This window comes from Rhinolophus ferrumequinum, chromosome 13, assembly GCF_004115265.2.
Source record: "Rhinolophus ferrumequinum isolate MPI-CBG mRhiFer1 chromosome 13, mRhiFer1_v1.p, whole genome shotgun sequence".
Classification (NCBI taxonomy): Eukaryota; Metazoa; Chordata; class Mammalia; order Chiroptera; family Rhinolophidae; genus Rhinolophus; species Rhinolophus ferrumequinum.
The window spans coordinates 21,410,332-21,482,420 of record NC_046296.1 but is presented as its reverse complement, the minus strand read 5'-3'; the positions used below and the strand labels follow the sequence as shown (position 1 = coordinate 21,482,420).

Genomic DNA, 72,089 nt, shown 5'->3' with positions numbered 1-72,089 from the left:
ATGTCAGACACGTAAGCTTCTGGCTTAGGAATGTAATTGTGTCAGCTGCCTGAATTCTCAAAACCAGCTCCATGGGGATTTAAAATGATGGGTATGAGATGGGCTTTAGCCACCAACGAGTAAGAAAGAGGGCATAAGCCTTTGCAGAACTCTAGGAGGGCTTTTTGTGTGTAAGTCCAGCAACTAATTCAACACCTAGGGTGGTCATCCATCAGCCAGGAACCCCACTTCTAGGCTGCTGTTCCTTACACAGGAAGCCAGGACTGCGGGCTCAGCTCTCCCAGGCAACAGCCATTTCCTGGATCCAGTTAAGGAGGCAGAAAGAAGCCACAGAAACCTAAAGGACAGAGAGAAACTCAGTTTTCGGTCTAGAGAGGGATGCCCAACAGACACCAGCTCATTTATTCCTGCCCTGACCCTGGATGGGAGACAGATAGCCACTTCTTGCAAGGGAATATTTATTTCCCTGTTCAGAGCACTCTTGGGAATTTTCTGAGCAAGTGGGAGGAGGGAGCTGGTCCAAAGAACTGCCATGCTTGCCCAATCTCTGTGAGGTACCGTGGCCCCAGAGAAATACAGTTTGGTCTCTGGCAGCACCGCTCCTTTAGCGTCTACCTACCACTGCCCCCCTGTGGTCCCTACGCGCCCCTGCAGCTCCTGTTGCTTGGCACCATTCTCCGTTATCCTAGCCACACCCGGGGCTGCAGGAGACGAAAAGATAATGAGAAGGCTGAGGCCCTTTGTCACACGTCCTTTCAAAGGCAGGTCTATGTTGACAGCAGGATCTTTTGCCTGGCCAGGCGCGTCTGGGGCTCCAGGCACAGGTGGAGGTGGGAGGAGCTGCGGGAGACCTCTGCCCCTCCCCTCCAGAACCTGAGTTCCAGAACGGCAGGTTCACGCAGGGCCTAGAAAAGTGCCTCCAGCACAGTGGCTGCTCACCACGTATTTGTGAAAGAGGAGGGAAGGGAGGCAAAGGTGCGGGAGAGCAGCGGTGAGATGAAGGACTTCGCAGGCGGCTCGCCCAGTGCCTCCAGGTCTGCAGCTCGAGATGCTCCCTAGGGTGGATCTTTGGTTTTGCTCTAGACGCAGCTCTAAACGCACCACCACCCCCAGCCGCCCAGAGCAATCACTCCCCACAGAGCGGGGGTGGGGAGAGGAAAAGAAAGAAGGATAAAGGTCGTGCCTAGTGGCTATATTTCTTTTCTTCCACCGACTCCCGCGGGATTTTGCCGTTTTGGACCGACAGAGTAGGGCGGCACTGCCCTCTGGTGGCCTCCGCTCATCACAGCAACTGTTTTAATCCTGGGCACCACTCCGTTTTCGTAAGAGATTTTACTCTGACAATTTGGCTGCTCTGTCCATTGAGTGACCCTCTTCCCGGTCACCCCCACCTCGGGATGGGTACAAGAGGGTCACAATAACAGTACAAAATGGCACTTTTCTGGTTCAGCCCCACCTGCAGAATTGTGGATACTGTGGACCCCACAAGTTGCAACCAGCTAGATCAACAAATCTCAGAGGATCTGGACCATTCTGTGACATTGACCATATTCTCTTGCTAAGGTGATCCTTTCTCCGGCCATTGCTCTCCCTCTTTTCCCAATACTCTCAGTTCTGAGCTCCATTATGGCCTGCCTGAGGCTCCGCCCCTCCGACCCCTTAAACTCTGCCTCACTCAAAGTTGCCCTTGCCCTCTGACCGTAAGCCACTGTCTTCAGAGTAAGTCGGCGCTGTCTTCAGACGCGCTCCTTCCTTCCAGCCCTGGTGCAATAGACCGTCAGTATTATTCCACTGCCCTTCCCCAAGGTTCTCCAATTAGACTCTCAAAACTAAAACCCCTGCTATTTGCAAGGTGCCACTTTTTGTTAAAAAAAAAAAAAAAAAAAAAAAAGAACATTTTAAATCAACAGTTCTCTCAGATTGCCTCCGAGGGAGGTAATTCTCTCAGATATCTCAGAGAAATTTTTAATTGGTCATAAAGGGGAAAGCAGAGAATGAGGTCACCTACCAGCTCTGTGACCCTGGAGGTAGTTGTGCCTATTAAAATAGCAAGGGATGAGTAGGAGGAGCCTGGAAGGGTAGGGCCTGTGGTATTCACCGTGGGAGAGGGGAGCAGAGGGCCTTGAAAGAGAAGAAACTTGAAACGGAGACAGTGGAGCAAAGGATGAGAGAGAGGACATCGTGGGGTGTTTTCACAGCCTCACCCACTCCAGGAACTGAGCCCTGTATCTCAAGGACCTGAGATTTGGGGTGACCAGAGAAAGCTTGTGGAAGCCACAGACCTGGCCAAAGACATGAATGGATTTGTTCCCAAAACACAGAGCAAAACTGCTGAGGACTTTCAGAAATGTCTGTCACTCAGGGTGGTGGCAGACAACAAGTTGCAAGGGGCCTTGGTTGTTGGAGTAATGGAGCCAGCGGGTGGACCCCAGATTGGCTGCTCCTGGAGATACCAGGGGACATAATCGGGGTTCATCTGGATCACTGGAGTCCTGGTGCCCTGGCATACGCATGCGTACGTCACGCACTTTGGGTGTCCTTGGAACAGAACCAGTTTATTCCTTAGGGAAATGCTGGAAGGGGCATCAGTGGAGAATTCTGGGGCTCACAGCTGGATGCAGACCCCCAGTGCTCCCTGTGGTTTTGGAGACCTCAGGCAGAGATGAGACAACTAAGAGACCCCCTTAGGCTGCTCTGAGCCTCTGGGCAAGTCTAGAGATTTGTCCAGATGTTCGGGAGAAAGAAAAATGCAAATGGCTTTACCCAAGCTTATGGAGAGTCCTGATCACTCCATGTTCCTGGGAAAAGGAGGACTGACAGCACTCTTTAAGTTCCTTAATGTGCCAGAATCTGGGACCCTGTGGAGATATTGGCATGTAAGATTCCTGAGGACAGATCTACCCTGCTTTTCCAGTTATTAATGCATGATCCAATAAATCCCCTTTTGTGCTTCAGTTCAAGAGAGCAGGGTTTTTCATTACTCAACAACCAAATGAGTCCTCCTGCAATACAGGAGCCTGACAGATAGTGGGCTAACGTCTCAAATGATCAGATAAAGAGGTTCCCAAGGGGGCAGCGTCTCAGGCAAGGGCAGATGAAGTATGTTTGGTTGGGAGGGCTCTAAAGGGAGAGAAGTTAGTTGGAGTACGAATTTTGTCGGGCGTGTGAACGGAATTAAAATGGCAGTCAATACTTCTGAATGCTCAGTGTTGGCTGCTCCAATAGACTTTCGCTTCATGAATAAAGCCTGCTTTACATTTTCATATTGCAGTTTAACCTCTCTTCCCATCACTAAACACCTCTGCCCTTGCACTTCAAGATATCAGTACTTAACACTTAATTTTGAAGTGTACTAGGTGCCTGAAAACAACCACACACAATGATAAAATTCTATCCAAGTCCATATGGCATGAACTAGCTACACACAAAGAGAAGAGGCCCCTGTGGATTGAGTATTATTAAATATGAAGTATGTTTGTCAGGAAAAACCTTTGTTTATATAAACAGTAGAAGCGCCACCATGGTAACCCCCACTTGGTTTGCTCTGCAGACCATAAAGACCTCCCAGCCAAATTCCCTCCTCCTTTTTCACTGCTAGCCTACATTTTTTAAAAACATCTCCAGCCAAAATTCCATGATCTGCCTGCTTGGTTTCCAGGCTCAGAAAATATCATTTTAAAAGTGCTGGGGAACCAGTTGAAACCACTGCCAAAGGTTCTAAATGAAAGCTCATTTCTCACACACAAAGACACATTTTGTTTGCCAACTACAGTATGCTTTTCCTTTTTTTTATGTAACCCAAGTTTCCTTGGGCTCCACCAGCCTGCAGGGCCAATGAAATCACATCCACATATGACCAGCAGTAACCCATATTTGCTCTGGGTTCTCCCACCTGTTTCCAAAGGCCTTTAGCCTCCTAGCAAGTGTTCCCAAGTATTGCAGAGGGTGGACTTAGATGTGCTCCTGAATAAATCCACTGCTAGGGCAGTGCAGCCTGTCCCTTCAGCGGTTTCCACAGGGTCCACCCCCCACCCGACCCCCCAAACCTCTGCACTCTCCCTGGAAGTCAGCGCACTTGGTGGTGTGGTGAAGCTATGGAGAACCCCTCACTTCCCTTTATGTTACATGCAATAAACACATCTCAAACCAGGCTGCTGTGCCCATACTATCTTATTGACATTTTTAGTGGAAGATGCCTCTGCCATCCAAAGAACCCAGCTGCCTATCCAAAAACTGGTCCAACTGGTAGCACCTGGCTCTTCTCAGGAGTACTCTCCCATCCAGGAGCTAAGGTCAGTCATCCTTTCTAATCAGCAGGAGGCTGCTCAAGCCCTCATCCAAGGAGACTTCTGGGGGACGCAGCCCACCTGTTCAGACACATCCAAACATGTCTGGCCCCACTTATTCCCAAGCAGGGATCCCTGATCCAGCCACAAGAATGCAGCAGTGCCAGCCACCCCCTCCTTCTGCCTGCCTGAGGCAGATGATCTGGGCCCAACCACTGGGGAAAGGATTGCTCTACTCCAAGAGAAAAGTAAATTGACAGCAGATTATTTTCCTACAGCTTTTCCCACTTCTTAACATTTGCCACATTGCATCCTGCATTCCAATTTTCAAAAGGACAGGAGCATTAATAATATAAAAGAAAGAAGTAAAATTAGCTGGAGTCAAGAACTTTATTACTTCCAAGTATATAAAGCCAGAGATTTATGGCTGAGCATCATGTATGGCTTTTACCTGAAATGTTCTCCTTGAGACACCAGGGAAACCAGACCTGCAGATACGGTGCTGTTGCAATAATTCGAGTTCAAGTTATTTATTCAGTTTGGTCAAATTTTGGATTTTCCTCTCTTTTTAAAACTTGGCTTGCTATAGTTTTGCTTACTTTTTAAAAGCTTTTAAAATTCTTAATAGAGAATTAGTAATACCTCCTCTCTCCTTTACGTACTTCCCATTCACCATTTCTGATTCGCCCATTCTTAGGTGACCCGGGGCTTTCCAAAAGTTGCCTCATTCACATAACAAAAACAACTTTATGACACTCACCACTTAGGCAATTCGAAGGGTTTTAGGAGTTCTGCGTCAGAAACCAGATAAAGACCAAATATATATTTCTTATTATTATAAATCACATTACCACAATACGCAAAGTACTTTTGCTCTTATGACTTCACTCAGATTTGGATCTACGGGGGCACCGGGTGCTCCCTCCCATTCCAGGGTCCAAACAATAGACTTAAATAGGTTGGCCCATACACATAAAAAGATAAGTGATTACTGACCATTGTAATAAACATTTTCTCCACTAAGGAGGCAGAGCGCATGGCTCACACACACTCTTGCCTGAGGTAGTACAATGGACCCAATGAAGCTGTAACATCTAAAGATGATGTTTCTTAACGTGGGGACCTCTGCAATCTATATCCAGATCATCTTTGGTGATTAAAAAGGCACATTACTGGGCTGCAACTCTACCCAGTGAATCATAGTCTCTGCCGTTGTCCTGAGAATCTGTGCTTTTTAACAGGCTCCTCAGGCACATTACCATTTGAGAGCTACCTCCCAAGGCCTAAAAGGAGAGATGTCTCTAAGGAAGTCCTGGTCGTCTCTTATAGTAAAATTGCACTCTGCTTGGCAACGAAGATGACCTGCATACCAGGCAGACCCTTTACGAGCTAGAGTCGTGCAGATTTAACTCCTAACTTTACAGCACCTGATGGCGCAAAGTCTCAACCATGAATGTAGACAGCGATTCTGGACTAGCAGAGCCATAGGTACCTAACAGAAATAAATGTGAATCCTCTCTGAAGGAAGGCACTTTCAACCTAGGCCTCAAAGAATTTCCAAAAATAACTCTCTGAGGAACTCACGGTGGAAATGAACAAAGCATGCAAAGAAACAAGGCACCAGGTGAGAACATTGGCAGAAACAAGACAAAACAGATATTGGAAATACTAGGTATAGACTTAAAATGACTCTGTATGTCAAGTTCAAAAAAGTGAAAGACAAGGTTGAAAATAGCTTCAAGGCAAAGAAAATAAATAGGGGCCAAAGTTGAAAAATAACCAGAAGAAACTTCTAAGCCTCTCTGCCTCTCTCTGTCTCTCTCTCTCTCTCTCTCTCTCTCTCTCTCTCTCTCTCTTCTCTCTCATTGAAATTTGAAAGTCAGTGGATTGACTATAATTAGGCACAAAAGAACTTTCTGGAGAAATGGAAATGTTCTACAACTGGATTGTGGTGATTGTTGCACAACTCTATAAATTCACTAAAATGTATTGAAATGTACAGTGAAAATGGATAAAGCTTACGGTACTTAAAGTATTCCTCAGTACTTTAACAACTATTGTCAAAAAACACACAAAAAACCTCAAAGAATTGCTTTATCAACAAATTTGACACAGCTAAGGGTAAACTAGTGAACTAGAAGTTGCCATGAATGATGCACAGAGAGAAAAAAAGATGAAAAATATGCATGAGAGGTTGAGAGGCATGGAGGAAAAGGTGAGATGGTCTACCACATGTCTAATCAGGCTACCAGGAGAGAGACTAAATGGGAATGTGACAATATGCAAAGAGTTACTAGATGAGAATTTTCCAATGGAATATCCATAAAGTCAAGGTCAGTGAATCCCAAGTAGGGTAAATAAAAGAAACCCACATGGAGAAACAGAGCAAAGCAGCAGAATACCAAAAGCCAGGAGGAGATCCTAAAAAGCACCATAGAGAAAAGACAGATTGCTTCGAAGAGCAATAGTCTGACATCTCAACAGCCACAATGGAAGCTAGATGATATGCTGAAAGAAAATAACTGCCAACCTAGAAGTCTGTGCTGGGCAAAATACATATTCAGACAAGTAAGATCAGAGAGTCTGCCTTCAAAAGCCCATCACCAAAGGAAGTGACCCAGACACAAGGCAAGAATCAGGAAAAATGAGAATAAATTTAAATGAACATTATGTAAAACAATAATAATGTCTTATTAAAATATTATTAATAACACAAGACTATATAAGACTTTTTATATCAAGGGAAATTGTGATTAAGGAAGAGGAATGAATATCACACTGAAATAAATTTGTGAAACTTATCTCCTCTTTTTGGGAAGAGAGCTTGTCTGTATTTCAATAGGGATAGTTGCTATATGTTGGCCAGAATCATGATACTCTTTTTGTTCTTCTTTGGAAATTTAAATATGGATTCAAAGATGAGTATAGATGCCAGGTATTCCAAAGGCTGAACCATGCTAAACAATGTTTGTTGACTATTCTGTACTATCCACACCCTTCTAAGTACTTATCCACAGAGATCCAATTAGATATCCACCAATGAGAGCCATTTGTACACAATTTGGAAAAGAGAAGTAGAAATAAGTATTCACCAGTGGTAACTGCAAATAGGCTAATGGGTGTTTTACAGCTAATGTGTTTCTCAATAGCTTCCAAGGATCTTTGACAATCACCCACCCTGGTGCTATAGATAACTGACATCACCAGCAGTAGTTTCCTGCAATTCCTACAACTGGCAGATTTCACAGTGGTCTCCCTGACCTGCATTTCCCCAGACTTCTAATGCCTCTATAAGCCCAAGCCCCCATATTAAATCCTTTTCCACTGCAATTGCCAGTAGTGATTTATGATATCTTGACCAAACTCCAACTCAGCAAGTAAAGGCACTGAAAGAAAAAATAAGAAGCGCTGTCTGGAGTATAACTTAAGTCAGCAGGCATTTTACTCAGCAACTGCTAAGCCCTTGTGCTCAGGCACTGAGAACCACGCATGTTGTTTAATCAGTCTTTGTCTACAGTCCTCCTCATATGATCTGTGTACCTGAACAGCACAAGAAAAAAGAGGAAGAACAAGAGTTGCCTATTAAATTCTGTAAAGGGATTATCCATTTCAATAATGACCCAAGTTTTGAGGCATCCTATTTGGGCACAAGCCAAGCCATGACAGATTATTTAATTTTAAAAGTAACACTAAAAATCATCCCTATCTTCTGATTGTCAACATTCTCAGAGCCACCCTTACTTAGTTTCAGCATATTGAACCCAAGCAGGTGAGAACCATTACCTTAGGAACACTACCCTTTGGGAAGGTCAAGTCAAGGAGACCAATGCATCTGCAAGTCAGCGAGCTTTTCTCTGTTCCGGGCAACTCGAGTTACTGTCCTTCATTTGTGTGTACTGTCACAGGAAGAACAGATTTGCAAACAAACAAACAAATCCGTCTCTACTGAGAAAACAACTGAAAGCACTTAGTTACTAACGCATCAGTAAAGGCAGTTCTGCATTCAGAGGTCAGAATGTTTTCCTACTTCACTTAAAGCATAAAAAAAAAAAGACTACATATATGATGAAGTTTCAAAATTAGTTGTTTCTTTCAAAGAAATGTTTTGAATTTTAGTATCAACACATGGGTCCAAGTTTATAACCAAGAACATAAGAAAGAAATCCTACTAATATTTCTGACAGTTCCTAGGTTTCTACATAACAGCAGTAAAAGTAAATTCAATATTGGGTTTACATTTTATTCAGAGGATAAATATGAAATTAAGAAAGCAAGAGATAAAATTCAAAGAAAACATGCTCGGTATTTCAAAACATGTCTACCTACAAAGTAAACAGGAAGAAAGAAAAGCCCCCATAAATCAAACTGGCTAGATACATTGATGTCTAAAAGAAACAAATTTAATGCAATTTTGCTTGCCTGGAAACTAAAAAGCCTTTATTGTCTCAGATAATTTCCATCCCGTTAGGGGCATTAACTGAAGACAAAATTTCCTAATGAGCCCATCTCACATTGAACTTGCCATAGTAAAACATCCATGACTGGTGCCACACCGGCTTTTTTTAATGAGGACAACTGTCACCTGAAAGGAGCTGAAAGCAGAAACGAACTGTAGTGATCCCAATACATCTAGACCGTTGCAGCCTGGATATTGTATGACAATCTAAAATGAATGGACATCAGCCTTTAGATCTCACAGATTAAGGATGTATTAGTTAAAATATAAGGGATTGTTGGCCCTATAGGTATAGTGGATCTAGAATTCTCAATATTACATGCTTTGGAAAATTTTGGCAATTTTCCTTCTATTACTACTGTGTTTCCCTGAAAATAAGAGTGGGTCTTATATTAATTTTTGCTCCAAAAGATAATTTAGGGCATATTTTCAGGGCATGTCTTATTTTTTTCATGTACAACAATCTACATTTATTCAAATACAGTCATGTCATCATCTTTTGGAACATCGTAATAACGTACTAAATGTGTCTGTCTGGCTGACAATCTTAACTGGGGCTTATTTTGGGGGTAGGTCTTAGTTTGGGGGAAACACAGTAGACCTCACCATATTTATCTCCCTTTCAAAATGTACAAAGCTGAGTGACAGAGACAAATATTAACCCCTAAAGATTCCCCAGCATGTGCAATGCCTGAGTTCCATGATATACCTTATTTGGTGGCTCTGATTTTTGGATTATTGGATGCTTCTAAATCACTTGTTATACTGAAGAAATCAAAAGCATATAAAAACATGTCAATTGCTTTCATTCTAAGAGGCATAATGTCTTTTTAATTTTATATAAACATACAAATAGGCAGACTGATAAATGAGTGGAAATAACTATAATTTTATCCATAGAGCATTTCTCCCATTGTTTACAAGCTCTATTTTTTTATTAAATTTATTGGGGTGACAGTAGTTAATAAAATTATGTTTCAAGTGTACAATTCTATAATACATCATCTATATATTGTATTGTGTGTTCATCACCCAAAGTCAAATCTTTTTCAAATCACCGTATATTTGACATCCTTTACCCTTTTCTACCGCCCCCTCCCCTTCCCCGCTGGTAACCACTAAACTGTTGTCTATAAATTTTTGTCTTGTTTTTTTGCTTTCAGTTCTATATCCCACACATGAGTGAAATCATATGGTTCTCTATTTTTTTTGTCGGCCACTTATTTCGCTTAGCATGGTAATCTCAAGATCCATCCATGTTGTCACACATGGCAGTATTCCATCTTTTTATGGCTGAGTAATATTCCATTGTATAAATGTACCACATCTTCTTTATCCAATCATCAAAAGACACTTCAGTTATTTCCATGTCTTAGCCACTGTGCATAATGCTGCAATGAACATAAGGGTACATACATCTTTACAAATGCTTTCAAATCTTAGGGGTAGATACCAAGAAGAGGGATTGCTGGGTCAGATAGTAATTCAATTCTTAATTTTTTGAGGAACCTCCATAATGTTTTCATAGTGGCTGCACCAATTTCCATTCCCGCCAGCAGTGTATGAGGGTTCCTTTTTCTGCACAGCCTCTCCAACACTTTTTATTACTTGTCTTGTTGATAATAGCCATTCTAATAGGTCTGAGGTGGTCTCATTGTAGTTTTGATTTGCATTTCCCTAATAGCTAGTGAAGCTGAGCATCTTTTCATATATCTGTTGCCCATTTGTATGTCTTCTTGGGAGAAGTGCCTGTTCAGGTTCTCTGCACATTTTTTAATTGGATTGTTTTTGTTGTTGTTGTTGAGTTATATGAGTTCTTTATATTTTGGATATTAGCCCTTTATGAGGGTATTGTTTGCAAACATCTCCCATTCGGTTGGTTGCCTCTTTGTTTTGTTGATGGTTTCTTTTGCTGTGCAGAAGCTTTTTAGTTTGATATAGTCCCATTTATTTATTTTTGTTTTTACCTCCCTTGCCTTTGGGGTCAGTTCATAAAACCCTTTCTGAACCAAACGTCCTTAAATTTAGTACCTATGTTTTCTTCTATGCATTTTATTTCAGGTCTTACATTTAGGTCTTTGATCCATTTTAATTTTTGTGTATGGTAACAAATAGCAGTTCTAGTTTTATTCTTTTGCACGTGGCTTTCCAATTTTCCCAAGACTATTTATTGAAACTTTTTCTTTCTCCATTGTACATTTTGGTTCCTTTGTCAAAAATTGTTTACCTATATATATTTAGGTTTATTTCTGAATTTTCAATTCTGTTCCATTGGTCTGTGTGTCTGCTTTTCTGCCAATACCATGTTGTATTGATTATTGTTGCTTTGTAGTATTATTTGCAGTTAGGAGTTTCATACTTCTAGCCTTGTTTCTTAGGATTGCTTTGGCCTTTGGGGTCTTTCTTGATTCCATACAAATCTGATGATTTTTTGTTCTGTTTCTTTAAAAAATGCCATTGGGATTTTGATGGGGATTGCATTAAGTCTGTATATTGCTTTGGGTAATATGGCCATTTTAACTATGTTGCTTCTTCCAATCCATGAACCAAGTCTTTCCATTTTTTGTGCCTTCTTCAATTTATTTTAATGTCTTACAGTTTTCAGGGTATAGGTTCTTCACAATCTTTGTTAAGTTTATTCCTATTTTTTCTTTTTGCTGCAATTGCAAAACGAATTTTTTCCTGAAATGTTAGTATAGAGAATGCAAGCTTCATTTTTGATTCCACATTTCCAATCACATAGCCACACTTTGTTAAAAAAAAAATTTTTAAATATAAAAAGAAAAATATGGCTACATAACAGCATTCTCTATGAGAAAATATATAAGTGCAACAAAGTCTGAGTCAATGAATCATGTTAACATGAAGTTCATAAATGTGACTTTTCAACTTTGGACAATCTCTTGTATACATGCTAACCAAAAAAAATAAAATGAATTTATCTCATTACGTATACCCTCTGTATCTCATTACAAAGGGTGCCACGAAAAATGTATACACATTTCTAAAAAGAAAAAAAACTATTAAAGTTACGTTGATGATAACCACTTTGAGCACCTCTTGTAATTGCAGAAGTCAAATGTGACTTGTATTCATCTTTTGTTATCGGTATATATTATTACAATTTCAATAGTTTTTTCCTTTCTTAAAATGTGTATACAATTTTTTGGCACTCTGTTATTTCCTGGGAAGGGGTCTGGTTAAATAACCTATAACCTGGCAACTTCTCTGTATATTACCACAAGATCAGTTTATAGCTCCAGGATGCTTGTTAAGCTAATAAAGCCCTACCTACATCATTTTTAAAAGTGAGGGAGAACTACTTACCTTCAGATTAATGAGAGAAACTTAATAAGGACTTCTTCCCTCATCCAAAAAAAAAAAAAAGAAAAAAAAGAAAGAATTTGTTTTTCCTTAAATGTCACTCCAATGAAAAGTGGCCTCTTAACTCTTAGGGAAATTATTTCTTGGCACACAGTTTACTAATAGCCAACTGAGAATTTAAAGAAAATTGTTCACTAGGAGTAAAGCTGAATTTTACATAAAAAATGTGGCCTGTGGAAAAAATGATCCCTGCTGGTGTGGCAGCCCCCGGCTTTGCTGCAGAGCAATACAGAGTGAAAGAGAGTGGAGAGACTGAGCTCAATTCTCCGGGTAGGCAAAACAGCACATCTATTCATTCAAACCACCCTAGTATTAATTCTGTCTCCTGCAAAACATAGCAAGTGCTGTAAGCCCTAAAGACAGAGATTCTAGCTTGCTGTTTATAACAGGATCCTGTAAAAGGAATCTTTGTTCTATAATTAACAAATTGCCAGATACTACAGAAACTTTAAATTTGGAGTATAGTTGACCCTTAAACAACGTGGGGGTTAGGGATGCCAACACACCACACACGGTCAAAACTCTGCATAACTTTTAATTCCCCAAAAAACTTAACTACTAATAGCCTACTGTTGACCAGAAGCCTTACTGGTAATAGAAAGTCAATTAACACATATTTTATATGTTTTATGGATTATATACTGTATTCTTACAATAAAGGAAACTAGAGAAAAGTTATGAAGAAAATAATAAAGGAGAGAAAATGCATTTACAGTATTTATTGAAAAAAATCTACATAAAAGTGGACCCATGTAGTTCACACCTGTCTTGTTCAAGGTCAATTGTACATGCTGTCTTGCTACTCACCCACCTCCTTTGCAACTATCAATTCACTTAAAGTTACTAATCACACGGTGTACCCTGGAAATTTGCTATAAGCAACACATCACTGCAAAAAATTTTAAAAGACTCGAGAAAGTCTATGTATGGAGTATGACATCATAAGAGTAGAGCCTTTATCTAATCCTTTGTAAAACAACTTGGAAGTTGGAGTGCAGACATGTGGCTTTTGATTATATTTATGCAAGTATTTCATCTTTTCAAAAGTAACAATAATGAATAAACTTTTAACATCAGAAATTTTTACTAACAACTAAAGTAAACACTGGCTACATTCTTAGTACTATACAATCTTTGACACAACTACAATCATGTATACATTTCAAATATTGGCAAATTGCTTCAAAATGCAATTCTCACCAAGATCTTAGTAATTTATTCACAGTTCAGGATTAGAATTGCTGGACTTACAAAGCATGAGAAAGAAATTATGAAATGGCTCAGTTAACTAAACATTCATTTTAAGGAACAGAAAACTGAAGCAAAGCAAGGATTGTAAAATTTCCAGCTCATGAGAAATACACACAAATACCAAAAGTTTTATTTAAACAAACAAACAAAAAATTTCAATCACAGAACATCTAAAAAGCTAACAGATCATTTCTGTATTCATTCTGAAAACTAGTGTAGTAAGAAAGGTAATTCAAGATTTTCCTAAAATGTTCTCATTAGCCATTATTTATGGTATATTCCGTAACACTGACATCAGGCTATTACAGATGTACAAGCATATATGGCATAACTTTACAGTCTTACTAGTTAACTATGTGGTTTTTTTTTAACCCTGGGTATTACTGGTTTGAAGCTAGCATTATCAGTCCTATTGGTTATTAAGTCACAGATATGAAGAATGTGGTCAAATTAATCAAGCTAGGGAAATATTGATATATTAACAATCCTTAAATATTATGGGAGAAAACTAATTTAAGGGTTAAAACTTTCAAACCTGAGCCTTGAACACTAAAAACAAGGCAATCTGAAATATGCTTTCATGGGTAAAACACTCTGGTATTCTGGTATACAAAATACGTGGATGTAAGACTAAAATACTTTTCTTTACCATTGCCTTCAATTTCTTTGGCCTTTACAGATTCAATGGAAGCATGAGTTCTTTTTTCAATAAACACTTTGCAATGGTATTGTGCTTTTTAGAAAATTAACTTAAGTTGTAGGATACCCCAGATAACATTAATATGTCCCTTTTATTGCTATAGTATATTCTAATTTTAAAAAATGAGAGGCATTCAATATCAGAAGGATAGATTGGGGAGGGGATTATCACTGTGTGAGGGGTGTAAATGTCTATTACATTGTTTTATACGCCTGAAACTTAAAAGAAAAAAGTTAAAAAATAAGAGGGTAGATCCAAGATGGCAAAGTAGATAAATACCTGCTTCCTTCCATGAACAATTTAAAATTACAACTAAATTATAGAACAGTCAACCTGGAGAATCATCTGAAGTATGGCTAAACAGAAGTTTTATAACTAAGGATATAAAGAAGCCAAATCAAGACTGGTAGGAGGGGTGGAGACACATAACTGGCTAACACCAAACCTCCGTTTGGCAGTTGAGAACCGGAAGGGATATCTCAGCTGCAGAGGTTCCCCCCAGAGGAGCAAGGAACCCCAGCCCCACACCGTCCTCCCCAGCCCTGAGTACTGGTGCTGGGAAGAGGAGCCCCACATCTGGCTGTGAAAAACAGTGGGGATTCTGATCACCCAGGTGGGACGGAAGGCAGCAGGGAAACCCAGACATCCTCTTAAACGACCCGCACAGATTCACTCGCAGGCACTCACCTTGGGCTCCAGCGGAGAGACAGTAACTCAGGGGGTGTCAGAGACATATGGGGGGCAAACTGAGTTGTGTGGTTTCAGAAAGAGGGCTGGAGGACAGTTGACATATTTCCTGGGAGGGGCTGGCGCCATCTTTCTTGTGTTAAGCCAGTCCCCTATGCTTACAGCCAAATTGAATCTGACTGGTCTGGTGAGCGCCGAAGCTCCACCCTGCTGACTCAGCTGGGACCTACCTCATCCCCACCCAACTCCTCCAACACCTGAAGCACTTTCTCCATGAGCAGCCAGCCCTGCCTGCATCGCATGCTTTGGAAAACTATCAAGAGTCCAACAGACCCCAGAAAGACTGCGAGTGGGCTCTGTGTGCTCTGAGACTTCTGAAGAGTAGCTTCAGAAGCACCGGCACAAGCCAGAATCTACATTAACCTGGTGACCACAACTCTTCCCACTCTAGTGACTCCGAGACCCTGCCTCACCCAATTTACATACTGCAGAAGGCTTTATCAATGGCTGAACCTTAAGGGAGCTAGCAGATGGCAGCCAGCCTCGGGGTATCCTGGCATTTTGTGGAGCTACCCCAGACCCGATACTGGTGCCAGACATCCTAGATTTGCAGTCTGGCCTCTCCCACATGCCTCCAAGGTTAGTACAAGCAGTGAAACCATAGATCCCTTTGTAGGAATTAAGAAATACAAATTGGTTGTTACACAGTAGTCATGGGGATATAGAGTATATCGTAAGGAATATAGATAATGATATTGTAATAACTATGTGTGGTTCCATATGGTACTAGATTTGTTGGGGGTGATGGATGGGAGGGGGTTGGGGGCAGGGTGTAAAAGGCGAAGGTATTAAAAAGTACAAATTGGTACTTACAAAAGTCACGGGGATGTAAAGTAAAGCATAGGGAATCTAGTCAGTAATATGGTAATAACTGTGTATAGTGCCAGGGGGGTACTAGACTAGTCCGGGGATCATTTCTTAAATTATATAAATGTCTAACTACAATGCTGTACACCTGAAATTAATATAATACTGAATGTCAACTGTAATTGAAAATTTTAAAAAGGGGGTAAAGGTGAAGGGAAATAAGAGGTTCAAATCTCCAGGTGTAAAATAAGTGAGTCATGAGGATGTAATGTACAGCGTGGGGAAAATAGTCAATAATATTGAGATTACTGGTATGGTGTCAGATGGTTGCTGGACTTATCATGGTGACCACTTCTTTACTTATACAAATGTTGAATAACATGGTGTGCCCCTGAAACTAATATAATATTGTATGTTAGCTATATTTTAATAAAATTTTTTTAAAAAATGAAATTAGAAAAAAGAGAGAAAAAATGACCCCAAAGGGCTTTTTAAAGTGTTTGTTAAGACAAACTTTTCAGCTGGTTTTCCTTCTTTGAAGAATTAATAGAAGTGTCAAGAGAATATTACCAAGGAGCAAAAACACGGCTCCTTTCCTGCCATCCTCATAATTAACTCAGGCCAAGGGACGGATCTTCAAAAGGATAAGACAATGCCACCTCCGAAACAACTTTATAAGAAACTGAAGAGAAAATCTGGATTGGCTCCCTTACCCAACAGCCCCACCTGCGTATCACCTTGTGTCAGCTCCCTTAGTAGTACTGATGCACAACTGTTTTTCAGCTTTGCATTTAATGACTGCCATTCCTTAGAATACCACAGATATATGGATCTACAGCCTGCGATAACAGCTTACTCTACAAAACGTGTCTCACCTTTTATGAACATGGCACATCCCCAAACTTGGACCAATATTTAAGTGAACAACTCCAGTCACAACATTTAACCACCCAGCTCAATTCCATTTTTCCACTCTCTCATCCTGTCCCTTTCAATGACCCCAGTCTTCACTAGTGATGACGAGTCCACCTGGGGAGAAGTGGACTTTGCTTTAGACAACATGTGTTTTTCAGTTCCTAGCACAGCAACTTGTCCATAATAGGTTGACATAGTTATAACAAACTAAAAACAGTTAACATTAATTTTTTTCTTATCATTTATTCCTGTGGCATAGGTGATTTAAAAAAGATCGAAAAGTGACTCCAAAGTAATAATCATTTACTGGGCCATGTATTATATGCTCCACATGACTCCCAGACTAAAATGGGTTAATGGCCTGAGGTAAGAAACTCTAAGTTATACATACAAGTGAATTTAAACTTGAAATGTACAAGGAAGAACTTTTTATATAAAGAAATGCTTTTATAGAATATCTTTCTTGAAAATCAGCTTTTCTTATCCTACATTACCTTGATTTTAACTGGCATGCACACGTATTAGCAGTTCGCCTCACTATGGTATCCTTTTTGTGCTCATAATTCATAAAACCATTGAAAAATCACTATATTAAATAGGGTAGGAAGGAAAAGGGACAGGGAGGAGAAACCACGTTTGGACAATATCACCTTTTTTTTTACAATTGGCTTTTGATATTTGGTTTTGAACTTAACCTAGCTTGAAGTGTGTTAGAGAAAGAGAAAGAAGAGAGAGAGAGAGAGAGAAGAGAGAAATTGATTGAAAACTGATTTCACGTACTAGTTTTCATTTAGAATGCTAACAAACTTCCGAGTTTGTTAAGAATGCTACAAACACACACAAATCATTGCATAAAATGCTAATATAACAAACAAGAAGTGACTTTATGCATACACTAAAACTAGCAGGCCTAAACAAAATAATCTTAGGAACAATTAAAATAGATAAATATAGCTATAGTAGCTATATATGCTGCAAACAGTAACCCTATATTATTTTTAAACACAATAAGGTTTCTGGTCGCCATCAATGAGAACCCTTCCAAATTACTGCGAAACGTGCCAATTCTTTCTCTAATACACAAGCAGAATTCTATAATTTTCTTGCAGCAATAGCTATTAGAAAATCTTAACCTCATCAAGAAGTTCACAGAACATGGAAAAGACTGAGCTTACTTAATTATGGTAAATATCTTACCTTCACAATTTAAAAGTAAAAACTTTTCAAAAGACTTGACTAAAATACAAACATGCTGTTCTATATCCCTCATGATTCGGCCAAAAAAGCTCAGTGAAGAAATTACAACTTTTTGAGTATCACACTCAGTCTATTCTAAATATTTTAATCTAAATTGTTAATTTCTATTTCTGACACTAACCATCTGAAGGCACCTCAATATCACTTTATATGTTCTTCATTCCTAAATAAGTTTCAGGGGTAGAACACAGAAAATACAGAGAGAAAAAGATCTAGGAAGTAATACAGGCATACCTCGTTTTATTGCACTTCATTTTATTATGCTTCACAGATGTTGTGTTTTTTACAAATTGAAGGCAAGACCTTCCACTAGCAAAAAGATTACGACTCACTTTATTGTGATACTCGCTTTATTATGGAGGTCTGGAACCAAACCCGCAATATCCCCAAGGTATGCCTGTACTAAATTTGATGCAATCCTTCATTAATTTCAGTGTAAAGCATATATAGCTTTTTCTGAGCCTAGCCCACCATATACATTTAGAGTCAAGTGATTAGTCAAAAGACTTACAATGTCTTCCAAACAGTTGCAAAGAACTTCCAAACTGGCACAAAGGTACTAGTTTTATACAAACAAGGCAGTGAAGGGAAGATAAATTTAACTACAGGAAATTCTTCTTTGGGACAAAGTTGAAGAGAATTCTGAATATATCAGTATTGATTTGAGATATGTGATAGCAACTATGTGTGGGGATTTCCAAGAACAAGATAAAATATGCCATTCAGCAGACACACACACACACACACACACACACACACACACAACTGCAGACACACGAAAATAAAAACCACTTTCAGGAGATGAAAAAACAAAGAATAGGATTATCCAACATGTAGATAACCCATCTTCAAATTTAAATCATATTGTCAGTTGTCCAAAGCAACTCAAATTTAAAGTCTGTGCTATGAAATTATACAAATATTTTGTTGAAGGCTGGAGAAAACCAATGTACTAGTATACTATTTAGCTTCCTAAGCTACCTTGCCCTACAAATAACAAGCAACAAGTTTGAGAGACTAAGGTTAACCTAACTTAGGTAGAAATCCCACCAAGAAATGCTTTCAGGTTTTAGTACACAAATTTCAAAATAAAGCATAGCATCTTTATATATAACTTAACAAAACCTTAATTAAACGCCCAAGTACATTGCCACTGGCTTTAGAGCTTCCAATTAAATGCACTACTCTTTTATTGGTCTGAATGAATAGAATCATGGTAAAACAAATACCAATTACTTTTAAAACACACAGTCCTCTCAGACTGAAGTGGAGGGTCCAGAAATCCAACGCCCAGCATCCCTTAAAGTAAATCAGAGCTAAATCTATTTCTGATACTGACTTGAATATAGATTCTATTTTCAAACTCCCCCACAAATTACTGTAAAAATATGAGGCAATTTCACAAAAATCACAAATTGAGTGGAATAATTATAACTGATATATAAATAAGGATTTACTTTTAAAAAAGGCTTAAAGGAGTGAGATTCTAAATCAAAGTTTTAAATACAAAAGGTGTCTTGTGTTGCTTTATCGCCCAGAGTTTCAGATGCTCCTTATTCTACAGTTACAGATTTGGCAAGATTCCGGGGGAAATCAACCTGCAAAAAAAGAACAAGATTAAAGAGAATGTACAGACTGGGTGCGGGGGGGAAAAGGGTTCCTATAAGCAAATTATTTTTGTTTATAAAAACAGTAAACATGTTTATTAACCACCTTTGTTATAGACTACAAAGAATTAAATTAGAAAATATAGTCACATAACGTGTCTTGAAAAGACTTGAACTCAGTTAGGAAAAAGAATTCTAAAGGAACCAGTTCAGCACACAAAGAGCTCCCATGGTCCTCTATAGAGGCGGCAGTCTTCTGCGGGGACAGTAGAAATGTGTAAGAACAGGATGTCGTGTTACTCATTCTTGGACGTAGAATTCTGAAAGTCCTACACTGTCAAGTCCTAATGTGTGTGACAGTCCCAGTAGCTACTCCCATTAGGAAACACAGAAAGAAAACAGGTGGAAATTTCCCAAGGAGGTAATCTTTAAAAGTGGAGGTAATCTCCAAGACTTCTTTAAATTCTATGGGTAAGAAAATGTTACAATGTAACCTACAAATTGGGCCATGCAAATATAACAGGTGACAGATATCAGATGGATTTCTCAAATGCTACTGTTCAATAGTGAGAAGGACAACTATCAGAGTGTACCCAGGTAAAAAGCCAGCCCAAGATCACCGCAATGGTTCATCACTTACGTCATAGCCTCTCAGCACAGCAAGGTGGAAAGCCAGCAACTGTAAGGGGATCACGCTGAGAATGCCCTGCAAGCAGTCCACTGAGTGGGGCACCTTGATTGTTCTTTTTGTGTTCTTAATAGTCTCCGTATCTTCCTTATCACAAATCACCACAGGGCGTCCCTGGAAAAAGCACACACACAGTTACTGGTAAGCAAAAGGCAAGACTGTAGCAAATGGAATGTGCACATTTTGTACTCCGCAATTTACATGTGGCCTCAGTGACATAGGCTTTATTTAAACTCATGATCCTATGTGATCAGTCAGACTGATCTCACTTACAGTCAAGGAAACGGAGGCTTTGCGGGAGTCAGTAATTTGTTTCAACTCACATCTAAGAAATACCAGGCTCAGTACAGCTGCTCTCGAGTTGCTGCTCTCGAGGTTCCGTCCCAATAAACCCATCGTAAGTTGAAAATATCATTAAGCCAGAAGTGCATTTAATCCACCTAACCTACTGAGCGTCATAGTTTAGCCTATCCTACCCTAAACATGCTCAGAACACTCACATTAGCCTACAACTGGGCAGAATCATCTGACACAAAGCCTATTTTATAGTACAGTGTTGAATATCTCATGTAATTTATTATGCATATTGCTTTTACACCATTGTAAAGTTGAAAAATCTTAAGTCAAACCATCATAAGTCAGGGACCGTCTGTACTTGAATCCAGGTCTGCCTGCCTTCAAAGTCCAAGTTCATAAAAATATATATTGTGACTAGAGATTAATATCTTTAGGGATTTATAAATAAGGCCAAATGATATGGAAAAAACTCAATTAAGCACAGCACCCGTAGCATGTATGCAAAATCCAGCTCCTCCCGAAATGCACACTTAAGAACATGAAATTAAAAGGGAGCCAGCATACCCTCATTGAGGAGGACAGGATTTGGAGACGAAGACCTCATTTTGGGTCTTGGTTCTACCTATTATGAGATCTATGAGCTGGGTCCTGTCAAAACCCTTGAGAATTTCAAATTCCTCACATATAAATTTAAACATGTCTTATAAGTTACGTACTGGGCATTGGTCTATCCCTTTAAATGTAATTAAATGCAAATAAGCTTTAGTGACCCAAGGCTTCGACCCTCAAGGTGTCCTCACAGCAGTGTCTGACTCACCTGCCTCGCAACCACCTGCTGAAGGGCGTTCTGACACTTGGCGTAAGTGTGGTCTCTCATGATGATCATGATGACAGGCATCAACTTGTCCACCAAAGCCAGAGGGCCGTGTTTCAATTCGCCCGCGAGGATGCCTTCAGAGTGCATGTAAGTGATTTCTTTGATTTTCTAATAGGAAAGAACTAGATTAGTATTCAGTCTGTTTTTCAAAAATCCCTTCTTAAGTAAATATGACACAAAACATCTGATGCCTAAAGTCACTGTCTATTCACCTGAAAGTATTAAAGGACCACTGATCTGTAAATATAACCAACAGGCTAATAGATCATTATTCCTATAATATCAACAAGTGATTAGAAGTTTTAAAACGCCAGAAGAACTTTTCAAGATTTTAGAGTATCGTGAACGTACTCATATTTCTTTGTAACTGTTCTCCTACTTGCTTCATGTGTGACCTGAATGAAATCCCACACCTAGAAAACTTAATCTTTATTTTATTCATCTGGACAACAAATTAACCCAAATTACTTGCTAAACCCAAGTTATCATGCTAAAATGTACTCTTCTTGATTTTCCCTTTTGAATTAAGTATCAATTAAATGTTACACTTTCTCAAGGTAAACAAATCAGAATGCATAAAAACAAAGGCACTTTTAAAAGTTCCACCTATTTCATTCAATCTAAAAGTACGACTCTGTGCCAGGTGCACAAGTCAACAGACTGAAATTGTACATGAGAAGACTTACTAGCGCCCCTTCAAGACAAGTGGCATAATGATAGCCACGTCCCATTATCAGGACCGACTTCTGATGATACAGTTCTGTTGCCAGATTCTGAATTTCATCATCCATGCTCAGTACTTCCTTAATCAAATCTGTTAAAAAGTAACATTAACAAAATCGATGAAAAAAATAAACTGAACCAATATAACAACATATTGGTAACAACTGACAAAAGACCACTGTTTCTATTCTTCTCTGTGATATCAGTGAGGGATGTTTAAAAACACAGGTGCAAAACTAGAAAGATTTGTTGACTAAAGTAAACAGCTACAAGCCACGGCTGAGGATAAGAAGAGAATTTCACCCATTACCAACTCCCTTGGACAACAAAAGTATAGTATGAGAGTATTTGTACCAGGCAGCCGCTTCAATCCAAGCATGATCTCTTTGCGTCTCTCTTGCATAGAGATCCTGTCATCACACATCATCAGGGCGAACATCACGAGGGAAACAAACTGGCTGGTATAAGCCTGAAACACCACAAACAAGCACAAGAATTAGCTGCAGTTGCATTTTGAGAACTTGGAATTTTTCATTTAAAAAAAAGATGAAAATACACAGAAAATTCCTACTGGTTTTATAAGTATATATTGTCCATTATTTAAAAAAAACAGCATTAGAAACAGTGGACTGAACCAGAGCCTAGGAAATCTATCACTATTCTCCTTTTCTGAATTTGAACAAATTCATATTTCCAGATACAAAACAAAAGTTCCTTACAATGCACTGGATGCTCATGAAATGCCGAATACCCTGGAGAAAGGAAGGAAGAGACACATGCCAAAGAAAGTGAGTAGAGAGTGAATCTGCTTGTGCATAACCAAAGTAAGTTTTTGATGTAAGTCAAAAGCAAGGGTTTGAAGGACTCTCTTTGACATACTTGCATTCATTTTGTTGGATTTTTTAAAATTGCTCTTCGATTTTTCACCTTTGCCTATTGCCTTTTCCTCACTCCCACCTTTTTTTTTTTTTTTAAGTCTGGCTAAAATTTTTTGGGTAAAAAGTTCAACTGTATAAGAGTAAATAAAAACAGAAATAATCCTCATTCTTATTACAGGAATACTTACATTAATAACATGCTATTAGTAACATTTGTGAATACTGCCTTCTCTTGACTGGTTTTCTTTTTTTATATTGTTAAGAAAATTAGATTTTATAACTTTTATTCTTAATTAACATAAAAAACACTTTCCCAGGATAGAATGCTTTCTTTCTTGCTTATTAGTGTATAAAAATCTCAAGCAGTTTTTTTCATCTCTTTAGACCTCAGATGGCTCATCTGTTAAAGGTACACAATACTTACAAGATAATCATAAGATTTAAATGAAGTAAGCATAAAGCATTCAGCATAATGCCTGACATATAGGCTAAAAACAAACTTTTTACTGATGAACTAAAAAACTTATGTAGTTCAAAAAAGATTTTCCTAGGGCCAGCCCGGTGGCTCGGGCGGTTGGAGTGCCATGCTCCTAACTCCGAAGGCTGCCGGTTCGATTCCCACATGGGCCAGTGGGCTCTCAACCACAAGGTTGCCAGGTTCGATTTCCCCGCAAGGGATGGTGGGCAGCACCCTTTGCCACTAATTATTGAACACGGCACGTTGGGCTGAGCTGCCTCTGAGCTCCCGGATGGCTCAGTTGGTTGGAGCGCGTCCTCTCAACCACAAGGTTGCCAGTTCGACTCCCGCAAGGGATGGTGGGCTGCGCCCCCTGCAACTAGCAACGGCAACTGGGCCTGGAGCTGAGCTGCCCTCCACAACTAAGATTGAAAGGACAACAACTTGACTTGGAAAAAAAGACCTGGAAGTACACACTGTTTCCCAATAAAGTCCTGTTCCCCTTCCCCAATAAACAACAAAAAAAAGATTTTCCTAAGCTATAGAATTGTGGCTATTTTAAAACTTGCAATCAAGCTGCCAAGACTTTTTTCATTCCCATTAGCTGTATGTAAATTTAAGATATGACTGTTTTGTCACATTCTCTGCATATTGAGAATTTTCCTTTTAACAAATTTTTACCAATTTGACTGCTGGACAATGAACTCCTACTACTAGTTTACCATATCCTGAATCTGAAAAACTGAAATTTTTATTCATGCTTGTTAGCCATTTAAGTTTTCTCTTGACAATTAACTTCATTGTTCTTCACTTGTTTTTTGACTTGGGTTTTGTTTTGTTTTTAAGTTGGTCTGAAAGAAGGTCTTTACTGTTACATTTCAAATGTTTTTTCCCAATTTGAGTTAACTTTTTATGATATTTATTGACACAGAAGTTTCATTTTCTTAACTTTTATTTAGTACTTTTAAGTTTAGACAGTCCTTCCATCCTAACATCAGTTAAGTATTATTAAATTTTCTTAGTTATGTTGTTTTCATTATCCCTTGTTTGACTTTTTCTTTACATTTTCCTTTTTAGTTCATCTGAAATTTTAGTGCAAGGTGTTAACTTCTGTTTTTTATTTTTATAAATACCCAATTTTCCCTCCATTTCACCCCATTTCTACTGGTTTGTGACATTTTCTGTAGTTTAAGTGCTTTGACGTACCAGAGTTATGTTGTAGGACTATTGATTCTGTCTCACAAATCTGTCATTTCTTTACAAAACAATCTTCCTATCCAGAAATATGGTATTCCATTAATTTGTGTTAGGAGTTTAAAAGTCTATGAAGTTATATAATTATCATCTATTCAACAAATACTTATGGAGCACCTTATACATTTCTTGGTAAAGTTATTCTAAGTATTTTTTCACAGCTATTGAAAATGGAATCCCCCTCCAAACACACAAATGCATATCTTTTCTAAGTAGTCCCTGTCAGTTTATAGAGAAAATATTTTTGTATATATTTCATATAAAGCACCTTATATGAATTCTTATTCATTCTAAAAAGTCTTTTACTTGATGTTTTCAAGCTCTACAGGTAGTCAATCATATCATTTGCAACCAAGGAGAATTTTGTTTCCTCCTTTCCCATTGTTTTACTTATTTTTTCCTATAAAACTCGATAGAAGTTCTAGAGCTGGGACAGCAAACATGTTTCATAGAGTGCCAGTCCTAACTCATTTGTAGTCACAGTGAAACATCATGTTGAGAAAGATTCTAAGGCCAGCTTTTTAATTCACAGTAACACAGATAAAAATCTTAGGAAGGTTCCAGAAGAACAGCTAAGACCCTCCAAGAGGAAGGTCCTAAAGCCTTCTGTTTTGCAGTTCATTCATTCATTTTTCTCTGTTATTTGCCTCTTCCTGCTTTACTGAGTTTCCTTTTTCTAACTTTTTGAGTTAAATAATTAATTTTCTTTTTGAAGATAAAGCATTTAATGCTATGAATTTACCTCTAATTATCACTTTGGCCACACACTCTAAATCTCTAAATTTTTACCCATATTGTTGATGGTCATTATTTTTTCAAAGTCTTTTTTAATAGTAGCTCTGATATCTTTTTAACTCAATAGTTATTTAGAGGAACATTTTTACGTTTCAGGCATTTGAGGTTTTTATTCACACTTTTATTATTAAATCACTAAAATTATTGTGATGTGGTCAGCTACAGTGTAATGTATAATTTTAACTTTAGGAAACTTATTCTGGGTTTTGTGTGTGTGTGTGTGTGTATGTGTGTGTGTGTGTGTTATATGCTGACTCTATTACTCTTCTCTGGATAAGGGATCACTTCATTAGTGAGTATTTTCCTGTCAGAATGTAGATTAATGAGCCTCCTGTATGATAAAACCACAGGCAGCTAATGCTCCTTACTTTTCCAATAGTTAAATGAGATTCCCTATTTCCTCTTACTGGACCTCCCAGCTATCAGATGTCCAGACATTCCTCTACAGATGGTACCAGCCCATGTGTTCCACCTGCAGACTGGGATTTTTTTTTTCCCCACAGCACTGAAGTGGATTTGGAGTCCTTTGCTTCCAGTCTGATAAGCATAACTCTATTCTAAGTCTACCTATTCCTACTGAAATTTACTTTTCAATAAACCAATTCATCACAAAATATACTATCAGGACATAGGGAGAGACCCAGTATCTTGGATCCCTGAGATACCTAAACTGTTTCCAATCCAAACTTATCAGATAATGAGTATTCCAGTTTCTCCAGCCCATAACTAAATAAGTTATTCTACAGAGTAATGTTTCTTTGTTTGGACTTAAAAAAATCTCAACACTGGTTTTCAAGTATAGATATTAATCAGAGTAACCTTAATGCACACATTTTTCCATTGCATTCCTATTACAGCTTAATTTCATGTTTTTTATTTCATCAATGCATACCAGGAAACCAATTATGAGAAAAATAAGTTATACCTCCCATTTCGAATTTACTGAGGTTTGAAAGAATTTACCAGGAAAATGTTGACTCTGAACTTCTACACTTGGTTTTACTTTTTATTCAGCCAAAAATAAAGTTATATTGGTTTATTTTTAAAAATCAACAAAAGTCAGTACTGTGGTGAAATTCTAAACACCTGCAATAACATACAAAAATTACTGAACCTGCACATTTATACCCATCAATTCCTACAGCAATATCAAATTGTCTATGGTCTGGTATTATGAGAAACTTATCTCTCTAACCCTGACACAGTTTTTCAGGCAAAGTTGGGAATTTGTAATCAAGATGTAGAATTCTTGTGCTAGCTCCATCATGGGGCCCAGAGATCAGGATCAATGATGAATTTCTTTGATCACCTATTAACATATAAACTTTATTTGCCAGAAATGGTCTATGACTAAACATCCCAAAACTTTTCCAGATTGTCTAAGGCTGTTCAAGAAAACAAAATTACTTTAGAATCCAAGAAAAAGTAAAGACTAAATTACCATACTTACTAAAATTTTTAAGGGAGGCATTTTTTTAAAGAAATTCAAGTATGTACTGTAAGAAGATACTTCTTTTCTTATGCAAGATGTAACCGTTAGGGAAAACGGGTGAAGAGTACATGGACTTCTCTGCACTATTTTTGCAACTTCCAATAAATTTATAGTTATTTCAAAATAAAAAGATTGTTTTTTTAAAAAAGGACTTAAAAAAAAAAGAACTACTGATACAAATAACAACATGAATAAATCTCAAAAACTTCATGTTAAATGGAAGAAGCCAGACACAAAAGACAGGCATTATACACTTCCATTTATAAGAAATGTCTAGAAAATGATATAACAAGAGGAGGTAATAGTAGCTGGCAGAGAAGTAGGAGTGAGGGTTGACTACAAAGGAGCACAAAGAAACTTTAAGTCTTTTAAAACTGGATTCTAATGATAGTTACACAACTAAATTTACTAAGAGTATACACTTAAAAATTGGTGAAAGTTATGGTATAAAAATTATACCTCGATAATGCTATAGAAGAAAGGTTAACAGTACAATCTAGATGATGGGTATATGGGTATTCATGTAAAATTCTTTTAACTCTCCTGTATGTTTGAAAATTATAATAAAATGTTTTCATAAACTATAGAACTAGAAATCAAAAAAGTTGTATTTCCCCAGCAACTCACAGTTCAAGCAAGGTTTAATAAAAAGGGAAGTCAACAGCATCCACTCAGTTAGTGGTTGTACATATACCACGTTGAAGCCCTTGTTTCACAATGTGTAGTGAATAAAGGGGCCCTGGATTCCAACTTCCAATCAAAGCTGTCTTTCTGGACACTGTTCCAAACATCCACAAGCTGCTGCTTAGGGCAGCTGGTTATTTATTCAGGCACAGAATAGAAACCCAAGCACAAACATCTTACATGTTTTAATTACCACATGGAGAAAATTCAGGTTTTAGCTTTCTGTAAATTACAGTGTTAGCAATATCAAAGTAACCAAGGAACAAAAACCTCACTCAGTTTTTACATAAGAATCACAAACTTTCCACAAAAAAGAAATTCTCCATGAGGTTCTTAAAAAGGAAAAAATATTCAAATCCGGTCACGTTAACATCATCTTCCACATGCCTTTAATTAGAATCAAATCCACCAATATCTAAGCATCTTATCACACAATCAGCAAGAAATATTAGACTTAAGCAGAAAAACAGACAACTGAAATTTTGTAATCGTAAAGCGTACACATTTGTGGAGAGAGAACATCTTTTCATTTACACAGCTTTCTAAGATTCCTATTTTTATTGCTGTATTTATGCATATCCCAAGTTCAAAGCATAAAGTAGTCTCACCAGGCCTAAAATAAAAATGAAGGTGCTTTTAAATCTCCACAGATGTATTATAGTATCTAAAGAGAAACAGATATTGTCCTATAATACTCTTTTTTTCCAATTGCCAAATTCTATCCCAAAGATGTAATCCTCTTTACAAACTTTCAAAGGTAATATGCATATTTGGGCATATTTATTAGAAAGTATGAATATGTAAATTAAAATGTCAAAAATTATTAGAATTAAACTGCATGTTTCCAATTTGTTATTTTTCTAATTCCCTACTATATATAATAAAAGAAGGGAATGTTATGTATCCCACTGTGGCTGGCAAGAGGAATATAAGTGATGAAGGGAACAGGCAGCAGACCTTTTGAAAATGGACTTAGGTATATATGTTTGCCTTTTTTTCAAATTTTTCAAATGGGGGGTGAGGGAGGGGACAACAAGTGTTTTATCTATTACTGACCCTTAAGTCTTCCAACAATTACAATGATTAGTAAACTATATGAGTTCTGTAAGTGCTAACAAATGAAACATAAGATACGGATTAGTCTGTTTCACCAACACTATGATGAAATAATCACGTGAGAACCAAGTCAAGAATTCACCTTGGTGCTGGCCACGCCGATCTCGGGCCCCGCATTAATGTGAACTCCACAGTCTGTCTCCCGGGATATGGAACTGCCGACTGTGTTTGTGATCCCCACAGTTAAAGCTCCTCTCTCCTTGCAGTACCGGAGCGCCATCAGGGTATCTGCTGTCTCACCTGTGTAGAAAGGAAGACCTGGAGCAGTTACCATATGCTGTTTCTTAGATGCAAAAACAAAACCTTGACTGTACTTTGAACAATACCATTTATGTTAAATATGATTTAAAGCATGCACTTAAAACAATTAGTAAAACTTTAATAGGATCTTACTTTTTAGGGTTTCCTATCCTTTCTCTGAAAATTCAGTTCTTTGAGTGTAAAACGTTTTAATTTTACTAATTCATAAAGAATTACATAAGATCAAAATACATGCCTATTTGTGAAGTCATCGGCAATACCATTTTATCTTTAAATAGCAGTTTTGCCAAGATAATTATTAGAAAGAATGGCTTTCTTTTCCTTCTCGTCTTTAAAGTTAGCATACCTGACTGACTAATGAAAAAGCAAACATCATCTCGAAAAACTGGCGTGTTTCTATCCAGGAAATCACTGGCTAGCTCCACCATAACAGGCAACTCAGTCAGCTCTTCGAGAACTTGACGTGTCTGCAGAGAATAGATAACTTGGTCAAAGAACTTTACTTCATATATTATTTTTCACTGACTTCTTTGGACTCAATGTATAGTTTTTACTTGTCCTAATTATAAAAAAAAAGGATATATGCACATTGTTAGAAAATATAAATAAAGATTAAAGCATAAAAATAATCAAAATCCCCAGGAGATAAGCACTGTTAATGTTTTAGTACAAGTCTCTTTAGACAATTATCAATGCATGTATTCTTATAAGCAAATACACCGATGCATATAAAATGCTTTGAGAAGTGGAAAAAGCACTGTTCTAGGTTAGCTCCTGTGTTGTCTCCAACTTCCCAATTCTTAATCTTGAAATGACAATTCATATAACTCCAAGTCACTGAGAGATTTCAAATAAGATAACAAGATATAGAAAGACCCAGGGAAAAAACTGAACACTTCAAAAGTACTATGTATTCACAAATACCACTATTCCAAAAATTAGTTAATACACTTTAGAAATCTTATTTAAGAAAACTCACTACTTTCAAAGTTTGTAGCATGGAGGGTAAAGTAGGGGGCAGTATCAGCTCAAAGGGCACCTTAACGTTCATTTTACCAAATTTCCATTCTAATGAAATTCCTTCCACTCTAACATCAGAAAATTAAAAACAGTCCAAAATAAACTTTTAGGCAGCAAAAATTTTAAGCCCTATAGTTGCATACATTTAGCTGTTTCAATAACTGTGGAGACCACCTGTTTCTTGAGGCAAGAGGCTCTGCCCATCTCCTGCCCCCATCTCTGCGTTCCTCCTTCACAGAAGTAAAGGACTGCAAAGGTTTCCTTACTTCATATCCCTTTAACCTTTCTGCCACAAATGTAACCCAAATCCTTTTGTTGTGTAACTTTGGCTTGGCACTTTTTAACAATGTTATAACATCATGTACAGAAAATTTTCAAAAATAAAATGTTCCTATTTTTAACTAAACTTTTGAATTGATGTATTTTATTTACTAATTACACCAAATAAGTTACTGACACTAAAACGCTAAATGTTTTTCCTCAAACCAATGTAAATCATGCCCCTCCCCCCCAAGTTTCCAATATAAAAGTTACTGGAATTACATTCTTCAAAATAAAGAGTAATATACAAATCTAGCAACTTACCAGATATTTAAAAATAATATACCCCAAAAACATAATCTCAAGGTATATCTGTGCTAAGGAATAGTTTGTTCTTTCAGTGGAAGCAACTCTTTATAAATAGACAGAATATTTTCATCGTAAGAGGCTAATTTAATGTTAAATTCCATTGCATGCCACTGTAAAACCCAAAGACAATTAAGAGTTTGAAAAGCAAGCTATGCTTAGAATGATTTCAGTTGATTGTTATTGTTCAGGATATAGTATAATAAAAAAAGTAAGTTATGCAAATATGTCATTCACATTTGATCCCACCAAATAAAACCAAAAACTAGATAGAATAGAATTAATGACACTATTTAATAAGATAAACCACGAGGGGATTTTTAATGTTTGTTAACTAGAGTAGCCTTGGCATCCACCGAAAACAAATAAACAAACCACCTTATATCTTCTCAAATTTCAAAATTAGAAAATTCTAACAGAACATAGAACTTCTGTCCCAAAATTCAGACTTAGTATTAGATAAGACATTTAATCCTTTTTTTTTTTCTGAATAAAGGGCTCATTCAGTAATAGATCTAAACCACCATTAAACTGGCCAATCCTTAATTTACACTAATGTCTTTAATTCATTCTTTTTTTCTCATGCTCAAAACCATCACTTTTTTACAACTCTTCCCTACAATACTTACAGACTTTCCCCCATAGGACCATGTAATTTTTGGGGGGGTTGGAGTTGGGGGGTTGGAGGGATGCTTTAGAGAAGAGGAAAGCCTGTTGAGATGCAACAGCTGGGTGACCAGGTAGTTTCACTCACTAGTTAAATGACTGACTCCCACAAGTGTAGATAATATTTATGCCCCAGCGAATAAAAAATTACTATGTCATGAACTTTGGGAATCATCCTAAAAGTAGCAACTGAGTGTGTAAGGGTCTTCTGTACTTATGGGAGTTGACATCAGCAGCACATAAACTGTCTCTTTATAAGGAAACTATACGCGGATCTGATTTATTGGACTAAAAGACCATTATATCCATATGCTTCTGCACTGACAACCAACACACGTCTCTGATACAGAATTTCAACTTCCAAAATAATTTTAAAAACAAAGCCTGGCAAAAAGCAAACTTCCATTCTCTGCAGATTGTGCCTACCAAGTAAAATCCTGTTAAGGTTCACACATGGTTCCAGCCATCTGTCTGGGGCCAGTGAACAATGAGAAGCCGAACCCAATGACTCCTCTTGTAGGAGGAGGCACATGCCCTGGAAATAAGGGTGGGATGGCATGAAAAATTTCCCATTGTTTGCCTTTCATGAAACCAGCTGCAGGCAGTCTACCTGTAGATCTAAGGACCTTTCTAAAGCAGATCTTCCACTAATAAATAATTCCACACAGCTATTAAAATTTCTCCCCCCAACCTTCTTGATTTTTGTCATGGCAACATGAAAAGATAACATGTTTTACTAAGGATATTTACATGGTGTGTTACTGGAAGTACTATTTGTCTGCAGATATCTTCTAATATCCAACATTAACACAATTAAAATTTTAAGAAGCCACTTACTGCTACACCAGCATGATAACTTGTTCCACAAGCAATAAGAATGAGACGTCGGCACCGCTGGATCTCCTTAATGTGATCCTTCAAACCGCCCAAATTCACTGAAAGAAAAGTTCATGCATATAATTATTTAGGAAAGAACCATATGAAATAGGCCGTCACTTTTCATGGGTACCCACCACCAATCTGAGAAACGACACTGCTGTTTTAAAGAATTCATATTCCTCTTAGAAAGCAGACTTCTCCATAGCTTTGAAAAGTAAACTAAACAAGTTTGGGGAGACTTAACTGTAAGTCCCCAAACTTGTAACTAACCTTACTTAACACCCAACCCCAGTCCCACACAAATTACACTATTTATCATACTCTAACTTGTTTGGTTATTTTTTCATTCCTTCCTTTAGATTAAAAATTATCTTAAAGGCAAAAACACGGGGACACGGACAGCACATCAGTAGATGCCAAAGTCTAGAGGTGGGGAAGGGGCCAATGACAAAGGGGCACAGGCGTTTTCAGGCTGATGGAACTGTGCTGCCGTCACTGTCATAGAGGTGTGACCCTGCTGTGGACGGTTGTGAAACTCACTGTATTATATTTAAAGACTGGTGGATTCTATTGTATCTAATTACATCTCAATCAGCCTGCGTGGGGGAAGAAATGGTCTTAGTTAAGTTCATTTCGCCTCCGGGAGGCATCCAGCACAGAGCTCTCCACACAACAGAAACCCTCTCTCCTCAGTTCTTCCCACCTCAGTCCACGCCATCGCCCGTCACCTAAGGGCGGAGCCCCTTGTTGCTCCCGCCCCTCCTTCACATCCACTCCACAAGCAAGTCCTGGGCGCTCTACCTTCAATCGCACCTCTACTGCCATCACCGGAGCCCAGCATCTCTCTCCCCTGGATGAGACCAACTCTCTCCTAACTCTTCTCTCTTCTATCCTCCACTTCCTGGAGCCTGTTCTCCACACACAGCCAGAATGATCGTCTAGAGCGATTCTTTAAAAACACAAATCTGATCTCAACATCCTCTAATGAGTTTGACCTCCTTCTCCTTCTGTCTCTATAGCTCGGTATGTTTTGCTCTAAGGGCACTTAGTCTGTGGATCCTTCTATACAGGGCTCTAGTTTCCTACCTGTGAGAAATTTGCATTCAACATTCATTCAGTTATTGAACTAATATTTCTGAGCAGCCCCCAGGTGCATATACTGTCCAAGGCACTGTGTGGCTCCCAGGGCTCTGCACGCAGACAGTTCCGAGAGTGGCTGAGGAGACAGATGTGCACACGGGGCGGGGACAGCAATCCTCCTGCATCTCGTCTACTTTGCCCCTGCTCTTCATCGCCCCGCCCTTTTTTCTACCTGAATTGGCTATAATGTGGAACCTAGGTTTATGTTTTTGCTTTTTTCATCTTTCTGAATAATTTTATGTTCTTCCTTTCAAATTTCAATACTGAGAGGGCATTTCTCTATTTACAAAAATTAGTAAAGTGGAAAATAAAACAATGAAAAGCTTCACTGGCTTCCCAAATAACTTAGAATATTCTGTATCCAAACCCCTTATTATGTATGGCCTTCAAGTCTCCTGCTCCATGCCCTGTCTCCTGCTTCACTCTGACCTAATCTCCTGGCACGTCCCCTCTCACCCAGGCTGCGCCAGCCAAACTGGCCTTCTGGCTGCTCCTGTGCTACGCCAAGCCTGTCCATGCACCTCTGCCCACGGTGCTCTTCCGCGGACCTCGGCAGGTATTGAAAAGGTTTGGGAAGAAAGGAAACAATAGTAAGAGGTTTGGTCAGGGTTGTGCAAAGGCAAATCAGTTTGGAGGTGACTCAGTATAAAAGCAGGCAGACTACCAGAGAGACCTGTATTTTAGATGATGACCAAGAATGACAAGGAGGTAAGATGGTGAGGTTAGCTGGTCACTGCCGTTTCCCTAAAATCAGTCCCAGCAAATTCCCTGCTGGCCGAGGGGCGTCTGAGGTAATTCTGGCAGGAGTCACCTAAGGTGGAAACTGAGGATGCTTTGGCGAGAAGCCTAATTCTGATCAGGGGGGCCACAAGAGCGCCAGAGGAGAGCACTCGGACACCACTGAACACAGGAGGCTGCTCAGGCCCCATACATGACGAGCCATGTGACCCCTGGCCAGGACACTCAAACTGACAGAGCCTCAATGGCCTTAACAACAAAAAAAGGTAACAGCTATCCTGTTCATATTATAGAACTTTGATGAGGAACACATAACACAGACAAAAGTGCTTTTTAAACTCATGACTTCTCAAAGTGGGTCTCATCTTCTTCCCTTCTGTAAAACATATCTTTTCCCTGATCTTATTTCCATAAAGACCACAAATGGTGTTTACTGCTCCTCTCCCAGGTCTTCCAGCTCATCCGCCTTCAGCAGCGCCCCCCTCCACACGCACACACACACACACACACACACACACGCAGGCAGATGCAGGTCCTGGCTCAGACTGCTCCTGCTCCCCTCCTGGTCCCCACCGCCCTCCCTTTCCCTGTCGCTTTACCCAGACAAGGCAACATCCTAACTAGCAACTGCATCTCAGCCACTCGCTCCTCCAGTGCACACTGCAGACTGGTACCCAGTTCACCTCAGTAAAGTTGTCATCACCCCTGCTCCTAAGTCTCTCCTAAGTTTCCTAAAAGCTCTGCAATTTCTCAAAAAAGAAGGTACCCCAAGCACGCCCTCCACGTCATCTTAGAACGCATTCATGGCCCTCCTTGACAGCTCCTCTCACCTTCTTTCCTAGACTTACTGTTCTTTACTCCTCTTCAAGTACAGATGGGGCAGACAAACGAGGCTACATATTACTCCACAGAGCTTGATGGTGTTCCACTGCACCCCCTTAGCTAATACTGTTCTACCCAACTGCAATGGCTGCAGCTCATCTTCCCCTATTTAACTCTTCCTTAAACCCACACCTGCCTACTTCATGAAGCCTTCCTGGTCCCAAAGCCCCATCCACAAACAGATTCATTCTCTTTCTCTAACTTCAACATTAACCTTTAAATATTTCAACATTAAACTGTATGTCTAATGCCATTTACCCTATTTTGCCTTAGCTTATATAATTACATATTCACTCCCCTTCTAGATTAGAAGAACCTCAAGGAGGAGACATCAGAAAAAACTCTCCTAAACTCTCCTACAGTCCCGGACACGTTCAGCATGGCGCTCTGCACACAGATGCTCAATCCATAACTCAGCCTTCAACAAATCCCTCCTGCAGGCAGAAAGTCTGATGCTGCTCAGAAAAGAAACAGGTAGAAAGACGGCATTTATTCAGAGGAATCATCCTCTATCAATTAGCAGGACCTGACATGAAAGACACTTAATACCATACATATGACACAGATTCACAAAAAGACTTTTGCATACCTGTTACTATTTCTCAAAACCTAATTCCAAACACTGAGAAGCTTAGCCCAAAGCTTATTTGTTAAAATGCTTATTAAACTTGCCATGATAATCGAGTAGTGTGCCAAAAACCTTACAGCAATAAATAGTTATGGACACCTTGTGACCACAGAATGTCGATCTTGCTTGGGCATCCCAGCAAGGTGCCCAAATTCCTGTGACACAAGATAGACAATTTCCAGACATAAGATCAGGGTTGCACTCTCACCTCTACCTTAAACACACAGAAAGGTACAGGCTAACCCAGAAAGGCATCAGGCAAACACCTGGAAAACCCTCTGGTTTATAAATGACCTTTATTCATTTATAAAGTGAAAGAGAAAACCCAGACTGAGCAGATAAGTGTAAGCTTCCCAGCGAGGGGACCCGGTCTCATTCTTAAAATTCTCAGTGCCCAAGACAGTTCCTGGGACACAGAGGGGCCCAAACAAGGTTTGTTGAACTGAAAAGAAGTCAAATGTTTTTAATGGTACACCGAAGGACTTTTCTTTCCCCAGGAAAATCACCCTATTACCCCTACAACTCACAATAATTTTCAAATGTGACTTTTTAGCCATTTTTATAACCACTTTATTGAGATATATATGTCGCAGCCCATTAAGTCACCCTTTTAAAGTGTATGGTTAGTGGTTTTTAGTATATTCAGAGTTGTACAACCATTACCACGATCTAATTTTAGAACATTTTCATCATCCCCCCCCCAAAAAACCCCAAATCCATTAGCAGTCACTCTCCATTTTCCCCCTTCCCTCAGCTTCTGGCAACCATTAGTTATTATTCACTTTTTCTTAATCATGGTAAAATATACAGAACATAAAATTTACCATTTTAACCATTTTTAAGTGTACAGTTCAGTGGCATTAAGCACCCTCTGTTGTGCAACCATCACCATCATCCATCTCCAGAACTTTTACATCTTCCCAGAATCAAGCTCCGTACCCACTAAGTAATAACTCCCCCACCTCTCTTCTCCCCAGGGCCTGGCAACCACCAATCAACCTTCCGTCTCTGTGAATCTGATTCTTCCAGGTACACCTCATATCAGGAATAATACACTGAGGTCTTTTAAAAGATGACTGGGCACTGGGGGCTGGCAGCCACAGCTGCTCTGTACGGCTATCAAGGACAATGACCTGCCAGGCTGTCGATGTCAAGCCCACAGGAGACTCTGAAATAATAAAATAATGCATATGTCATTACCAGTATAATCGTCAAAGTTGACTCTTCCTCTCATTGTGTTCACAACTGACTCTGGCTGCTCAAAAATTTCCTTCTGCATAAATGAACTGAAGTTACCTAAAGTAATATAAATTACATCATTAAAACAAAAATACGCCGAAGAATAAGAAATTTGTACAAAACAAAGTATACCTCCTTTAATATAATCTTAGTAAATAAAATGAAACGAAAGGTTACGCAGGAGAGAATAATATTCATATATGACATTTTACCTTATATGAAAAAAAATGAGTAAGGAGGAAAATCACATTTATTAACTTCATACCTAAAATATGCAGTTACAGAAAAGCAGGGGAGTGGGACAAGCTTAAGTTTTGGAGTCAGATTTAGGTTGAAATCAAGGTCCTATCTTTACTAGCTAAGTGGCTCTAAGGAAATTTCTTAAAATAAGAACAGCAGCTACCTCACAGCATTGGAGTGTAGATTCATAGAGCAAAGACATGACATATAGCAGTTGCATGGTAAATGTTAGCTTTTATTCCCACCACAACCCCACCAGAAAGGAGAAAAACCATCGCCACAGTAATCATAATAGTTAATAGCAGCAAACATTATGTAGGGCTCACTAAGTGTGTCAGGCACCGTTTTAAGGGCTTTACATATATTAGCTCTCTCCATCCTCAAAATGGCCTAATGAAGTAGGTCCTATCATCCCCATTTCATATATGAGAAAATGCAAGCATAGAGAGAATGAGAGGAATAAAGAACAGAATACAGACTGTGTTGATAAAGCATCTTAAAAATACCATGTACTATTTAAATAATCAATCTCTTTTTTAATGTTAGAAACAATAAACCATGAATGAGTTTGAAGGAGAACTACTGTAAAACGAGCAGATCATTTCTCCAAAGAACCATCCCTTTTCTTGGAGTTATCCCTTCACTAATCATGGGAAAAATTTCCTCAAAATGCGTTGTCAGGTTCCTACAGTAGGACAGAAAGTAGAATGCATCCTTTCCATTCGACACCAAGCCGTAACATGACAAAAGCTCTCACCTTTCATGATCTGCTGGAGTTCCATCTGCAGGGTCTGCACAGCTCTCCCAGGGTGATCCCCCGCAGTGCGTTTAATCCGATGGATGGAAAGCCGGCCGTCCACCACGGCTGCTACGTCATCATCCTCAAGAAAGATGACGCGATTGGTGTGTTCTATGACAGCACTGTACAACATTCAAAAAGATACCACAATCAATAATCAAGGATGACTGTTACAAATAAAACTACCATAAGGACACAAGGACCAAATTTAAGTACAAACTCTATCCTCCTGCACTATCAGTGACAGCGTTCTGGTTATCAACGCCATTCCCCACAGGGGAGTAGGGCTGAGGGGCGGTCACCGTGGACAATGAATAAAAGGATCTCTGTGCAGCAACATACACCGAATTAGATTACATCAGAAAGAAGCATGGTTGTTTCTTCCTCATGCTAGCCATCACTAAGTCCTTCGATTTTAACTCCTAAATATTTCTCAAAGCTTCTGTGTCCACCACCACAAGCCAGTGCAAGCTACCGTCAGCTCTCGGCTGGACTACTACAGCAACCTCCTAATTTGTCCACCCACACTCCCTTTAATCTCCCTCCATCCATTCATTCTCCATTTCTGCCAAAACAGTTGTCAAAAGGCAACTCTAGTCAGCATTTCTCCCTCACCCACCAAACCACCTGACAGCTTCCCTCTGGCTCTTAGGAAAACAATAAAACGCCTTAAACTGTGATCCCCTATCTCCTCCTCTAGCCTTATCTCCCACCAAACTTCCTCTCTGTTCCAGTCATACTCCTGCCCATCCCAAGCTCTCACAGGCTGATCCATCTGCAGAGAATGAATGTTCTTTCCTCCACCTCTTCACTTAATTAACTCCTAATATCTCAACTCTCAATTCAAGCATCATTCCCTTAAAGAAATGTACCCATAGGAGAGTAAGTCACCCTATTAATTAACATTCTGTAGCTCTTGTCACAGCTGGAATTCTACACTTGTGTGACTACTGATTAAGATGTCTCCTCCATTAAGGAAGCGCTCCTTAAGGACAAGTAATATTTTTATTTTTATTCACCATTAACTCCTGAGCCCAGCACATGGCTTTGCTGGAGTGTTCAATATGAAGGTATGAGGGATGGAAAAATGGCTGAGATGCTCATGCAACTTCCAGTTTATTTAAGCCATAACTGTCAACTCTGTAACAAACCTACTTAATGACAGCAATAACACATCTTAGCACTGACTACACACTTTATACATCTGTAAACATTAGAAAACACTAAAGCTTGTTTTCTCACGGAGATATTACATTCCCTGCAGTCCTAAACTGCATCATTTTTCATTTTTAGATCCCCTTAAATGAATGACTCAAATACTTGTTGACAATTTGAGTGATTCCGTTTTATCCTCATTACTCTTAGTATTTATAAATACAACTTTTACTTATTATAATACATCATTTATTATTTATAAATACATCTAAGCATCCCACTGCATTTTCTCTCAAAATCTCTTCATCTAGTACTATTTCCTTTGTAAAAGTGATTATGCTGCCAATTACTTCTAAATTGAAAAGATAAGTGTCTACGTTAGACTAAAGTACAGTGGTTTAGCAACTATACTATAATTGGTGAAATACTAGCCATTCTACTCTCCTCCCTCTAAAAGTCTCTCCTCCGTCCAAAACCTGGGTAAAACTACTAAAATAACAGAAAAAATACAAGCGCTCAGAGTAAACACACTGGAACAAGTCTCAAGGACTATTATCTATCTATATCTACCTTTGTAAACTGACCTATGTGCTTTGAATTGAGAGAAAAAGTGTTCAAATCCCATCTCCAAAAGGTCACCTTCACTTCCTTAAATTAACAAAGTTCTCCTATACAGCATAACTAGATTTATACAAAATGACTTTCTGGTTTCCTGTAGCATGAGAAGTTTTATTAAAAATTCTCTTTGAATCAACTGAAGAAGCTTACCTTGCATCAGAAGCAAAGTAATACTCCACTGCTTTCTCTTCAACAGGGAAAAGGCAAGTTGTGCTGTCCACACGAGAGAGATTGCAGCTTCCTTTCTTATCTTTGCCTAGAGCACAGAGTTAACAGAATTGGCAAACATGTAGAAAACCACGGCCAGCATATAAATACACATAACTTTCTACAAAAATCAACAGAAAACCATAGCAAGACAAAATAATTTCAGCAACTTTTAAATGCCAGGTAAATCACCTTATTTCCATGCAATAAGCCATCAAGAACAACAACAGAGAAAAAGTGTAGTGAAATGGCAACTATCAAAGATAGTGTGGCAGATAATAGTGCTACATTATTAATATTTTTAATGTAACATTTATTTTCCAAGTAAAAGGCAGATTATTCATTAATATCACTAACTTTGTTTAATCCAAACTATGTATAATCTAATCACAATTTAACTATATAAAACGTGATGGAATTAATACAAATTTGTATTTAATATAAGTTTAATATAAGTTTGTATACCTAAACTTATCATAAAAATTACATTTAAAATACCAAAATTGTGCAATGAAAAATAAAATGCAGACTACTGGCATAGCAATTTTTATCATCTCACAAAGAAATTTCTCTAGATTTTAACAGTAAATCGGTATAACAAATCGAGATGTAGTCTACACTAGTTATAATTCAAAAATAAAACTAAGATACTTATAACTCTTTAACCATGCTATATCATATGTGGCACCTACCAATTAGGAGTGAAAATATTATAAACCCGTAACCTCTCCTTTCTTAAAATTGAGTTTTCTAACATTCCTTACAAGTCAAGATAAAGTATGGTCCTTTTGCAACGATAATATCCTTTCAATTGTAGCACTTTAGAATCCTGGCAGCTCTACTTAATTCATCAAGTCACTAATGAAGATTTTTTTTTTCCTTTTTGCTCATTCACAACTAAAGTCAACACTGGAAAGCATACTGAAGTTTGACAAATTAGCCAAATATAGAAAAAAAAACCTATTAATTGAAGACAAAAAAGCACCTTTCTCCAAGATTAGGACATAGACCTTATTTATAAGCTACGGACAAAATGGCCAGAGAATACCATAAATATATTTGTAAAAACTCATATTGTGTCAATCCTTTAAAATGCATGTCTATAAAGACTTGGAAATAACTATTCTTAGAAACATACATCTAAAGTTCTCCACAATCCATTATTATTTGGTGTGGTTTCGGCATGAAAATAAAATAGCTCTTCCCATCGAAATTCAACAGCAAAAAAGATACCACATTTAAAAATATAAGTATAAGGTAACATCCTAGAAAAGATAATACTCGAGAAAGATAAAATAGATCAGTGTTTGCCAGGAGCTCGGAATGGGGACAAGGGTTGACAACAAAGTAGCAGCTGGAGGGAACTTTTTAGGGATGGAATTTTTCTGAATCTTAATTGTGGTGATGGTTACTGCCTGTGTTTGAAAGCACTCAATAAATTGTACATCAAATAAAGTGAACTTTTTCCCGTCCTCTAGTTTTCTTCCTGGAATGTAGATGTGGAGTGTGGAGCTCTGGGTGCCATCTTGGAACATGAGGATAAGCAACACACTCTTGGGATGACATTATGATGGATTGGAAGGAGCCTGGATTCCTAAAGGTTTTGTGGAGCTGCCATGCCAAGCCTGGACTGCCTTTGTGACAGAGGAATAAACTTTTGTCTTTAAAAAAAAGAATGAACTTTACTGTACATAAAAAGTGAATTAAAAACTAGGTAAAAGGATAGCCCAGCATCTACATTTTTTAAATCAATACAACCAGCTTTGGTTATAAAATGCCCTAATGGAGTTGCGTTTCACTACATTCTTTCTCCAAATATGTGTTATTTCATTCTTCAAGTGACAAGGTGTATTTACTTACAGTATTTATTAGAATATGAGGTATCATTGCCAATTTAAACAAAAAGAATATTACTACTTGACATTTATAACTCTTACAATCTATAAAATGTCTGCCCATATATTATCTCATCTGATTTGATTTAAGTGGAATGCAGTTATTATCATCCACTTTATTTGGTCACCTGGAGAAAATACAATAGTAAAAGCCTGAAAGCCAGTCTAGGGTTCTCCCCTCTACACAGCCTCTTCAGTAAGAGGCCAGACTTTTTAAATTAAACTCCGCTGAGCTGCACACACTATGTACCTACTAGGAGCTAGAGAGATAAATGTCACTAAAACACAAACTCTGATCTCAAAGAGATCTGTCTCATGATAAATTTTTCCTCCAACTTCCTAAGATCTTAATCAATGTTTTTCTATTGTTTCTAAAAGCAGCCTAAAATAATGTACAAAGTAACATATAGGTAATGTATACACGAACAGAATTATTAACAGAAATCTGGAATTCTGGATCTAAAATCTGTACTCTCGCTGGTAGACTTGTTTTTCTCTTGAAAAGGGAGTGAGGGGGATGAGAAAGATAAAAAATTCTAACATCTCGGGATTGAAGGTTATTTAAAAAAGTAACTTTCTGCTACAGATAAAATAGTGAAAGTAGCCACTATCTAAAAATGAATAGGTTTAGAATACTTCGTTAATTTTTTTTTCAAGAAACCAAGAATTATACATTAATAATAAGGGTTCCTATTTCCTGAATTTACCACTCCCTGTCTTACATAGAAAGCTTTTAGTAATAAGTAAATGGAAAGAGCAAATTGTGGGGGTTTTGTCTAATTATTTCAAAAAAATGATCCAGAGTTTGCATAGCTGAAAGCTCTATAAAGAAATAAACTTCAAACATAAACAAAAAAAGAACAATAATTCCAAATTCAAAGAAAGCCAATCAAAATATTGAATGTAAATCTAAAAGTAAAATACCATGCATAAAATAAAAAAACATTTAAACCTATGTCAGTTAAAAGTTAGGCTGAATTATTCAAACTACCACTGAGTTCAATCTATAATAGCCTAGCAAACAATGTTCTTTCCCTAATCTTAGCATCTTATTTATAATAATGTATCCTACATGATTTTAATTTAAAGTAAAGGAAAAAAACTTTACAATTTCAATTACTTTTTCAAATCTCAGGGACTTTAAAAAAACAAATTACTAAAAGCAGTTTTCTAAATGCCAAAAGCAGACAGACAAAATATACTCTGCAAATTAGAAAAATGTCAAAATATGTTTCCCCATAAAATAAGCACATTTTTAGAGGCCCAGCACATTCATTCACTCCAAGAACAAAGAATTAGTAAAGAATGAACAAAAGAGGATATGATTCCTCCCCATCCATGCAGAGTGCATTTCCCACCTCTTTCTCCCTGTGATCCCCACCGTGTGAATTTTGATCCAATCTGAGTCCTAGCTACGGATATACAACAGAAAAAAATTCTGCTCATCAGAGAAATCACAAAACAAATCCTTTTCATATCTAGACAGAACTATATGTAAGAATGGACCTGGCCAGAGGCATTTATTTCAATTTAAGGAAAATAATTCTTTGTGCCTACTGCAATTTATACATTTTCCCCATGGTATGATATAGGAAGTGTTTTTACCTGTTCTGTAGAGTATTGGAATGTGATCAGTAGACAGTTTGTGTTCACTTCGTACACCAATCAACAGAGGGCTACCTCGTCTATTAGTACCAAATTAAACAGAATTAAACCATTTTTACAAATACTACATTAATGATATAAAATTTAAATTGATGACAAAGCACTCTTCAAATAAAAGTTCAAATTCTCCCTCCAAGCTCAACTTCAGATATAACAAAATGATATAAACAGAATTTTAAAAAAATATGCAATAACAGAGGTTGGCAAACTATGACCAACAAGGCAGGTTTGTCTATTTTTACTGGAACACAGCCATGCCCTTTCTTTTACATATTTTCCACAGCTTTCACACTAAAAAAGCAAAACCGGGTAGTTGCTACAGAGGCCACATGGCCCAGATCGAAAATATTTACAATCTGTCCAGTTACAGAAAAGATTTGCCAATCCCTATTCTATAACAATACATTTGAAATTTTTTTCCCTTTTCATGTTACATGCAAACTTTCTTTCAATATATGAACAATATAGGAACATTTAGCGCCTTCTACTTAGTCACCCTGCCTTCAGAGATGACTTAGTCACCCTGCCTCTTATCACATCCCGGGGCTCTTCACTGTTCTAAACCAGACTTCATGATTAGGCTTAACTATCCTAGGAAAAGCAGTGATGGGACAATTACCTAGGACTCTGTCTAGTACACTTCAAAAAAATATGGATAAAGTTAATGTTTTGAGCCTTAAAGTACAGAATATTCAATATGCAAATTCACAAAGTAATGGTGGTGCCCCACTACAGACAAAAGGCCAGTTATAAATGCCAAAATGTATTTGATTTATTAAGGGATTCTGTTAAATGGAAAAGTGGTAAAACAACCGACAAGAAGGAGCATATAAAAATATGCTCACATGACTATCTCTAAGAAAGGACAAAGCCTTTATAGTGAAGGGTCATTTATAGTGTACAGAGAATAAACTTATAATTCAAAAATTTCAAAGTACATATAATCATTAGTCATTACTAAATTTATATATACCTTGTGCCAACTGCTTGGCCAGGAAAATGAACACTTTTAAATACAAGGGCAAAAGCACCTTCCTATGGAGGGAAAAAAAAAAATGCATTAGTAATATATATTATAATCAATTATCAAATGTGAGATGCCTAAAACATACTGCCTTTAGCACAGGAATTTTTTGTTTACACAACTGCTCTTTTGCACTAGTGTATAAACGAGTATAAGTTTTAGATAGATACTGCCTCCTGAGTTTTGGTGTATCCAAGACCCACTTTTTAACCAAGCCTACTCTTGAAATAGGCTCAACAGATAATAGCCCCCAAACAGACCATTTTAAAAGTCACCTTTGTACACGGTACCAACCTTTCTCAACGGAGACATCATACCTCCTGTTCTATCTGTTAGTAAGGGGAGGACAGAATTGGGAAAGGTCCCAAGTCAACATCCAAAACTCATTTTCTGGCCCAGTAATTTTTTACCAGTTAACTTACACTCTTTTTGACCTTGATATTGCAGATAAATATGCACAACTGTAATTATTAACATGCACAACATACCACTTCCTCAAACCAACCTCCTCAAGTACAGGGACTAAAGAAATCAAGAATGAATAGAGGAGGAACATGAGGTAGGAGAGGGAAGGAACCACCATAGAACACAAAGGGGTTCATACTATGAGTAAAACACGAAAAGGCTGGGAAGGCACACTACTCTCCCTTGAGTAAAGGAATGGAACAGGCCTCTATTTTCTCCATCCTCCTGTCTCTTCCTTTACTGCAGACATCATACGACTGGGAAGAAGTGGGAGGTGAAGGTCGGACCTTCATAGAAAAGTAAAGGGCTTTTAAATGGGAAAGTTAGAGTTATGAGTGGGGAAGGGGGTGGAAATCACTATGCATTTAGACTTGTAGATTTTTGATTATCCTTCATTTTTAATTAGGGCAACTGGGATGGAATCAAAAAGAGTACCACTTTTCTCTGGGGCTGGGAAATAACTTTCTATAGCGGCACAGAACCACGGAGAAGTCCCCATAAGGAAAAATATGGAGTTCATTACACGGGCTCAGAGACACGCAGATGTTATCCCAGAATAAAGAATGTGCGCTTCACTGAAGCTACCCTTGTGCTAAGTTATTGACTGTGAAGAACACTGGAATAAGTAGGAAGCAAGAAAGTGATGAGTCCTCGACTGTGTGGATTGTGTGCATATGGTGTGTGGCATGTATGGGTGTGCGTGTGCGTGTGTATATACATAGTTTTGGGACAAACTGTTTGATTTTTAGATTACTTTTAATTCCCATGACACTAAGCTACAGTGAAAGAAATAAAATGTTTAGTGTGTATGGGAAAGGAAAGGTCAATCAGTCAAACAACACTCTCAAGTATTCAAATTGAATAGTTAATACATGGAAACAAAAGTCAAAAATATTTAAAAATGAGCACAGTTCCTGCTTCTCAAACTTAACTTTAAGAGTTATTGTGACTAATGTTGGCAATAATTATCTTTAAAACTATGATTTAATACCAATTGTTGGATAACTCTCTCCACCAAGGTAGTAAAACTGATATCTTGACTTTCCCGATTATCATACATGTACTTAACGAGCTTGGCAATTGTCTCTGTGTCTGTTTCAGATTCAAAGTCATAGCCTTTGCTTTCCTGTAATTAGAAGGAAAAAAAATTGATACATTTGAGGAAGTACACAACATATCCAAATCTCTACAGAATTTTTTCCCCAAATCTCAATAACCAATTTCTAATCTTTTTTTACCACACTACCCCATTACCCACTGTTCAAAATTCAGGTCACCATTTAATTATAGTGAACCCAAAACAGTGAGGTATTCTGTGTAACTGAACATACACTTATAATTACATAAATCTATATATGCCACAATGAATTAAATACATTTTAAATAATTAAAATATAATGAAACATGTAATACTCACAAAACACAAGTTCCATAATGAATACGATGATTCTTTATTTAATAATGATATTATACTGTCCAATACAATAGCCATTAGGTATATGTGGCCATTTAAATTTAAATTGATTAATGTGAAATAAAATTTCAAGTTTAGTTCCTCAGTCATATTAGCTCAATAACCATATATGGAGAGTATGGAGAGTGATTGATTACTACATTGGACAGTACAGCTATAGGTTTCCATCACTGCATAGAGTTCAATTGGACAAAGGAAGGAAGGAAGGAAAGAAGGAAGGAAGGAAAGAAGGGAGGAAAGGAAGGAAGTTCACTGTTAAAGATTGGTGTCTTTTTAGGTCACTTTACTTACCAAAAACTTTTTCAAGTCTTTGTAGTTGGTGATGATTCCATTGTGAATAACAATAAATTCTAAAAGAAATAAAGGTATTGATGACAAAATATTACAGGTCTAGTAAACATAATCATTACTGTTACGAGATTTTTCTCAAGTCAAAAATGTGTCACATGCTATACTTCAAGGTATAATCGAGTATTATTGATTTTTCGTTATCCGATTATCCTGAGGTAGATCAACAGCACAATTTATGTGAATTAAGGAAGCACGCAGTGCCAGGCAGATGGGTATAGTGGGGAAATACAATAAACTAGTGTCTAGAGACATCAATTTCAGATGTGGCTAAACTACTAACCCAATGTCACCATGTGAAAGGAGCAAGTTCCCTGGGTCTGTTTTCTCATTTGCAAAATGACAGAGTTGAACTAAATATTATTCTCACTTCTTTGTTCATTCGTTTTATGCATTATGACATTCCTAAGTTTAAAGAGAAAAGCTTTCAAACTAAAACAACCCAATTTACACTAAACGCGTTTAAGAACCACAGCTTAAAAAGTTAAAGTTAAGAAGTACAAATTGGCAGGCACAAAATAGTCATGGGGATGTAAAGTACAGCATAGGGAATATAGTCAATAATATAGTAATAAAAATGTATGGTGTCAAGGGGACTAGTGGAGGGATCGCTTCATAAGTTATACAAATGTCTAACCACTATGCCGTACACCTGAAACTAATATAATACTGAATGTCAACTGTAATTGGGGAAAAAAGAACTAAAGTTAAAGAAGTTAATAAGAAAAACCAGTTATTCAGTTCTATAATTAAATTTATTTATCTGAGGTCCAGACAAATAAATCCTGGAATGTCAGATAAAGAAATGTTAAAACAGCATTCCAAGATCAAATATATATGATAGTGGGATAATTTCATCTTTTTTGATTAAATAATTTTGGAAAATGTAAGAATGGATAATCAAGAGTTGACAATATTATTTGTAGCTACTGACAGTATACATAAAGACTACTAACATGAATTTATTTTTTAAAGTTCATGTAAGTGAGGAGAGAAGTTACCACCAAACTCAATTTTATGTTACATTATAAAAATGTTTTTTAAATGTTTAACGATCTGACATTTTGTTCTGACATTAAATGAGTTTAGACTGAATGCATTCATTACAAACCAAATAATAAAAATTTTCACTAGATTTTTAAGAAAGAAAAGATGATACCACAAAATAATACTACAAAAGTAAATCTTTAAAAAAAACGTTTGGGGGCAGCTGTTTGGCTCAGTTGGTTAGAGCGCTGTGCTCATAACACCAAAGTCAAGTGGTTCAATTCCCACATGGGCCAGTGAGCTGCGCCCTCCACAACTAGATTGAAAACAATGACTTGACTTGGAGCTGATGGGCCCTGGAAAAACACACTGTTCCCCAATATTCCCCAATATTAAAAATATATATATATATATATATATATATATATATATATATATACACATATATATATATAAAATGTTTAATGCTAGAACATAAAAGAACTATAAATAGCTGATAGCTAACATAAAGCCTTAAATTTAAAGCCAAATTCTCAAAATATAATCTAGCTATAAGTTTTCAGGAATCTTTTATAAAGACCTTGTCAGAATTAAAAGTTTGAGCTATTGTTAGCATTCTAATCCAATTCAATAATAATTCTGTGAAGCTCAGAAACCTAAAAAAGTAGCTTCTGAATTAAACTGTAAAATCTTGTCTCAAAAAGGATACACACATACACACACAAACATATACATATACTATATACTTGTAAGTAATTGCTTATTTTTAAAAAGTTATTTTTTTTTAAAAACAGTTATTTTTAAATACAGTTTTTTAAAAACAGCTTATTTTTAAACACTAAAAAAATTTGTTAAATTATTATCTCCAGGGAGAGATGGTATAAGGAAACTGAGATAGAAAGTAGACTTATTTTAATATGCTTTTTTTTAAAGGTGTGACCTCAGAACTATGCAAATATTTTAAATAGTTGTAAATAAAATTGATTTTTAAAGAAAAATCAATCCCTAACACTCAAAATAAAGTAAAACATATTACAATAATGCTGTATCCAGCTGGTAGCACAACCACATAGAGAAGGATTATTTATTAATTTGTTTATACAGCCCTAGAGAAAGATACCGTAAGGACAAAAAAACTAGTAAGAAAAATTAACAAACAACAGTAAATATACTGTTATGCTAGTGTTGGTTATTATTCTGTTTTATGTATATCATGTAACAAATAAGTATGTTGCTAGTGTTAAGACCTATGTTTTTAGGTGTGATTGAAAGGAGATACATAGATCAATGAGGCTAAGTAAAAACCTTATAGCCCTGGATTTGAATTGGAAGTGTTAGTTTAAAATTATGTTGTGTTTTACCTTTAAATTTAAATGTGTGCATGTGCACCAGAGGTACATGTATTTTCTAGCTCTGCCCATTGAAAAGGTCTAAGTGCGATGACCTGGCTTATAGTCTTCAAGTATCATTTCCACTAAAAGGAACTAGGGCTGCCTTAGAGAAATGGTTGATTCCAGATCTGGGGCAGAAGTAGATGAGCATAGGACATCTTGGTCTACCGGAAAATAACGCAGACTTTTGAGCCTACTAGGGTCACATCAAAAGGACTCAGGAACCAACCTGAATAAGATCCCAATGGCCAAAGATGGGAAAAGCTGTGCATCAATATGGATAATTACTTCAGCATTTTGAAACAGATGTAATATTTTAAATCCTTGAGTTTATAATAACAATTTGAAAAGGAACTCATTGTTCATTTTAGAACATTTGAACCACTTCATTTTGGAAGAATGGTAAACAAAGAGGAAATAAATCAAACATTTATCCTGCCTTTCCTATATACCCTTTACTTCAGGGTAACCACACAGCTGATTTAGAGAAGTTTCTCTTTATACAAGTATTTGAGACAATAAATGAAGGAAAGATAACATTAGACTACCACCAGAGGGTGGGAAGAAGAGACACAGAGAGTTCATCAATTATCAGAGGCACAGGCAGAAAACAACAAAAGACTGTTCACATTCCTGAATATATGTTGCAACTTTGACTCAACTTCTAGAGGGTTATTTCAGCTCTTAACTAGAGAGAATGGCCAACCACCAGACATCACCGCATCCTGCTTATGCATGAACTTTCCAGGCTGTTGGCCACAACCAATCCAAAAGCAACCAACATTTCTTCCTTACCATACACCTATCCCAGAACTAGCCCCGCTTCACCTATTCCCGCCTTCCTTATCTATAGCCAATGTAAATTCTTCCAAATCAACTTACATTTTTTTTCTTCAAACTCACTGTATAAAAAAGCCCCGTCAATCTCAGGATGGAGGACATGTTTGTCTTCTCCTAGTCTAGCCCTGCTGCCAGAGGTTTATACTGTATATTTTAGGACCTGGTCCTTTTTCTGGCTAGCAGATGGCTCAATAAAGCCTTTTTCAGAAAAACTTTCAACCTTGAATGCTACTGTTTAACAACTGTATACCTCCAGATGTAAACAAACACCATACCAATTTATAATAAATAGAAGGGACAGAGAGACAAGTTAAATGACCCATGTAAGCAATTAACAAGATCTAGACTGTAGAAAATTCTATAGGATAAACAACAGAGTAAACTGCAAGGAAAAGGAAAGAAAGGAAGAAGTCTCTTAAGAGACTTCAGAGAAACATCAATCTACTGAGTCCTTACCTTTAGAAATACACACTTAATATTTACAAATTAAATGCTACAATAACTAATTACCTGTTATACAGTTATCTATATGATATCTACTGGTTTCCAAAATAATCTGGAGGGGTATAGATAAACATGACTTATCATGCACTGATGTATGTTGAAGTTGGATTCAACAGGTTCTGTACATTCTCTACTTCCAATCATGTTTGAAATTTTCCACATTAAAATCATGAAAACGTAAGTGCTTCCATTCTTCTCCCATTACTGGCCCTCTACAATCATTCCACAGCATACACAATCTGTCCATACCATTATTTTTATCAGAGCGCTGGGGATGGCTATTGACAGGACTGGGTTCGCCATGTGTTGCCCAACGGGTATGAGCTATTCCAAGATGTACATCAAATTCTATATCCAAATCCATATCCTGTTGTTCTGAAGAAGATAAAATGAAAAATTCCAATATTAAATCATGTTGTAGAGATAATGCTATAAGCTATATTTAAATATAATTATTACAGTACTGCTCACCTGGAATATACAATTATTGAAACTGAAGATCAGACATATTCAAAATAGTAATTAAAAGACTTAGGAGAAAAAATTAGACATATAGCAATAAATTTATTTTCTCAATGACACACAACCTTATGACAACAATTTCTTTGGTTCCCGGTAAATGTATCACACAATATAAACTGCAATTATGGAGAGCATCCAAAGTCAAAGAATAGGTCCCTGTGAGGAGAGCAACGCTATAAAAATATGGGGTTATAGACTAATGCTCCTTGATTTTGTAAAGTAGCTATCCTAATTCCTTTTCCCCATGAGCTATCTCCTTTCTTCAAAAAAAAAAGACAGTTCTAGTTATTTAATAGTAATGTCCTCCTTCTAATTTCCTAAATACAGAATTCATCTGGCTAAGATAAAGCCATTATCTTTATCTTAGTACTTATCAAAGTACTTATTTAGGTGCCTGCTCTATCCCTAGTTAATTTTACCCATAATACACACAAAATTAGTACTGATGTAATTTTTTAACAGGTACTACAAAGCTAAATGTTTAGTTTATATGAAAAAAAAATGACTAAATCCATCATTTTCCTCTTCTACCTGCACTCCTTTTACAAGGATTCTGATGGCATCCATTTGAGCAGGTACGTAAAAAAACTGAGGTTTCCTTGGTTTTGTGGAGGATTTTTTAGTGTTTTTTCAGGATTTTTTAGTTAATGCTTTTTCAATCAATCTACTTCAAAGTTTTTATTTTTAAGTTTCCTGTGAAAAAATAAAATGCGTAAGCATAATATTATGTGTAGTCGCACACAACTGTCCCCCCGTGTCTTTCCTTAAGGAAAGAAGAGTCTGTGAGACTATGCCTTTCTGGGACTCTGTTCCATCCTTGTGTTTACACCTTATGCCTCTCTATCTGGTCTCCAAAAGATGGTTTGCAGCCAAAGACAGGTAAGATATCTCACGGGAGATACAACCCAAGTCAGGCGGAACCAAGTGGAGACCCCCGACGTGATGCCTTAGCAAAATATGGGAAGGGGCCTTGCCTCCCTTTCCCCCTGCCTAGGAAAAGCCACTGCTGGCTCTGGCTTTTCTCTCGCACCTGTTTGTGAGATAAGACGTGGGGACAATAAAGATCAGTTCTCTCCACTTATCTCAACAGAATTGTTACAATATAAGAGACTTGACCCTGAGAGGGTACATACTGTAATTAAGACATCATGGGACCTTGTGCTTTGGCTGTTGACAGACAAAGGGTGACTGAAATAAACATTTTTCTGCTATGATGTATGAGTCTCACACACCATGTAAGAAACAATGTTACTTTCTTATATTTGTATACTTACCAATAAAAGCCTCCAGTCAGCTTTATTCTGGGCTCCAGTCCTCTGAGACTGTGAGGCCCCCTGGCCTTCGGAGAGACTTAACTACATTAAGTCTCTGTTTGTTTCTTTCTTAAAAACTTAACCCAAAGCCACCCCTTCTCGTTTCCTCACTGGCTGTGTTGCGCAGGACGCGACAATTATGAACTGTATACTGAGAAGTATATCCTCTTTAATGGAGTGTGTATTCCTAGGCAATTACTTTATGCCAGGGAAGTAAAGAAATCATGAGGACAAACGTGATACTTACCTGATCATATCAGACCTACTAAAAGGTGCAACATCCAGACTTACTATACATCCAAACGAGGTTTTTAGTCCAAACTAAAGATGATCACCAAGTGAAAACACACGAATAAGGGCAGCACTAAAAGTATCTAACTCATTTCCTTCCCTAATTAATATGATCATTTTTGAAGCTCAGGTACATTTTAACACCAATACAGACAATAACAAAACTACTTTTCTTCCCTCCCTTCAACTTTAAGAATCATTAAATGGACCCCAAAGTATGGGAAGAAAGATAATTTGGTAGGGAAGGGAGAAGGAAGAGAGGGGGCGGGGGTACAAAAACAAACTAAGTACATTACTGTGAACTTCTTCATCCAGTGCTTTGACTTTCCCTTTCTTCTTAATGAGCTGGATTTTGCAGGCATTGGCTTCCCAATCTTTGTCATTGCCTCCATCAACTCCCACACCTAAATCATCAAGAGGTAGAATAGCAAGAGTTAAAAACTGGCTATTACTTAAGATTATCATTGTGAGGCAAAATTTTTAATTAAAAACCTTTCCGTCTAATTAATTCATTTATTTATCAACTCAACATTTACTAAACATCTATTATACATCAAGAACCAAGATAGCTACTAGAGACAAAAATGCAAATAACTCAGTTCCTGTTCTCAAATTTCTAAAAGTCTATTAAGAAGACAGGAAGGAAAGCATAATTACAATACAGTGCAGTTTCAGGTTATAATAAAAGTACTACCGGTTGCAACTGGAGTACAGTGGAGAGACACAGAAGACGAGCACTCACCTCAGAAGTAGGAGAGAGGGAATAAGGAAATAGCAGGATATACTCTCTGGAGATTCTACTTAATTTCCTAACGAATTTGAAAAAGTTACCCTAAAGGAACTGGAAAAACAGTGAGAAGTTTCAAGTAGAAAACTCACATGGCAAAAAGTTTAGAAAAGTCTCTTTGGGAACAGCATAGAGGATAGACTGGAGGAAGAGAAAAATGAAGAAGAAACCAGCTCTCAGAAGTTACAGCTATAGCAAAGCACAAAGGAGAAGGGCCTGAACTAAACAGTGGTAATGAAGACAGATAGGCGTGATATTGGGAAACAGAAACGACTGGATGTACGTGAGAAAGTGAGAAAAGTCTGGGACACCTCCTTAAGGCTCAAAGGACTTGAACGATTGTTGACAGAAAAGGAACACAGAAAGAACAGAGCGGAAAGTGGGTTGAGAACTCGAGTGTATTCAGTCAAGTCTGAACATGCACAGTTTATATTGTGTTTTATTCAGGAGGCAGTGGAACATACAGGTCTGCAGCTTGGGACAAACATCTGGATTTTAAGTCACCAATATACAGGAGGTTGATGAAGTCAGAGCTCATCCATGAAGATACAAAGTAAGAAGATACAAAGTAAGAAACGTTAACATATAAGCAATAGGTGGAAGAAAAGGAGCTCCCACAGCAGACGGAAATCATCATCATGTAAGGAAGAGAATGAGATGTGTTGTCAGAGAAGCTAAGGAAGGAAAGAATTTTAAGAACAAAGGAATTGACGAATTGACTTTCCATTAACTGAGGAAAAGTCATGGAAGATAAATGTCCATTACAACCGGCAATGTTAAGTGTATAGAAAAGAGTGAACATAGTAGGCCTGACACTACTATCCTTAGAAATGCCTGGTTGCAAAGTTGCCCTTGGCTGGTACCTGGGAACTTGGATTTCAGGAGGATTCCCACCACCCTAACTGATTAAGGGCTCACTGCACCTAAACTGCTGGTGTAACAACATGGCTTATGCTGAACACCCGCTTCCTTTCTAGGAGTCAGAAATTTTGGTACATGATAGACAGAGGGTGTCTATGTGACCAGCCCCCAGTGAAACACTTGGGCACCAGAGGGGCTAATGAGCTCCCCGGGGAGACATTTTACACCTGTTGTCACTATTTGCAGGGGCAATTAAGCACATCCTGTTGTGACCCCATTAGGAGAGGACTCTGATCTTATATCTGGTCTCCTCCAGACTTCACCCCATGTGCCTTTTCCCTTTGCTGATGTTGCTTTGTATTCTTTTGTTGTAATAAATCATAGTCATGAGTACAACTATATGCTGAATCCTTCCAGGAAATCACCAAATCTGAGGGTGGTCTTAGGGAATCCCATTGCAGTTAAGGGAAGAAGCTAGAGTAGAACATAAAGTTGACAGAAAGTTATTTTTATTTGCTTTGCTATTTATTTAAGGTCGAAGACTCTTAGGCAAGTTTATATGCCAAAAGCCTGGAATCCATGGAGGAAAAAAATTAAAGTTACAGAAAAGAAAAAAGATACTTTATAGAGTAAGGCCTTTAAGAACTTTGTTCAACCAACCATGAAAATGCCCTAGATGATTTGTTTTTACAGTAACATTCTTTACAAAAGAAGATAAATGTTACTTAAATATGGTATAAGAAACAATACTATACATAAATGGTAATACTGTTGAAATTACATGAACAAATCCTTTAAAAAGGTAGAAATTCTTCAGATTTTAGATTTACCCAAAACAAAATACACATTACTAAGGAATCTAGTCACCTAAAACAAACAAACAAAAAGAAAAACATCTCTATTTAGATGCAAGAATCATGCAAAACCCATTAATATTTTTTTAAAAGTAAATACCAGCAGAATCATATCCTCTGTACTCCAGTCTCTGAAGGCCTTTGATTAGGGTCTCCAAGATTTCCCGTCTTGTGCGAGGGACATGGTAGTTTAGGTAAGCAAATATACCTGCAAATAAACAAATATTTAATAGAAAATTCTGTCTAAAGAATACAAATTAAACAATTATGACAAATTCCTCATTTGCATAATTATGTCTAAGATGTACAAAAATGTGAAGCTCGAGTCCATCTTTAAAAAAATAAATAAATCCTCTCTTCAAACTGCCCAAAGGCAGTGAAACTTTTCCAAAGAGGAATTTCTCATTTATAAAAGACAGAAGCAAATATGTCAAAATAAATGTGTTTGCTTTTTTTCAAAGCAGCTGGTCACTTATCTGCTATTATTGCCATTTTGTCAAGTGAAATTTAATTTTTTAAAAACTAACCAATCAACAAATTTGTGGTTTATGTTCTAAATACTGAACATTGTTTAAAGGACAGCATTTCCTGAAATAAGTTTTTAAGCTACATATGGGCCCTACAAAACTATACAAATGAAATTATTTTTCTTACTTCCAATGACCATGTTATCAATAACATTTAGGAATAAATAAATATCAGTGATGTGAAAAATACAACCTGAATAATCTAATAATAGGGGAAAATGGACAAAAATATAGTCTTAAAGAAAATGGCTTAAACCACTTGTTCACCAGATACTAGCTAATGACAAATAGTTGCAATATGTTTACAAACTCTTGTGAATTCATGGAAAAGGAGCAATAATTTGGAAATGCAAAACCAGAAATTAAAGAACTAGTACATGTGAACTGAGTCAGAAAAGCAAAGAGGTAGTAAGCAGAACATAGGTAAAGAAAATCCACATTTTAGGAATAGCAGGATGGAAATTATCTGCGATCTTCCATGATTGCGCTTTGGCCATGATGGATATAGCTCCAGAAAAACTGAAGTGCAAAATATGAGGAAATGTAAGTTCAAGTTGCTTATTTATGAAAGAACTTTCCTTTTTCTTAACTATATTACCCTATAATGCCACTGTTTCATTATAGGATTAAATGAATTCTGTGGAGAACTCCAAAATGACTAGTCTTTATTTCTATTTGAAAAGATGTCTTTATTTCTCTAAATAGATTGGTCCTACGAAAGCATTTTAGCATACAGAAATACCGCACTGTTAATATCCAACAACGAAGCCATCATACATGTGTGCTGGCACCACGATCAGTACATTACGACTTTTTTACAAATAAACTATCATACCCTTCAAAAAAAAAAAAGGAAATCCACATTTTAAAACTAAAATCCAAAATAACCTGAAACAACTGTTTGAACTTTCCCCAAAAAAGTAGTATAAGGCCAAGGACTTATAGAAATCCTGTATTTCATTCACATTAAAAAGAAAAAAAAAACCCTTACAATAGTAAAGAATTTTTTAAGTTACCACGTGTCATACAAGCATCTCACTTTCACAGCACTACAACCTTGCATGAGATCTGGAGCTTTTTCTGTTACTGCTGTTCCTTCATAAACTAACCATTTGATTGTAAATCCAACTTCTATGTGTTCTACATTTATTTCCCCCTATGGGTCATTGACCTTTGCTAAAAATTAAATTGCACACAGAAAACCGAGTCTCGAGCATTTTTTTCCCCTTTTTCTGCCTCCCCCATCCCACTCCGGTTCAAGCCGCTGTTTCTCAGTCTAGTTGTGTAGGACACAGCTACCTGGCCCATGCTGGTATTATGCGCGTTGCGCTTCCCCTGGCTGAGGCAGTCGGTCGCCCGACGTTGGTAGGCCGCTTACAGCAGTTCTCAGCGGCTGCAGGCGGCACAGGGTAGCCGCTGGTAGCTCACGCCAACCTCCCGCTGCTGACAGCAGCCCAGCTCCAGGGAGAGCTGTTGTTCACAATCTTAGCTGTAGAGGGCGCTGCTCACTGGCCCATGTGGGAATCGAACTGGCCACCTCTCAGATGTTAGGAGGAGCTCCCGGCTTCAACCACCTGAGCCACGGGGCCGGCCCCAAGTAAGTTTTTTTATTAGATTATTAAAGGACAATACATAGGAATATAAATCTTTTCCCAAAATGTTACTTAAATATAAATGTACTAAAGAATATTGATTCTCAATTAGTCTACTCTCCACGATTGTGACTAGCATCAACTAAACAATCTGCTAAAGGAGGATACAACCTAGCTCATCTGAAGGTCATTAATTAATAAAACATATTACACTGTCAAGACTTGTCTGTAATCTGAGGCACCCTGGAAAGTCCAGTGTTGCCAAATCCCAATAACTCAGCACAACCAGAAAATATCACTACTAAATCACCTTTTTTTAAGAAATGTAATTATGATGGTAAAGTAATGCATCTAGAGAATTAAAGATTACACATAATAATCCAATACCGATGAAAAAATGTTAAATGTGAATGATATAAAACCGACTGTATTTAATACAAGTTAAATACTCGATACATTTTTTTTAAAAAATTCAGAGTAATTCACATGTAAATTAAATTCAGTGTTTTCAATATACGTGACTTAACTGCATTCAAATTTGATATTTCTAACTTCAGCCTCCTTGGTTTCCACTGGCTTACTGTGTCAATCTTAAAATCTTGAGTACAATTTCATAGGAAAAGGGATCTTCTCAATCAATACCCATTTCCAAACAAACTTTAAAAATTGTGACTGTTTGATAAATAAAATTCACACTCAACATTTGTTAGCTCATAATAAAGCACTCCTGGAAAAAAAAGTACTCTTTTGTTAAACCTGCGAATTCTTTGAACTCATGTATATCCCCAAAAGTTTCCAGTATACCACCTTGCCTCAGCTTCCCCCTCTGCTAAATGAAATGGTTTGGCTGAGAGATGCTAAAATCGTTTTCATAGCAAGTGCCAACAAGTTACTAACTGGTAGTGGCTGTGGAAATCACCCACTAAAAATGATTCAGTGGCCTAATTTCCTAAACAGGAAAGAAAGCCATGGATGATTAGCAACATCTATTACCTAGCGAGTGACAGCACATGGGCCACAAATTTCTTACCTCTGTCACTTGAGGACATCTATGGTCCCCTCCTACTAGATGGCCTATGATTTCTGAGAATTCTTCTCTGATTGCTTTAGAGACATTCCTGATGATTTTGACATTTTTTAGTACCTTTACAGACGGGACTTCTCTCCTGGCCTCATTTGTTTGTTATGACATTTACATGATTTTGTTCTGTGTACACAGTAGCTACCAAATTAAAACAGGAAACCTGGTGAAGGGCCTTATTATTTTCGGAATCAAGCAGCTCCTCAAATATCGTTTCATTCAACGTCCTTTCGTTTTAACATTGATGAGAAAACATTGTTTCCCAGTTGGGACCATTAACTGTGCGGAGTTCGCACGTTCTCCCCAAGTCTGTGTGTGTGTTTTCTCCGGGGACTTTGGTTTCCTCCCATACCCCAAAGGTGTGCATATGAGGTAAACTGATGTGTCTACACTGTCCCAGTCAGAGTGAGCATGAGTGTGAGTGGCCCTGTGACAGAACAGCGTCCTGTCCAGGGCTGTTTCATGCCTTTCTCCCTGAGCAGCCGGGATAGGCTCTGGCCATGAGTGACCTTGAACTGGAATAAGCACATAGGAAACTCATTCTCTTACTTGTTTTTATTCATCTTTCTTAAGCGTATGTACAGCTCATATTTATTTCAATGTTTAATATTAGAAGTGCTTTGGGTCTTTATTTAGAAGGTCGGTGATGTTTTTGTGATCAAAAATATGCCATAGGATATTAACCCTTGTTTATATCAATTAGCCTACAATAAAATTGGTTTCGTTATTCATCTTTTCACTTAAAGTCGCAGTTTCCAAGAACCTATCCATGATATTAAATGAGGACTTACGGTATATTGTTAGGCATTAAAAGTAAAGCAACATATAAAATATGAGGACATTTTTCTACAAAACCATATTATTGCACCTAAGAATATAAAGCTCTAATATTACCTAATATGTTATTCAAATTTTCCATATTATCAAAAAAGTCTTTTATAGCTGATTTGTTCATTCTAGGATATAATAAAGGATCATACCTCACATTTAATTATTATGTCTTATTAGTCTCTTTGAATCCAGAACGACCCCCCTGAATGCCCTGTTTTCTCCAAGACAGTGACTTACTGACAAACCAAGGCCAAATGTCTTGCTGAATGTCTCTCTCACCTTCTGATTGTGCCTAATTGTTTCTACGTAGTGTGGTCTAACCAGTTCCTCTATTCCTTGTATTTCCTATAAACTGGAAGGTAGACCTAAAGACTTGATTGAGTTAGATTAAAAATGGGAGACAAGAATTATTCACAAGTATGTATGTATTTTATGTTGTCTGTTAGTCCCTTATTAATGAGGCTAAGATTCATCGCTGGTTTAAGGTAAAGACAGTCAGATCACTTACCCCATGATATTCTGAAACCATCTGCAAAATATTTTCTAGGTCTTTAGATATTAAGAATTTTAATTTTGATTTTAAGACATTCATATTTGCTTTCTTTGTGGTCCATATAATAATGACGCATTTCCCAATAGGTGGCATCATCATAAGTGAAACACCATATATCAAATTCCAATTCCAGTTCCGTTGCCCAAGATGCCGAAAGGGAAGAAGGCTCAGGGGAATACGGTGGCGCCAGCCCCTGCTTTGTGAAAAAGCAGCAGGCCAAGAAGGTGGTAAATCCTCTGTTTGAGAAAAGGCCCAAGAATTTTGGCATTGGACAGGACATCCAGCCCAAAAGGGACCTCACCCGCTTTGGCAAATGGCCCCAGTACATTCGGCTGCAGCGGCAAAGAGCTATTCTCTATCAGAGTCTGAAAGTGCCTCCTGCCATTAACCAGTTCACCCAGGCCTTGGACCGCCAAACAGCTACTCAACTGCTTAGGCTGGCTCACAAGTACAGACCAGAGACAAAGCAAGAAAAGAAGCAGAGGTTGTTGGCTCGGGCTGAGAAAAAAGCTGCTGGCAAGGGGGATGTTCCCACCAAGAGGCCACCGGTCCTTCGAGCAGAGGTTAATACTGTCACCGCTTTGGTGGAGAACAAGAAGGCTCAGCTGGTGGTGATTGCACATGACGTGGATCCCATCGAGCTGGTGGTCTTCCTGCCTGCCCTGTGCCGTAAGATGGGGGTTCCCTACTGCATTCTCAAGGGGAAGGCCAGGCTGAGGCGTCTAGTCCACAGGAAGACCTGCACTACCGTCGCCTTCACACAGGTTAACTCGGAAGACAAAGGAGCGCTGGCTAAGCTGGTGGAAGCTTTCTGGACCAATTACAACGACAGATACGATGAGATCCGCCGTCAAAGGGGAGTCAACACCCTGGGCCCAAGTCGGTGGCTCGCATTGCCAAGGTGGAAAAGGCAAAGGCTGAAGAACTGGCCACCAAGCTGGGCTGAGTGTACCCTGTTGGCATTTTCTGTACATAAAAGTAATAAAAAGTCTCCTTTAAAAAAAAAAATTCCAATTCCAAAACTGCCTCGGTTTTTTAAGACAGGAAGCCCTACTATTACCAATAATCATTACTATCATTTTTTGGTTCACTATTGAAACGACAAAAAGGAAAAGAGGAGGAATAGAGGAAAAAGGAGGAGCAGTATTTCTCCTTACATAACTGAGCAGGAACTAAAAGCAAGAAAAGGATGACACACATAGAGAAATTTTCTAAGACCAAAGTATGGTAACAGAGCTGGGAGAAGGAAGAAAGGGGATTCACCTAAATCATTCCTGGTTAGGAAAATGGGATATAACGGTGTTGGATCTGCCAGTTTTACACGCCAGACCCTTGACGGCACTGTTGGCCCCAGACAGTCCACCTGTTAGGATTAATGGGTTACCTGTAATCTTGAGGTAAACGGGAAAATATAATGGCAAATAACCAGCCTATCAGGCATGCAGAGCATGTGTACAAGGGAAGCATTCATAACTCAAAATGGTGCTGAGTAGAGTAGAAATCACTAGATTGACCCCTTTTCCAGGTCTTTGAATTGTCTTATCAAACCTCCCAATAAACAGTTCTGCTTAAGGTAACTAAGCTTAAACATCCACTCTCCACTGCTCTTTGGTAATTGCTCCAATACCACACACAGGAGTTGTATGCAGCGGAGGAGATTTTCTACTCCCAAATCAACATGTGCTCCTAACGGGGGACACTTGCAGTGAGTATCTCCCTAACCGAAGCAGACGCTCGCGCCTCCAGGCGTCATTCTCAGAAAACGGCAGCTTCAATTCAATGACATGAAAGCACTTACGAGTACCTTGCTTAACAAAATGTTCACACACCACCTGATCACAGACTTGACATACTTGGTTGAAAGCAATTTAGTTGTAAGTCAAGACTATTAAACCTGATTAAAATGAAAACTGAATGCAATTAGCTGATTAATCAAATTATTCAAGTTCCTATGCCTCGTTGAATTTATGTCCCGATGAATAAGAAATTTTACTTATATTTTTTCACTTGACAATTTCAGTATTTTCAGACCCTAGACATCAGAATTTATAAGTGTTAAGTGTTCAGATTCATTATCTAAATTTTATACTTTCCAAATTAAAATTCATCTACAATGCCATCTACAACAACTCAGTTTCATTTAAAAAGTTTTTCTTATATATAACACCAGTTTACTACTTAATTCATCATCATCATGAAAGATTTAAATTACACAAATGCGACAGAATGAATTTTGAAAATCTCCTCTTTCTACCTCCACAAAGGGAAGATAAATAACGACCATTAATTCTATACACATTGTCCCAATCCTTCAGCTATGAATTTTCCTACACATATGAACCTGGAAGTATATAGCTTTAGAGGGCTTTCTTTAAAACACATACATTTGATGACATTACATCTCTACCGTTCTGTGCTTTTTTCTCTTACTTAAGATGTTGAGATCGTTCTCTGTCAGCATAACACATCTACTCTATTCTATGTAATGGCTTTATATTAGTCCATAATAGTCATATTGTACCTAACCATTTCCCTATTCACTGAGGTTTTTCTACCTTTTTGTAGTTACAAACAATGCTGCAATTAAAGTTATACACATCAACTAAATATGTGTCATAAAACGCAGTGAGCGCTACTATAATTAGGGAGGCACATTCTAGGTAAGATTCCTTTACAAGATGAAACATTAAGATAACATTTTCTACATTCCTAAAAATACAAAGTAAAAATTATATGGAGTGACACAACAAGAAATTTCAATTATTTATATGTTTTTAAATTATTTAAAATATTTTTCCCATTTACAAAATGCTGGTTCAAAGTCCCTCGCTTTGTTGTAAGTAGATTCTGCCACCAGAAGGAGCTCCACAGCACCCGTCGTGCACGTTAACACTCTGGAACTCAAAGCGCTGTGTAAACCCTGAATATCTGTAGTTACACACACCCTCCCAGGCTTCCGACCTCATCATCTTTCCTGAGAAAAAGCATGTACTTCCTCCTCACAAACCCACTTCTCCAACAGTCCATCTCTCCCACTTCTCTCGGATCAATCACATCAGACCACAATTTTTCATCATGCTCACAAGCCAGTTCTTACTCCTGCATCCCTGAGCAGGGATGCATTTCCAGTAAGGTCCATCCATTTCAGGTCCATTCACCCATTTCAGGTCCACTTTCGTAACAGCTATCCCAACTGATGACCGATCATGTTAACTCACAGTTTGTCTAACTTTCCAACTTTCCCCAGATATTATTCTAAAGTCTAGAGTCTAGGCTACTCTCAAATCCCTATTTCTTCCTTTCCAGCTTCTTTCTCATTTTCAGTAGTCTCACTTTATAGAACTGAAGTCTTCATCTTCATCATAACAGTATAATACCATACATACCTCTTATCCTTCTTTATAAGCTCCAAAAAGAGAAACATATTCTACATACTACTCCCTGCACCAGGCTGGCCTACTCACAACTGTTGGTAAGTTATGAAGAAGAGGCTGTCCCATGACGTGACTGCCATCTGTCCCACAATCAGGACTCGGGCCAGAACAGAAGTTGCTTTCCACAAACCCCCCTACTGATCGTAACTGATGTTCATTCTGACATAAATCAGTATCTCTTCCTTGCCTCCTGCCATGTGCTGGTTCCTAGAATGGACTGTTGTCCTTATTTGGTCAATATAATTTCCATACCTGGTAGCATTCACGTACTAGTACCTGTGACTGTCCACCCACTTTTACCCTATATAATTCTCTGGCACCTGCCAAGTGACACAGGGATCCATTTCGTCCTGGAGTCGCCCAAGATATGCCTTGTATGTATGTTTCCCTTAATAAATTCTATGAATTACCAGATTGGAGTGGCCAGCCTCTTTCTTCAGTCTTTCCTTGCCCCACCCCTCACAGAGGTAGATATTTCAGTCTTGGGGCCTTTCCCTGGGTCTGTGTCTATTAACATACCCGGTCAGACAATTAAGTTCACAAACTCATCCTAGAAAAAGTGCTACAGACCTCAGTGCTGAATATCACTACAGTCACCTTCGAAGTACTCCCCTTGGGAAGCTATGCACCGACAGTGCCTAGTCCATCCTTCAAAGCAATTTTGGAATTCTTTTTCTGGAATGGCCATCAGAGCTGTTATCATATTACCCTTGATGTCATGAATGTCATCAAAATGTTTTCCTTTCAATATTTCCTTTATCTTCTGATAAAGAAAGAAGTCGTTGGGGGCCAGATCAGGTGAGCAGGGAAGGTGTTCCAATACAGTTATTTGTTTACTGGCTCAAAACTCCCTCACAGACAGTGCCGTGTGAGCTGGTGCACTGTCGTGGTGTAAGAGCCATGAATTGTTGGCGAAAAGTTCTGGTCGTCTAACTTTTTCATGCAGCCTTCTCAGCACTTCCCAATAGTAAACGTGGTTAACTGTTTGTCCAATCAGTACAAATTCGTAATGAATAATCCCTCTGATATCACAAAAGGTGAGCAACATCAGTGCAACAAGTTTGGGAACTTAATTGTCAGACCTTGTAAGTGATTTCTCAACTTTGTAAATACAGAAATTTTTGTTAACATCAAAATATTCTGAGGATCCTACACAATATTGGGTTGAATTTTAATTATCCAACTTTTACTCAATTTACAGACAATGCTTAGAATATGAATCAATCAATGGATACCCTGTAATAACTTTATAGCTCACAGGTCTGGGACCACAGCTCTAGAACTCAACTTTTCAACTCTGTCAGGGCCCTCAGCTCCCCAACTCTCCCTGCTTTGTTGGTATCCTTACCCCGCCTCCTCAACACAAACGCAGGTCCTTCTGCCTTCATATATGCAGCCTCTCTAAGGACATCGTTCCAGCCCAATGCAATGAACTTCTCTCGGCGGAATTAAACATGAATGACCTTTTTCTACCTTGGCAGACTCTGTCCAAGGCAATAGACTACGTTGGAACTCTTCTGCCTCTAACACTGTTCCTTGGCCTCATTTCCTGGCACTTCTATTTCTTCTTTCAAACCCGCTGGCAGTACTTCTCAATTAATTTCTGACTCCGCTCACTGTTGGGTAACATATGCCATCAATGATATCTTTCACAGGGCACTAGCTCTCTCCCAGCTGGCACTATTCCTCAACATAAAAGTCCTGCCCGATCGTCCACAATGTTCCTGGCCTAACCAGTTTCTGAACTTCTGTTCATTCCACTTGTGGGCTATAACATGGCAATGAAAAAGGACTGTCTATTATTACCTACACCTGTTACATGTGTATTCACTGTTTCCTCAAATCAGACAATTCCTTAAAGGCAATGCCTTTGCTTTAATCATCTCTCCAGCGGGCAGAGTGCCAAGTACAAAAGCATCACCTCAAATATCTTCTAACACTTTTTAGGGACCTGAAATGTGAAGTCAAAAATTCCCAAACCACAGAAAGAGAACACTAGTTGCAGAATGCAAAGTAGGGATGAGGTTCCATAATAAAAGACGTAAGAAATACTGGGTTAAACAAAGTTAAAAGGTTTATTTGTAGGTCTTCCTAGAATCTTTAACCTTGCTAATTGCAAATCTCCAAAAGCAGAATTTCCCAAACTTTTGTGTTAATAAAACTCTTTCCCACCTTCTACTGTTCATTATCAGCACCTATTAACTTCTCCCTTTGCGGGGAACACAGTTGAGGAAATGCTTATTAAGCAATTAATTATTTTCTTTTACAACTACTTTATATCCAGCATGATCTCTAAAGATATGTTAATAGTACCATTTTATGACTTATCCTAGCAGCAAGTCTCAGCATCCCTCAATTACTCCCAAAGCCATTAGACAGTATAGTTACAAAAAACTTTTTAAGAATTCATTTCAGGATACTTTTAAATTGCAGCTCCCTCACTGCTTTTAAATATAATCCCATTTACAAAAACTCTATTTATATACACTAACATTTATTAAAAAAAAAAAAAGCAAAATCTGTTAAAAAAAAAAAAATGTGGGTACCTGAAGCAGCTTGACACTCTCTCACCAAAGGCAAAGGTAAAACAATTAAAAAAGAACTAGTGTAATTTCAAAGGATCAAGAATAAGAGGAAGATAAAATAAATTTGGAAAGCGGACACACTATTAGACTCTGGGAGGTTCACAACACTTATTAGCACATTAAATGTTCTATGAAGTCCTCCAATTAAAGAAACCAATTCAACATTGTGTAATCTGTTGCTCCCAAATTTACCTGACCATAGAATCTTTTTTTGTCTGATTAACACTTATTAACATCCCAATTCAACCTGGTAAACATTGTAACAGTTTAATCAGTGTATCAGATTGAAGAAAGGCAGATCTCAGAACCGGCTAGCCCTCATTATTCTGCTTCAACATTTTGCAATGTTGAAACAAAAAATCTTTTAGAAAAACCTGAATAGGCAGCAGGTAACCAGAAGTTAAATCTCTAAATTCTCCTATCGAATCTCATTCCCCACTCAATTTCTCTGCCTAGAAATTTTAATGATTAAAGATGTGGGAGGAAAACAAAGGCAAACTCTTGTCTTCACAATTAACCTTCAGAATTTACATTAGTTCAGGATATAAATTAGTTCAGGATCATATTCCTGGAATCATGAAAAACTCCGGTCTGAGTTAAAAGCAGGACCTCAGAAATGCCTCAAATACTAGTTCTTTCTTTATTATTTATAACCTGTCTGTTTTCTCAGCAATAAAACTCTGTGGCATAGGGATGTTGGCTAAGTGAAAATTCTCAACATCTAGTCTCCATCCTGCAAGCCCCACTCTACTCTGCACCTTTTCCAAACCAGATCAGATATTTTCTTTTATAATACTTTGACTTCCTTTTTCCTGGAACAAGATGAAGAAATGACCTGTAACCTGAAAGCTAGGTGCTTAATCAGGCACACACCTCATGATTCAGGAACAATTAATTACCAAATGGAGCAAACTGAGGATTAAACAGTTTGCAAATTCACTACTTCACAGCTCCAAATCATATTATGTGTTTTGTAAAACCACTCTACTAACTGGACATAGCAAAAATACAGTATATCTGATTCTAAAGTGAGCAACACTAATAATTTCAGCAAGCTGTTCATAGGTGTTTCTGTTTCTGCTTTTTAATCTACTCTAAATTTAAACCTGCTCCTCCTTTTCAGAAGCTGAAATTAGCATAATGTTAAATACAGGAAAAATATACACTAATGAGAACAAGCCACCTCCAGCTCAGTTCTTTTGCAAAAGGCTACAAAGAATAAGTTTCCCAGATAGTTTAAATTCTATTAAAGTCATTATTTCCCTTTAAAAAGTGTTTTTTATTCTTCCAGGAGTAAGGTCAGTTGTAAATTTCATTAAGGTAAGAATAGAATTCTTTATACTGACAATGGCCAAGTTAATACCAATTTTAGTGCATATCAGTCATTCCAAATATATTTCTGACAATCCCTTTTAGCTAACACTTTTAGGTAATATTGAAACAACTAAGTCTCAAAACAAGAGGCTAAACTTTATGTTTTAAATGTTCTAGGTAAAACAGTCATTAAATGTAGACCAATATTTTCCCTAGGTAAGTCTTTTTAAGTGGGTGCACATGCAAGTGATCAATGATGTATGATCTATCGCCACGGTCACTTCTGGGCGGCTTCCACAGAGGATCAGTAAAGCCCATTCACCAAGTTATTGATTGGCAATGGTTTCTGTTGAGACAGGGTGGAAGAAATAAGATCATGTGTAATGCCATTGTCTTAGCTCTAGTTATAATTCTGTTTTCTATTGGGCCTGACCGAAAGAAAGCAACTAAAAATAAATATTTTTAAAAAGGTAAATACTAGAAGAATACAAGATAAGTCCAAGAGTCCTCACCTGATGTTCCACAGGTTGCCTCACCTGGTAGACTCTTGTGAAGACACCTCCCTCCGCACCTCAATTCCCTCAACCAATACAAACAATCCCCTTTCCCGATACAAGGAAAAGGGGTTCCCTTCTTTTCTTGGTTCCCTTCTTCGCGCAAAACCGCCCCTTGCGGCCCCCCAGGTCCTCTATAGGGCCCGCCCTCCTCTCAGGTGCCTTCCTAAATCCACCACCCACCTCCAGCTCTTAGTGACCGGCCCCCACCCCCAGTACCAGCAGCCACCCCGGGACGCTCCCCGCCCACCATCCAGACTTCGCACCCTCCACACTCCCGCTCCCTCCCGTGCCTCAGGCCTCAGCGGCGCCCGCACCGCACCCCAGCACCACCCCGCAACACGCCCCCCGCCCGCGGCCCCTTACCGCACATGATGCAGGAGGCACAGTCCGCAAGGCGAGTGGCGAACGGCTGGCAAGATCGGGAGCGCACACGAGCCTGTGGGGCGATCGGCGGGGTTGGAGGCCAGTGGGGCACCGACGAGATTCCCTCCGGGATGCGACAGCCTGGGTAACGACTGCCTCCTGGGCCTCCCGGGCTCGCCAGCAACTGCCTCCTGGCTCCGCCCCTCAGCGCGCACCGCGCCGCCGCCGCCGCCGTCCGCAGATCTCATTGGGTCACGTCCGCGCTGCTCACGCGCAGATCCCGCCTCCCCGCACCGCCCCGCCCCGCCCTTCCCCGGAGCCCACGCAGGCGCTGGCCTGCTGGCTGCGAAGACGTGGCAGCGGCTCGTGGCCGCATCCGCTTGGGGTTCCTGGAGCCGCCCAGCCCTTGGGCGAGCAACGGGAGGGATAGCGCAGCGGGAGAGGAATAAACTAGGTGGCTGGCAGGGGATGTCGGAAAGATAAGGAAAGAGTAGAATGGAATTGTTAGCAAAGCAAATAGCGTTGGAGCGCGCGCCTAGTGCAGTCCAAGGCCCCAAGGTCCGGCACCCCACGAAGCGGGGAAAGAGGAGGAAGAAAGCAGGAGGCCTGATAAGAGGATCCTGAGGCACAACAAATCAGAGTGGGAAAGGGACATAGGCCGAAGGAAAAAATGCAAAGAATTGAGATGAGAGATACCAAAATTCTTGATTGCAAAACTCCATGCAGTTTCGGTTAGTCTTTCTGGTGATAGGCAATTCAGTTCTGGACTTAGGCTCTATTGTAATATAGTTGGCTTCTAGAATCCCTCGGGCACCCGATCCGCCCCCCCCATCCATTGCCTCCCTAACCCCCAGTTTTGTTTTTTGCAGAGGGGCAGGAGGGGAGACTTCTGCTCCCCCACCTGAGAGGACTAGGAATTGCCTAGATTTGACAGCCTGACGTTTGACTCATGAACGATTAATCAATTCTATTAATGTACCATTCCTGCCAAAAGAAACTTAATCAAAGAGAGATGATGTTTCTGAGAATTTATTACCTGAGCATTTGCTTTAGGAAGATTTAAATGGTTTCTTTTGTCAAATATAGGTGGTTACTGTAGCTCTATTAATGATTCTAGGATAGAATCAAGTAAAAACTTGTATGGCACACAGAACATGGCATGGACTTCTGACCCCAGATGTGTCATCTTAGCTCACACTACTGCTCTCTTCCTACCCCAAATTCCATCCCTTTACACTCCAACAACACTCAACAGATAGTTTGAGAATTGGGCAAACATTCTCAAGTCTTTTGCACACATTGGGTACACTTCATGAAATCCCTACCCATCTCTACTTAAATGCTACCTCCTAGGGAAAACCTTTTTTTTTTTTTTATCTCCCCCAGACAGACTTAAACACATGCATTAACTGCTCATTCTTTGCGCTTCCCCCTTTAAAGTAATATGCTTTGATATTTTATTTTTTGTACATTTCCCTATTAGGCTAAGTTTCTTGAGGCTAGAACAAGTCTTAGCATACCCAACACCTAGTATAAACCCTAGCATAAAATAAGGGATCAAAAATGCTTTTGAGTGAGTGGAGAAAAGTCAAATGTTCTTAGCAGAATTGACTTTCTATGGCTAGTTATATGATCAAATGAGCAAAGGACTTTTCAGTTTTTTCTTAGAGGGAAAAAAATGCCTTTTTACCACTGGCCTCAAAAAGAGGCCAAGAAATGTCACATTTAACTAATAAAAGTATTTCAAAAATTTAAGTCTTTTAGTATTTCAGGACTTTAAACATGTTCTTAAATCACTCAGAGCAAAGTTTAAAAACAAAAACAAACAACAGTGAGCTGTTAGATAGTAGACAACATGTTTCTTAATTCAAGAGGCAAAGTCTCTGTGGATATACATCTTAACCTCAAAACCCTCATCTAAGAGTTTCTGGTAAAACCTCAGTGACATTGCCAAAGAGTCAAAGTATGAGTCCAATATTTGAGCAATACCTTTGTGCACTGCCAGAAACTACCTGTCAATGCTACAAAGAGAATGCCCGCAGTACTACCAAAGTTATCATGCTCAAACTATAATAATCTATTGTCCTCCTGGCTTTCCTCTTCTGTTTGTTACTCCATCATGACTGTCAGTTTGTCGTGTCCATCTCCATTCTACAGCTATTTTTGGAAGGTGCTTATGTACCAGTTGAGAGGAAGAAACTTTGAAGGCTCATAATCCCCAACAATTAGTAGACACAGACCAAGGGAGAAGTCTCAAGACTGAAAATCTACTTCCATAAGCAGAGGGCTGGGAAAAACTGAAGCAAGAGGCTGGCCACTCCAGTCTGGCAATTAATAGAATTTATTACGGGAAATTTACATACAAGGCATGTCTTGGGTGGCTGCAAGACAAAATGGATCCCCACACCGCTTGGCAGGTGCCAGAGAATTATACAGGGTAAAAAGGCGAAATATAGTACGTGAATGCGACCAGGTACTGGAAATTACATGCTTGACCAGTTCAGGACAACAACCTGTTCCAGAAACCAGCACATAGCAGGAGGCAAGGAAGGGGTGCTGATTTATGTCAGAATGAACATCAATTACAATCAGACAGTCTGTAAGGGGGATTTGAGGAAAGCAACTCAGTCCTGGCCTGGATCCAGCTTGCGGTACAGTGGCACATCGCACAACAGTCTCTCCTCCACACTCCATCCCTCATGACCAGCTCTTATAATCTCATACGCCTCTCCCCCCATTCCAGAAAGAGCCCTGAGTGGTCAGTGAGGAACTTCAGTAGCAGGGAAGTAGCTTGCTTACTCGCCCATTGACTGCATTGGAGATACAGTTGGCAGCACATACAAAAAGAAATTAAAAGAAGCAGTCAAGGTATGAGTAACAATTATTTCCAACCTGCCTCCCACCCCCACCCGCCACCCCCCAGGGCCCAAACCAGTGGGTTACTGGGTCACCTAGGCTTGAGGCCAGATCGTTTAACACATTTACTTGAGTTTTCATATGTGCTAACAAAGAAGAAATATTAACAGATTCATCTAGTAGAAAAACACATTTAGTTTGGATGATGACACAGGTTCCCTTCCCCACTCCTGGAACTGGATGCACAGGAACAACAGAAGTCTAAGATCAGAAAGATAAATATTTGGTAGGGACTTAAATTGGGAGATCGTCTCCTTCGGTGAGAATTACATTTGCAGCCTGATCCTTAGATGGTAATGTGGCCGTAGTCTGTGGAACCCGGCCAGGCTGTGTAAACCGTATTTGTTGGCCAGGAGGAAGTGGTGCTGTGTGGCCTCAGGAGGTGAATAGGAAGGGGAGTGTATCAGACTAGGACCGCTACCATCCCCTCTTCCAATGGTGCATGTACCGGTCCACATATATGAGTATATAGCATGTCTCCATGGGTCCTGACTGCATTAGGCTGACAAGGTCCCCCCGGGACTGAGCAGTTCTTCCCCACCCAGGGCCATGAACTAACGGACCCATCCCACATGAAAATCCCATTGCAGATTCCAGTAAATGGTCCCTGTTCCAAGGACAATAGGGATTGGTGCCCTCATTATCATAGGTTGGTTCATGGTAAGCGTTGGGACTATTGCTGTCCTTTGTTCTCCATACCTTTACCATACTGGGTGCCTCAGCCTGAGTTCCCAGCCTGGCATAGGGAGCAATAGGCCTCGTGGGTTGGTCATTTAAATGTATTAACACTGGGAAAGCACCTTCGTCCACCTAGTCAAAGTAGGTTTTCCAATCAATACCTTGTCTATTGTTTAAGGACAGCATTTTTCCAATTCCACCAACCCAGCTGCCTGTGGGCTTATGTGGGACATGAAAACTCCACTCAATAACTACATTTACCAGGTCACTATATTTTAAAGCCAGCTCTGCCTCCTTAGCTGTGCACCATCCGACTTGGACACTATGGTGCCCACTCTTCTGGTGTACCCATTCTGTAGTGCCAACGGATGGGTCAGTTGCTAAAGCACCTATTTTTGCCAGGGCACCTTCTCCCTGGTTACCTGGAGCTGTAGATGCCTTATGGGCAGAGACATGGAAAACAACAAGATTGGTCTCAGGCTTTTGTAAGCGAACCCAAATATCCTTCCGCATCTCTTGTTCCCATAAAGATTTGTTCATAATCAGTCAACTCTTCATGTTCATTGTCGAAGCCATAGTCAATCCCTTTAAAATGGCCCAACTGTCAGTAAACAGGACAGTAGCCACGGTTTATATGTGATTATAAACCCACTGACCACTGTGATTT

At 38.4% G+C, this 72,089-nt stretch overlaps 1 protein-coding gene and 1 pseudogene across 1 annotated transcript; one reads left to right on the top strand and one right to left on the bottom strand.

The window, feature by feature from the left end:
• Nucleotides 1–16,010: 16,010 nt before the first annotated feature.
• On the bottom strand, nucleotides 16,011–68,022 carry GFPT1 (glutamine--fructose-6-phosphate transaminase 1). The gene is made up of 19 exons (XM_033125208.1): nucleotides 67,829–68,022; nucleotides 55,092–55,199; nucleotides 52,786–52,893; nucleotides 50,613–50,738; nucleotides 46,585–46,643; nucleotides 45,811–45,945; nucleotides 44,304–44,365; nucleotides 43,271–43,350; nucleotides 39,714–39,819; nucleotides 37,749–37,912; nucleotides 36,713–36,808; nucleotides 32,083–32,180; nucleotides 29,279–29,399; nucleotides 28,754–28,911; nucleotides 22,350–22,464; nucleotides 21,959–22,086; nucleotides 21,213–21,380; nucleotides 20,051–20,212; nucleotides 16,011–19,401 (listed from the first exon to the last, which is right to left on the bottom strand). The coding sequence occupies exons 1-19, from the start codon at nucleotides 67,833–67,835 to the stop codon at nucleotides 19,357–19,359; spliced, it is 2,046 nt and encodes a 681-aa protein (XP_032981099.1). The 5' UTR covers nucleotides 67,836–68,022; the 3' UTR covers nucleotides 16,011–19,356.
• On the top strand, nucleotides 59,723–60,521 carry LOC117033191 (60S ribosomal protein L7a-like; annotated as a pseudogene).
• Nucleotides 68,023–72,089: the final 4,067 nt, after the last annotated feature.

Bases quoted from the DNA above. Each gene is read 5' to 3' on its own strand.
- GFPT1 (XM_033125208.1), bottom strand. The intron at 45,946-46,584 runs GTAAGTAAAGTG...TTCTAATTACAG, and splicing joins AAGACTTGAAAAAGTTTTTG to GAAAGCAAAGGCTATGACTT. The intron at 44,366-45,810 runs GTATTAAATCAT...TTCCCTCCATAG, and splicing joins AGAGAGTTATCCAACAATTG to GAAGGTGCTTTTGCCCTTGT.